At 48.0% G+C, this 70,565-nt stretch overlaps 1 protein-coding gene across 1 annotated transcript; it reads left to right on the top strand.

The window, feature by feature from the left end:
* Nucleotides 1-15,945: 15,945 nt before the first annotated feature.
* TRIM27 (tripartite motif containing 27) lies at nt 15,946-30,276 on the top strand (the record flags this gene model as incomplete). The annotated part of the gene is made up of 8 exons (XM_080709953.1): nt 15,946-16,365; nt 17,474-17,569; nt 18,735-18,965; nt 21,869-21,891; nt 25,475-25,590; nt 25,717-25,749; nt 28,961-28,987; nt 29,681-30,276. 8 exons carry the CDS (start codon nt 15,946-15,948, stop codon nt 30,274-30,276), a joined length of 1,542 nt encoding a protein of 513 aa, XP_080566079.1.
* Nucleotides 30,277-70,565: the final 40,289 nt, after the last annotated feature.

Genomic DNA, 70,565 nt, shown 5'->3' with positions numbered 1-70,565 from the left:
TTGTTGTTGTTGTTTACAACTACATTAAATCTCTTTCCTATGGCTTCTTATAGAATTTCGTCCTAATTTTCGCATCTATACTGGTTAGATTTCTGCCAAAAATGTTGTACTGGAGGTTGAACTCAACGGCTTTCTCCCTCCAAGCTCAGAGACGGAATGCCCCTAGATTCAATTCCCAGTCAACAAAAGATAAAAGAAATTCTAGCACAAAGCCATGTCCTCTACGGTACTCATTAAAACTTGGTTTTCAGTCGGGCCATGGTGGCACACGACGGTAATATCAGCAACTTCAGAGGCTGAGACCGGAGGATGGCAGATTCGAAGACCTAGAGAGACTCTGTTTACACACACACACACACACACACACACACACACACACACACACACACAAACAGTGGGGAGGGGTGTGTGCTGAGGGTGTAGCTAGGAATGCCCATGGGTTCAATTCCTGCACCCCCCCCAAAAAAATAAATTGGTTTTCTTCAGAAAACCAGTTGCCTGAGGGGTCGTCTGATGTGTTCTTCCTTTTATCTTCTTTACCACTTACTTACCCTGTCCTGGTCAAAATGAAACAAGTTCCTATTTTGTAATTAAGCGCTCAAAAAAAAAAGTAAAAGCGATACACCCGAACAGGGACTTGAACCCTGGACCCTCAGATTAAAAGTCTGATGCTCTACCGACTGAGCTATCCGGGCCCCTGAGCGGTGGTCTTTCCCGTTTATTCTAGTGTGAGGCAACGTGCCTGGCAGAAAAAATTCTGATGCTTTTCCTTTTCCATTCTATTCATGTTTCCTTTAAAAATAAAGACAAATCTCAATTCTACATTCGCCTCCTTTGATTATGACTCACCTGCTTCTGTCCCCGGTTCATAGGAAAAGCTCTCAGCCGTGTGCAGTGTAACTCAATTACGTCTAAAATCCTCAAAAGGCCACGTTCTGGTCTCCCCGGAGAATCTTCGGGACCGCGGACACGAACAGCGCACGGCTGATTGCTTCTGAGCACTTACTTGCATTCATTTTGAGCAAGGTGGTTCGCAGCGGTGGAAAGGCACTGCCTCTGCGAAGAGTTGACATTTCATTCATTCATTCATTCATTCATTCATTCATTCATTCATTGCGGTACCGGGGATGGAACCCAGGGGCATTCTGCCTCCGAGCTACACCCCCAGACTTATTCTTTATTTTTTAATTTTGAAACGGGATCTCACTAAGTTGCGAAGGACCTCACTGGGTAGCTGAGGCTGCCTGCGAACTGCCCCCGTTTCTCAAATGCTGGGATTGCAAGCGTGCGCCACCACGCCCGGTTTAAGGGTTGACGTTTTACAAGGGAGAGGCAGCCATTAAATGAGGATTACTCCATAACACTCTCCTCTCTCTCTCTCTCTCTCTCTCTCTCTCTCTCTCTCTCTCTCTCTCTCTCTCTCTCTCTCGTGTGTGTGTAGGCCTGGCCATTGAACCCAAAGGCCTCCGAGCTTCACTGCCAACCCCCACCCTTTTTTATTTTTGTTTTTGAAACGGGATCTCGCCTAGATTGCTGCAAGTCTCCTCAACTGGTGGAGGCTGGTCTCCAATCTACGATCCTCCGTCTCGGCCTCCCAAATCCTGAGATGACAGGCGTACGCCGCCAGGCCCGCTTCACTGGAACTGTTGACATAGCTGTGGTGCTTTGAATCCGGAGGGTCCCCAACGCCTCCGAGAGCGAAGGCTTGCTCCCCTGCGTGGCAATGATCAGAGATGGGGCTTGGGGGAGGGGCCAGGATCTTAAAGGTTCTCCTGCCTCAAGGATGGGTCACCGGTGGGTGGGGATGGTTGGGGAGGCAGGTCCCTGGGTGCCTGCGCTCGCTCGGAGGGTATCTCTGGCCCCCACCCCTTCCAGGCGCTCTTCTCTCTTCCCAGATGCTTCCTAGCTGCCCTGAGCTCTGGGCTCTGCTCCACCCTCCCCCTCCCGCAGGAGGCCGGCCTCGTTCTTGGGCCCAAATGCCCGAAACCCGGAGCCAAAGAAATCTTCCCCCTGGGAGCTGGTTCTGTCCTCGGTATCTGTCACAGTGGTGAACAGCTAACGCAGGAGCCCATGTGATGCCGGCTCCCGGGAAAAAGTCCGGTTGCAAGATGTTCAGAGCGACAAACACGTATGAACTCTTGACCTGGGTTATCAAAGTGAAGCAGGCAGGGCAAGGGAACGCTTGGAGGAGGACCTGGGACGCGCCGACAGCTCAGCGACGCTTGGGCGTCATCACTGCCATTTTTATTGTTATAAAGAGATTGCAAATTACTCAATCGTCCTTTTGGTTTTGCCGCCCTAGATAAAAATCACTTAATCTCTCCCTTATTTATTTCTTTAAACTGCAACGTGAGCCAAGCTTGGCGGTGCGTGCCTGTAATCCCAGTATTGGGAGGCTGAGACAGGAGGATCGCGGTTCGCGGCCAGCCTCAGCTACTTAGTGAAACCCTGTTTCAATATAATAAAAAAAAAATAGGGCTGGGGGTGTTGCTCGGAGGTAGAATGCGGTAGAATGCTCCTGTTTCATTCGCAGTATTGGGGGAAAAAAAAAAGAATGCATGGCAGAAACCAAGCCATGAACGGTTACAAAATTTCCAATTCCAATCTCAAAGATTTTCGGGGTCAGCGTGAGAGGCGGCAGCAACAGTTGCGGGCATGTTTGCTTCTAACATCCTGTACCCCAACGCGGTGTAAAGTCGCAACGCAACCAATACAGAATTTGAAGAAAAAAACAAGAAAACCGAGAGGCAGCCAGTGCGGGGGGATTGGGGGAGTGGAGAGGAGAGAGGCTAGATTAATGGGGCGCAGCCTTAAACTGTGCCTGACACGTAGTAGGTGCACAACACGCATATATGGAATATTTCCCACTTAATAAGCTGAGACGTTGAGAGCCTGATATTAAATTGCAGTCATGCTCACTGATTACTGAGTCAAGTTCCCATCTCCCTCGTCTCTTCTGGCGGCTCCCACGCCCCTTTCCCGTATCTTGTAGTTTGGATGACTTTGAAATCAAGTCAATAGCTTGGAGACAGGAAAACAAATATCCAGTGCCAGGACACAAGGAGAAAGTCTTTGTTTTGTCGGGGGTTGGGGAGATTGTACTGTCTTTCATATAAAATGTCCTCAGTTGTGAACTGGTGGTAAGCAATCCTGGAAGAATGGCAAATACAAGCAAATCAACAAGTGGTTTAAAAAAAAAAATTCATACCGTGATACACCCTCCACATGCCCAGTACAATTTCCCATCTTCTCCTCACACCCAAACCCCCATGAATTGCTTGACCTTGGTATTTGAAAAGTCTCCAGCTCCTTCTCCAATTGGTATGAGAAAAAAAGAAAAAGGAAGGATATTTTGGAACATTTAATTCTTAGAGAAAATCTCTAATTTATAACTTGACCTTATTAACTGGTTCCATTGAACAGCAGATGACCTGTTTCATTAAAGCAGTTTCCTGGTTTTTAAGAAAAGACACGGTTGTATGCTTTCCTAAGGGGAAAAAAAATCGAGAGGGGAAAAAAGAAAACCAGGTTTGTCAACTTTCTACATTGGTTTGCTTTTTCTACTTTTAGGATAGAGAAGGCAAAACACTTATGCCCCCTCTGAGGTTCGAACTCAGGACCTTCAGATTATGAGACTGACGCGCTGCCTACTGCGCTAAGGAGGCACCTGGCCTCCGCCCTTGCACGAGCTGCCTTCCTGCTTTACGAGAAGACTGAATCTGTTCGAAGTTTCCTGAATCGTAGCTTTTCAAAGTAGCACAGCAACTTAAAGCACGGGCTGAAACAGTTTCATGGCAAAGCCACGCAGGATCCCGCAGGCCCGACGCCCAAATCCAATCCCGTCTCCGCCCCCGCGGACCCTTCTGCAGAGACCTTTCGGGGGTGATAGCCGAGTTCAGACTTCGCAGGCTTCCTGCGACGGGGCCCTGGATTATCTATCTCACCAGCTGCCCAGGGGTTTTTCCTTCCAAGATCAAGGCTTTCGTAGCTGCTACACCTTTTAAAAGTCATACAAGACTTAAATAGCAAGTTGCATTCTCTTGCGATATTTTTGGGGGGTCATTGGGGGCGCCCGGTGCCATGAAGTGAATGAATGAATGAATGAATGAAGGCGGGCGCGGGGAGAAGGTCTCAGGATTCTTTCCTCGTTTCTCGGTAGCAGCCACCGGTCCCACCCAGGCTCATCTGGGGATGCAAGCGGTGTGGGCGTGGTGGGGCGCGAGGGATCGCAGAAATAGGAGCAGAAAGGGGCGCGATCCTTCCGGGGAAGTGCAGGGGCACCTCTGACCCACCGGCGGTAGCGTGGCCGAGCGGTCTAAGGCGCTGGATTAAGGCTCCAGTCTCTTCGGGGGCGTGGGTTCGAATCCCACCGCTGCCAAGGTTTTTTGCAGTTTATTTTGGGCCCAATAGCCACCTTTTTTCGTGGCCTAGGTAGACAGTTCTCCCAAATCAGTTTTCTTTCTTCCTTTTACCTGATTCCCAGACCAGAGGTAACACTCATAGTAGGGTCTCCAAACTAGTGCCCAGCAAATGATAGGCTTTCGATTAATTTTTTCGATTAATAAATCATTAATGAGCGCCTACAGCGTGTGATATTTATAACTATCACTGTATTTTCATCACCTCGAAGTATCCACATAGAACAGGGCTTTATTTAATTCACTCCTTTCTTTCTTTTGTGGCATTGGGGATGGAATCCAGGGGCATCCTCTGCCTCTGAACTACACCCCCAGCCCTAAGTTTTTTTTTTTTTTTTTTTTTTTTTTTTTTTTTTTTTGAAACAGTGCCTCACTAAGTTGCAGAGAGTCTCACTAAGTAGCCGAGGCTGGTCGTAAATATGCTATCTTCCGGTTTCAGCCTCTCAAGTACTGGGATTACAGGTGGGCCACCACCTGCTTTATTCCATATATATATAATTTTATATTTTGATACAGGGTCTCACTAAGTTGCTGAGGCTGGCCATAAAACTGCAATTCTCCTGTCTCAGCCTCCCATGTACTGGGTTTGCAAGCATGCCGCAACCACACCCGGCTCCTGGTATCATTTTTAAATCAATGAACAAGAATGTGAGGGTGATCCGGCTGTGACATATGTCACCCCATTGATCCATTGATCGCCAGGGTTGATTCGGCTGAGACGGCCTGGCTAGGCAGGTGTCCCCTAACTCTGTCGCAAAGCTGTGCGCTCGGGCAAAAGGACGACCTTCCCGAATAAAGGAGGATTGATCTTCAGTCAAGGGTATAGGAGTAGCTGCGCTCTCCAGCTAGAACCCCAAAGGAGCTCTCAAGGTCCATCTGTAGGAGGACGTAGGTAGTCAATCTTCCAAGACTCCAGACATGCAAATGAGGCACCCCACGTGGCAGTCCACCTTTCTTTAAAAATAAATAAATAAATAATAAATAAATAAATAATCCGGGCGTGGTGGCGCACGCTTGTAATCCCCATGCTTGGGAGGCTGAGACAAGAGGATTGCACAGGTTCGAAGCCAGCCTCAGCTGCTTAGTGAGGCTCTCAGCAACTTAGTGAGACCCTGTTTTAAAATAAAATAGAAAATAGGTCTGGGAGTATATCCCGGCGGTAAAAAGCCTCTGGGTTCCACCTCCAGTACCACCAATAAATAAATAAATAAATAAATAAATAAATAAATAAACTCTTTTTGGGGGTGTGTGTGTGTGTGTGTTTTTCTGGGGCTCAAACCCAGACCTTTTGCATGCTAAGCAGGGATTCTCCCACTGAGATACACCCCAACCCACTCTTTCTTTGCTCGCTTGCTTTTCTTCTTCCTGAAATAAAATGGTGGTTCATAAAATTAAAAGGCTGCCATTTTTACAGGGGAAGAAAGACCTACTCCTTAATTTGGCCGAATCTGAGGGAGCATAGACCATCTTTCAAGGCTGGGAGACTCCAGAAGGCAGAATGGGGAGCGTGTGTGTCTAAAGAAGTAAGGTGGCGCCTGGGAGGCCTCAGAATCGCCCAGCCCAAGCCTCAGGGCTCCGCTGCACCGGCCCCACTTCCCCACAGACATATCCAACTACATCTCGATTTACCGAGCAGCTGTTTTGTTACGTGCACCTTGATTGGTCGAAGATGTAGCAAAAGGGTTAATGTCAGGAAATGATTCAGGGTCTCCTGGGTGTCTAGGCGGACCTGGAAAGCCAGGGCGGGGCGAGAGGAGGAGGAGAAGGAGGAAGAGGAGCAACTAACCCTCTGCAGATTTGTCAAATTTAACCTATGGAGCCAAAGAAACACAAAACAAACAAACAAACAACAAGAAAAGCCCTAAAGCTAGCATAAGCCTGGTGGAGGTCCAAGCCTGTCATCCCAGGACCTGGGAGGCTGAGAAAGAGGATCGCAGGTTTAAAGACGGCCTCGGCAGTTCAGCAAGACTCAGCAACCTACCTATAGACCCTGTTCCAAAACAAAACAAAACAAAACGGGGAGAGGTGTCGCCGGAAGGTGGACACCCACGGGTTCGATCCCCAGTACCAGAACAAAAACAAGCACAAAAACAAAACAACCTCCGAGGCCGGGATCGGAGCCTGCCAAGGGGTTAGGCCGATTCCCGGGGCCATCGGCTAACATCGGAGCCTGCTGTGAGGAAGGCCGGTGCTGGGGCCTCTGAGGCCGGGATCGGAGCCAGCTGAGGGGTTAGGCCATTGTCTGGGCCAGGGAGGCCAGAACCGGGGCCTCCCATGAGGCAAGGCCGCTGCTTGAGCCAGCGAGGTCTGATCAGTCCACCCGGTAGCCAGGCCACAACTGGGGCCGTCAAGAGTGGGATCGGTATTTGCAACGCGGCATGCACAGAGAAATATCGCAGAAAATTATAACCAGATGCTTCCCCTAATCAGCAATAACTAGGAGGAAAGGGGCAACAGGAAGTGGTCGAGCTATAGAAAGGGCCTATAGTGAAGCAATTAAGGTGACCAATCAGAGGGTATGGAATAGGGGAGGATGGAGCCTCTTTAAAAGCAGGAGGTACATAAACATATGTGTCAAAGTTAATCACCAAACAAGCATGGGATCGAGGGAGGGGGAGGGAATGGGATGGGGACTGGATGAGGGCTAATTGGATGATGTGTGCTTGTATATCCTCTCAAGTCTTGTATTCCAATGTGATGTATGATTACAATGCACCAATAAAAATAAATTTAAAAAACAAAACAAAACAAAATTCCTAAAGCTGGAATATCCTACTGAGTATTCATTCATTTTGTCCATCCATTCATTCATTCGTTCATTCATTCGTTCATTTTGTCCATCCATTCATTCATGCACATAATCATTCAACTACGCGTTCATGCAACAGCCACTCGACTGGGCTTCATCTGGGTACCAGGCTTTGGGCTCTGGAAGAAGACTGAGGCCCAGCCCAGCAGTCCCGGCGTTCTGGAAGTTCAGGCTCCTGCTCGCGGCGGAGGAGAAGCACCAGGGGACTCGAGTTTGCTCGCGAGGTGTCTGCAGACAGCGTAGAATAAGGGCGTGAGGGAAAGGCGACGTGCACCTTCCTTTTCTTCCTTTCAAACAGAAGGACTGAAACCCAATGTGCGCTTCCGTGGGTGTGAAACGGAGGAAATCAACTCCTCCAGGGGTAACGATATTCCTAAACCAGATCCTGCCGGGCCGTGGGGAGAGGACCGGGCCGGCCGGGAGCGACTCCGCACAGCGTCCCTGGACGGAGTTGGCGAGTCTACCGCTCAGCTGAAGGCATTTTTCTATCCCCCGCCCCCCAAAAAAAATGCCCCTGTGAAAGTTATTTTACATCAACTGGAAGAAAAGAATTTTCAATTTAAATGGTGTCTCGTTTTGAATCACAGTCTGCACATTTTCTTTCTCTTTCTTTCCTTCTTTCCTTCCTTCCTTCCTTTTTTTTTTTCCCCAAGACTGGACACCTCAGATGGACAGTGTGCAGAGTGGCCATCAGGGAGGGTTCCATGGTGTAATGGTTAGCACTCTGGACTCTGAATCCAGCGATCCGAGTTCAAATCTCGGTGGAACCTTTCATATTCCCTCACTTTTGCTCTGGGAAGCTCTCCCAGTGAACCAGGCTCCTTGCTTTTTTTTGATGGGTTCAGGCAGCCAGGGAGGGCCTGCGCCGTGCAGTTCCGATCACCTGTGAGCTGTCAACTATCTCAAGTCACCCAGTTTGTGCACTTGTCGTTCTGTTCCACCCAGACTGACTTCCCGGACTCCACGCAGTAAGTCGTAATTTAGTAAGTTCACCCATCATGAGCTCGCAAGAGAACAGGCCAAACGTGCTGTGTGGTTAAGTAGCGAACAAAATGGAAAGGTGGTCAGTCAGGCGTCCTTTGAAAATCGATCACAGTAGTTAGAATTGAAAACAAGAGAATAACGAAGACTTTATGGAGGAGGGAGGGGGAAAAAAAAGAGAGGTTGTGTCAGAAGTGGGATTCGAACCCACGCCTCCATACGGAGACCAGAATCCCCAACCGAGGAAGCGGAGCTTGAGTCTGGCGCCTTAGACCACTCGGCCATCCTGACACCCTGCTTGAGAGCCTCCAAACGAATCTATTTGTCAATTGTCCTGAACGTCGGCTCAGAATAAGTTCTTATGGTTTTCCTAGCTAAGGGTTTCATTTCCGAAGCAAAAACACCTGTCTTTGTGAACCAAAGCTTCTTTCTCAGTGAAACCAGGAACTCGGATGTAACTGGCGAGGTCTCCCTCTCATTCCGGGCTAGAACCAAGGTTCCTCTCCCTCCTTCTCCCCTCCCTGAGGTCCCTAACAGACCCGAGGCCCCCTTCATCCGCCACACTCAAGGACACTGAGCACCGGACCAGCGGGAGAGAGCGTGCAGACCCCAGAGGGCAGGGTGCGTGGGCCCAGGACCCTGAGCGCCAAGGCAGGCCTGGGTCTGGTCAGGAGTTGGAAGAGGTAGAAGAGGCAGATAAAAAATCAGAAAGGCCTGGGGGGAATACCTCCCTTCTGCCCGCTCCAGGCAGGAGATTGGAGGCGTCCGCCACTGGACGCGGGTACCAGAGAAAAGAGTCACCTGCCAGGATCCCCAAAGAAATAGGCTGGAGGCGGTCCCCAAAGAGTGTCCAGCCCACCGGCTTAGCCCAGGTCCACGGGGGTCCAGGATGAGCCTGATGTGGGGGTGCACACTTGCAATCCTAGTACTCAGGAGGCTGGAACAGGAGAATCTCGGGTTGGTGGCCAGCCTCAGCTGCTTAGTGAGGCCCTCCACAACTTAGTGAGACCCCGTTTCAAAATAAAGAATAAGAAATAGGTCTGGGGGTGTAGCTCAGAGGTAGAATGCCCCTGGGTTCCATCCTCAGTACCCAAACAAACAAATAATAATAAAAAAAAAACCCACCAAAAACAAAAAACAAACAAAAAAACCCCCAGGATTTTATTCAAATAGTTTTTGCTGCTGGCCTTGAACATCAGCTCCTTCGTCTCAGTCTCCCAAGTACTGGGATTAAAGGCGTGCAGGACCATGCCCAGCAAGAGGAGGAAAACTCAAAATTAATATGATGCCAGCCAGGTGTGGTGGTGCACGCTTGTAATTCCAGCATTTGGGAGGCTGAGACAGGAGGATCATGGTTTGTGGACAGCCTCAGCTACTTAGTGAGGCCCTCTGCAACTCATTAAGATCTTGTTTCCAAATAAAGAATAAAAAATAGGGCAGGGGGTGTAGCCCAAAGCTAAAATGCCCCTGGGTTCCATCCCCAGTCCCCCCCCCCAAAAAAAAGTTCCATATCAAGGCACATCATCATGAAATATCAGAAATGAAGATCCTAAAAGTTTCCAGAAAGAAAACTAAAGGTTGTATACAAACAATTCTGAACCTAAATGGTATCTTTTCTCACAGCAACTCTAAAGGCTGGTAGCCAGTGAGGCATTGCCTTCCAACTCTTTTCCATAAAGGAAAATAAATTCCACAGCTAGATTTTTAAACCCAGCCAAACTATCAATCAAAGGGGAATAGACATTTTCAGGGCACAGGAAACATTTACCTCCTATGCACTTATTCTCAGGAAGCTCTGGAGAGCCATTCCATCAGACAGGGAATTAAATTAAGAAAAAGAATATGATAATATAATAATAGAGACTCTAACACAGGAGAGAGGTAAAGACAAGTCCCAGGGTTCCTGCTGAGTTGTCTGTCTAGAGAGCAATTAGTCTCTGATGGCAGAATAGAAGAAGGGCTTAAGCCAGGCGTGGTGGCGCACGCTTTTAATCCCAGCATTTGGGAGGCTGAGACAGGAGGATGCTGGGTCTCGGCCAGCCTCAGCTACTTAGTGAGGCCCTCTGCAACTTAGTGAGACCCTGTTTCAAAATAAAGAATAAAAATAGAGCTGGAGGTGTAACTCGAAGGTAGAATGCCCCTGGGTTCCATCCCCAGCACCGCTAAATAAATAAATTAGAAAATAAAAAGGGCTGGGGGGGGTGTAGCTTGGAGGTAGAATGCCCCTGGGTTTAATCACACACACACACACACACACACACACACACACACACACACACAGAGCAAGCTGGTGTTAGAGCAAGAGGGTATAGATGATTGGTCCAGCACAATTGAGAGAAACAGGAGAGAGAGAGTCTAATATCCAATAAATGTTTTACCCAATTTCCTGAGGTACTGGAGATTGAACTCATAGGCATTCTATCTCTAAGCTACACCCCCAGCCCTGTTTTTATTATTATTGTTATTATTATTATTATTATTCATTTATTTATTTATTTTGGTGGTACTGGGGTTCCTGGAAGCCCTTCTACCTCCAGGCTACACTCCCAGACCTATTTTTTTTTTTAATATTTTAATTTGGAAACAGGGTCTCCTAAGCCAGCGCACGTGGCTGGCTTCGAACCTGCGCTATCCTCCTGTCTCCGCCTCCCAAGCGCGGGGATTACAAGCGTGCGCCACCACGCCCGGCTATTGTTCTTTATTTTGAAACAGGGTCTCACTAAGCTGCTGAAGGCCTCACTAAGTAGCTGAGGCTGGCCCCGAATCTGCAATCCCCCTGTCTCAGCCTCCCAAGCGCTGGGATTAGAAGCCTGACTGTAGCCTTTGGAGACGGAGCTTTCTTCCCGCAGCATAATTCCCTGGAGAAGGGCAGTTGTTTGGACGTTCGGGATCAGTGTTCCTTGACATGGACACACCGTGGTTTGTATACAGATCCCCCTTGCAGACTCTGGGTCGTCTCCAAGCCTGTCGATGATGAATCGTGCCTTGTGCAATTTTGGCCTGGACATGTTCTCAATTCTCTGGGATAAAGGCCAGTGACGGTGCAAATTTGAGACTGACAACTGCAGTGGCCATCGGTGACCTCACCAGGGAAGCCTCCCCCAGGACCTCAGAAGAAACCCCAGCCCTGTCGCCCTCCATCCTCCATCCTCACTCTTTTCTTTACAGGGTGTCCTGAAAGATGGAAGTGTGAGAACTTATTTTATATTTAATTCTTGGTTTGTTTGTTGTTCATTTTTCCCCTCTAGAAAGTTCCTCTGTGAGCCCAGCAACTCTTTCTGTTTTATTCCCCACAATCTCCTGGGGCTCGAGGACTTTCCATGACAGTCAACGGAGTTGACACCCAACTTAACGTTTGTCGAATGAATGAATCTTAGATCTCTGTCCACATCAGTCTGTAGAGCTCTAACGCATTCTATTATTACCTGCATAGTATCCCATGGCATACCTGCATGGATTTTCATTAACTTGTTCCCTACGAAGGTATTTTTTTTCCCCTGAATGTTGTCAAGGATTTTCATCTTTGCTAATCTAATAAAATAAAAAAAAAATTTTCATCCAGGTATGGTGGCTCATGCCTGCAATTCCAGCACATGGGAGGCTGAGAGAAGAGGTTGGCTTGTCTACTCATCCATAATATACTGGGCTAGCCAGTTGTGGTCCACACCTGTAATCCCAGTACAGGAGGACCACAGGTTTGAAGACAAGCCTCAGCAATGTAGTGAGACCGTCAGCAAACTAGTGAGACCGTTTTGAAACAAAAAAATTAAAAGGGCTGGATGTAGGGCTCAGAGGTAGAATGTCCCTGGGTTCGGTCCCTTGTACCACAAAAAGAACATCACCTCTGTTCACACATTTAACTGGCCATTTGTTCTGTTTCTTATACCATCTGCTCATATAATTTGTCATATTTCCTTTCTCTTTTTGTTGTGAAAGTATTTTGTCTCTAAGGAAATTCATCCTGCCTTACTTGCAAATAAGCTTCCCAGTTTTCTTTTATTGTTCAACTCTTCTAGGGTATTTCTCTATGTAGAAGTCATTTGATTGATTGATACTAACTATACCCTCAGCCTTGTCTTATTTTTTATTTTGAAACAGCATCTCAGCCAGGCATGGTGGTGCACACTTGTAATCTCAGTCCTTGGGAGGCTGAGAGTGGAGGATAGCAGGTCTCTGGACAGCCTCAGCTACTTAGTGAGGCCCTTTGCAACTCAGTGAGACCCAGTTTCAAAATAAAGAATAAAAAATAGAGTTGGAGATGTAGCTTGGAGGTAGAATGCCCCTGGGTTCCATCCCCAGTACTACACACACACACACACACACACACACACAGCAAGAGAAAAGAAAAGAAAAATAAATAGACAGCATCTCACTGAATTGTGGAGGGCCTCACTAAGTTGCTGAAGCTGGCTGCAAACCTGTGATCCTCCTGTTTCAGCCTCCCAAGAACTAGAATTACAGGCATGTACCACCCCACCTGGCGAATTTTTTTTCTCCTTCTCCTCCTCCTCCTGGTACTGGAATTGAACCCAGGAGCATTCTACTCTTACACGAGCCACCATGCCTAGCTTTATCATTGTTATTTTATTATTCTTTTATTTTTTGGTGGTACTGGGGTTCCTGGAAGCCCTTCTACCTCCGGGCTACACTCCCAGACCTATTTATATTTTTTTTATTTGGAAACAAGGTCTCTTAAGCCAGCGAGGCTGGCTCCGAACCAGTGCGATCCTCCTGTCTCCGCCTCCCAAGTGCGGGGGCTAGCTTTATTTTTAACTTTTTTCTCCAGAACGTAGGGGCATTCTACCTCCAAGCCACACCCCAGCCTTTTTTACTTTTATTTTTTTATTTTTTGCGATACTGGAGATGGAACTCAGAGGCATTCTACCTCTGAGCTATGCCCCCAGCCCTGTTTTTTATTCTTTATTTTGAAATAGGGTCTCACAGAGTTGCAAAGGGCCTCACTAGCTGAGGCTGGGCGCAAACCATGATCCTCCTGTCTCAGCCTCCCAAATGCTGGGATTACAAGTGTGCACCTGGCTTGCCTTATTTTTTGTTTTGAAACCGGGTCTCACTAGGTTGCTGAGAGCCTCACTACACTGCTAAAGCTGACCTCAAACCTAAGGTCTTCCTGTCTCATCCTCCCAGGTACTGAGATTATAGGCATGTGTCACAGGCACCAGCTATAGTTAGCTGTTTGAAAGAAAAAAGATTCCAAATCACATATATATATATATATACAGTGTGTGTGTGTGTGTGTGTGTGTGTGTGTGTGTGTGTGGTACTGGGGATGGAACCCAGGGGGGCATTTTACCTCTGAGCTACACCCCCAGCCTTATTTTTATTCTTTATGTTTGAAACAGGGTCTCACTAAGTTGCAGAGGGCCTCACTAAGTAGTTGAGGCTGTCCAATATATATATATATATATATATATATATATATTTTTTTTTTTTTTTTTTTTTTTTTTTTTTTTGGTGGTACTGGGGTTCCTGGAAGCCCTTCTACCTCCGGGCTACACTCCCAGACCTATTTTTACATTTTTATTCGGAAACAGGGTCTCCTAAGCCAGCGTGTGGCTGGCTTCGAACCTGTGCAATCCTCCTGTCTCTGCCTCCCAAGCACGGGGATTACAAGCGTGCGCCACCACGCTCAGCTATAGTCATTTCATTTTTAAAATATCATGCTGGACACGGTAGTGTATACCTGTAATCCCAGTACTTGGAAGGCTGAAACAGGAGAATCGCAGGTTTGAGGCCAGCCTCAGCAACTTATCTGGCCCTTCGGCAATTTAGTGAGACTGTGTTTCAAAATTAAAAAAAAAAAAAGAAAAATATGGTCGGGGGTGTGGTGCAGTGGTAGAATACCCCTAGGTTCAATCCCCAGTACCACAAAACAAATACCTAGCCAGTGGTCACAAGACCATTTACTGAACGTATAGCCCCAACCTGCAGTGTGTACATTCCTCTTATACTGAATTCTTATGGACAGTTTGGTCAATATCTCAATTTCCTGTTGCATTCTGTTGCTTTTCCTGATTGTTCTGTGTGTGTGTGTGTGTGTGTGTGTAACCCAGAGCTTTTTCTACCTTCAGGCTATACTCCCAGACCTACCTATTTTATACTTTATTTGGAAACAAGGTCTCACTAATTTATTTGGAAACAAGGTCTCACTAAGTTGCTGGGAGCCTCACTAAGTAGCGAGGCTGGCTTCGAACCTGCGTGATCCTCCTGTCTCAGCCTCCCAAGTGCAGGGATTACAAGCGTGCGCCACCGCGCCCGGCTCTGGTTGTTCTTTTACTTTCCAGACTAACTCTGGAAAGTATCTCTTGGTAAAGGGCAGACAAGGAGGAGGTAGGGGGGCAGGAGGATGGGGTCCCATTCAGTTGCTTGGAAGGAAGAGAAGAGCCAAGGCGGGGAGGCCCAAGTGTGGCGCAGGCCCATCATCCCAGCACACCAGCGGCTGAGACCCGAGGACCGCAGGTTCGCGGCCAGACTCAGCAACTTGGGGGGCCCTCCGCAAATTAGTGAGACGCTGTTTCAAAATAAAAAAATAAAACAGGACTGGCAGTGTATCTTAGAGGTAGAATGTTTCTGGTTTCCAGCGGGCATGGTGGCGCACACTTGTAATCCCAGCATTTGGAAGGCTGAGACAGGCGGATCCCGGTTCGCCAATAGCCTCAGCTACTTAGTGAGGCCCTTTGCATTCAGTGAGACCCTATTTCAAAATAAAGAATTAAAAATAGGGATGGGGGTGTAGCTCGGAGGTAGAATGCCCCTGGGTTCCATCCACAGCATCGAAATAAAGGAATAAATAACGAAAAGGGTGTAGCTCGGAGGTAGAATGCCCCCGGATTCCACCCCCAGTACCGCAATAAACAAAAAGAATAAAAATTAGGGCTGGGGGTGTCGTTCGGAGGTAGAATGCCCCTGAGTTCCATGCCCAGTCTCGAAATAAATAAATAAATAAATAAATAAATAAATAAAAATAGGGCTGGGGCTGTAGCTCAGAGAATGCCCTGGATTCCATCCCCAGTACCGCAATAAACAAAAAGAATAAAAATTAGGGCTGGGGGTGTCATTCGGAGGCAGAATGCCCCTGGGTTCCATGCTCAGTCTCGAAATAAGTAAATAAGTAAGTAAATAAATAAATAAATAATAAGACTGGGGCTGTAGCTCGGAGGTAGAATGCCCCGGACTCCACCCCCAGTACAGCAATAAACAAAGAGAATAAAAAATAGGGCTGGGGGTGTCGTTCAGAGGTAGAATGCCCTTGGGTTCCGGGCCCAGTCTCGACATAAATAAATAAATAAATATAAATAAATAAATAATAAAAAAAATAGGGCTGGGGCTGTAGCTCGGAGGCAGAACCTCCCCCCTGGGTTCCATCCCCAGGGCCACAAAATAAAATAACAGTGGTGTGTGCGGGCCGGGATCATCTGCCCTCCCCCAGTGTCGGCGGCCAGGCCGGCGGCACTTCGCGGGACCCACACGAAGCCATCTTCCTTTCGCAGGGGCTGAGGCCTGGGGGTCGGCCTCCCCGGGCCCCGCCCCCGCCGCGCCAGGCCCCGCCCCCTCCAGGCCCCGCCCCGCCCCTTCCGCCCGCGCCGGGGCGGAGCCTGCGCCGACGCGGCCACGTTGCCTGCGCGCGGAGCCCGCGGAGCCCGGGAGCGCGGGGCGCCCGGCCGCCGGGCCGCCATCGCCGCCGCCGCGCCCATGCCCGCGCGCCCCGCCGGCCGCGCCATGGCGTCGGGCAGCGTGGCCGAGTGCCTGCAGCAGGAGACCACCTGCCCCGTGTGCCTGCAGTACTTCGTGGAGCCCATGATGCTCGACTGCGGCCACAACATCTGCTGCGCGTGCCTGGCGCGCTGCTGGGGCGCGGCGGAGGCCGACGTGTCGTGCCCGCAGTGCCGGGAGACCTTCCCGCAGCGCCACCCGCGGCCCAACCGGCACCTGGCCAACGTGACCCAGCTGGTGAAGCAGCTGCGCACCGAGCGGCCGGCCGGCCCGGGCGGCGAGATGGGCGTGTGCGAGAAGCACCGCGAGCCGCTCAAGCTGTACTGCGAGGAGGACCAGACGCCCATCTGCGTGGTGTGCGACCGCTCGCGCGAGCACCGCGGCCACAGCGTGCTGCCGCTGGAGGAGGCGGTGGACGGCTTCAAGGTAGGCCCGGCCGGGGATTTCTTTTTTTTTTTTTTTCCTTCCCCTTGCTTAGAAAATGGCCGGACGTGTGCTTCGCAGCCGTCATTTCCTCTCCGTCCGCGCACAGAGACTCCGCGCGCTCGGATTGGGGAGGAAAACCTGTAGCTGGCGGCGAGGGAGCCTGGAGTCTGGCTCCCCGCCCCCTGCACGCGCGCACACACGCGCGCACACACGCGCACGCCTTACCCCGGGCTCCCCTCGGCGGCCCGGCTCACCCGCACGCCCCGCAGACCTTCCCCCGCAGTAGACGTGAGATGTCGACGGGCCCGTGCACAGGCCCCCGCGTCACGCACACCCCACGCACTCGGGGCCCACCGAGCCCTGCCCGGCGCTTAGTCTATGAGCAGGTCCCCAGCACCAGGCGCTAACCCGCCCGTGCTAGAAGCTCCTAGAAAAACAGAAACAGCCCTTCTGCCGCTGGAGTAAGGCTTCGAACCACGCCGGGACTCGGGAGGTAACAGTTGCCGTGCAGGCGAAGTGAAACAGTGTGTCTTGCGCAGCCTATGCCAAGTGTGGAGGAAAAACGCCAGACAGTAACACGGATCTGGCCCGGAGAACCCTTGTCAGGTGACGGCCGGTGAACACACGCGCTGTGCATTTTCTTGTACATGGACGGCTGCAGGAATACACACACACACACACACACACACACACACACACACACACACACACACACACAGAGTTATGGCACGTTTAGACTCAGCGCACCGGTGCTTCATGATTCACTTAACATTTACAGAACTTTCAGCTCTGTCTTCTCGTCCACTCGAGGTAACGCTAGCAGGTTGGGGAGGTGGTGTTTCCCCGTCACCCGGGAGGGAGTCATAGAATTATCGCTTTAAGGCCCCTAGTCTAGCCATTTTCTGCAAAGCCTTTGTAGCATTCGCCAGGTACTGGAAGGTGACTCCCTGGCTTAAGAAACACGGATTGCCCAGGGACAGCGGTGGTGGCCGTGCTGCGGGCTGTCCTCTGGTGGTGGTGGCCCGGCCTTTCTGATAAGCAGAGTAGTAGCCAGGCCGATGCCTCTTCGTCAGCTATTGCCGACTACTACCTGTTTTGCTTTCTTCAGGAGCAAATCCAAAACCAGCTGGACCACCTCAAAAGAGTGAAAGACTTGAAGAAGAGGCGCCGGGCCCAGGGGGAGCAGGCGAGAGCCGAGCTCTTGGTAAGCGTTGTTGGTATTCTACTCTTGGTTTGTTTTTGTTGTTGTTGTTGGTGGTGGTGGTGGTGGCGGTACTAGGGATGGAACCCAGGGGCATTCTACCTCTGAGCCACACTCCCAGCCGTATTTTTTTATTCTTTATTCTGAAATGAGGTCTCACTTAGTTGCTGAAGGGAACACTAAGTATCTGAGGCTAGCCTTGAACCTGCAATCCTCCTGTCTCAGCCTCCCTAGGCCACCACCCCCAGGCTCTCCATGCTCTTTGGCCTGTGCCATCTCTTCTGCCTAGAGTAGAGAGCTCCTGTTCAGGTCCTTAGGACGCTGTGCAAACGTGCTTCTGTGGAGACCACCAGCTTTTCCTATTATAGGCTGTTGCTCCATCCTTTTTTTTTTTTTAATGGTATTGGGAATCAAATTAGGGATCCCCTACTTCCAAGCGATACCCCCGGCCCTTTCTGTTTATTTATTTTGCAGTACTGGGGATGGAACCCAAGGGCATTCTACTTCCAAGCTATACCCTCAGCCCTAGTTTTTACTCTTATTTTGAAACAGGATATCACTGAGTTGCAAAGGGCCTCACTAAGTAGCTGAGGCTATTCAAGAGCCACGGTCCTCCTGTCTCAGCCTCTCGAATGCTGGGATGACAAGTGTGCGCCACCATGCCTGGCTTTTACTTTATTTTTTTTATTTTTTTTTTATTTTTGGTGGTACTGGGGGTGGAACCCAGAGGCTTTCTACCTCCGGGCTATACTCCCAGACCTTTTTTATATTTTATTTGGAAACAGGGTCTCACTAGGTTGCTGAGAGCCTCACTAAGTAGCTGAGGCTGGCTTCGAACCCATGCGAGCCTCCTGTCTCAGCCTCCCAAGTACTGGGATCGCAGGCCTGCATCATCACACACTCACTTGTTGCTGGACACTAGTACCTGAACCTGACTCTCACTTGACTAAGTTCCTTGAGAACTGCCACTGTATCTTAATTACTACTGGGATAACCCAACTCCCGGCCATTTTGTTTCTAGTCAGTGAAGGCTGGCTGAATATCACGCATGTGCATGCGTGAAGGCAGCTCTTATTCCGCTCTTGGGTGGAGCGGTTAGGTGTTGGCAGGTGTCGTCCAGAAGCGAACCTCTCCTCCTTACTGCCCTTGCCCCCGCCCATCCGCGCAGAGCCTGACCCAGATGGAGAGGGAGAAGATCGTGTGGGAGTTCGAGCAGCTGTACCACTCCCTGAAGGAGCATGAGTATCGCCTCCTGGCCCGCCTGGAGGAGCTCGACCTGGCCATCTACAACAGCATCAACGGTGCCATCACCCAGTTCTCCTGCAACATCTCCCACCTCAGCAGCCTCATTGCCCAGCTGGAGGAGAAGCAGCAGCAGCCCACCAGGGAGCTCCTGCAGGTGAGGCCCGCGTGAGCGCCCCTGCCCTTTGCCCGGGCTGTCCAGGCCTCCTGCCTCCTCGTTAGCTCTGCGGAGTAGCGAGGGTTTGCTAAGCTCTGTGTTGAGCGTGCGGGGAGGGAGCGCGTGTGCTCGGACTTGTGGCGTCAGCAGCTTGGGTTGGCAATTGCACCGTCTCCTGGAAAGGCCCAAGGCTCGCCTGGTGCCCTGGCCTGCCCTGCCCTGCCTGGCGAGGTTGTTGGTCTCGCTGGATCTCAGCGATCTTCTTTGCTCATGATATGACGAAGGGTTTGAACGATATGTTGTTTAAAGACTCTCCCATACCATTAGCATCCTTCTTCTTCTCCTCCTCCTCCTCCGGTACTGGGGATTGAAGCCAAGGGCATTGTACCTCCAAGATACACCCTCAGACCTTTTAATATTTTTTATTTTGAAACAGTCTTGCTAATTGCTCAGGTGAGCCTGCAGTCTTCCTGTCTCGGCCTCCACAGTATTGGGATTATGGGCATGTGTCACCATGGCCAGCTTTGTTATCTTGTAATTTTAACATATACACCTACAATACTAGGGCCAGGAATCCAGCAGCACTTGAGCAGGAGTGGTTACCTGAGTGACCCAGTGATGTAGCCTAGGTAGAACAGCAGTGGATACAGTTGGCTTTCCTAGCAAGACCCCAGGAAGCGGATATTGCCCATGTGTTTGTTTTTGTTTGTTTGTTTGTTTTATTGTGGATTGAACCCAGGGGCATTCTACCCCAGCCCTATCTTAATTATTTTGAAACAGGGTATCACTGGGTTGATGAGTCTCACTTCTTGCTGAGGTTGTACTCGAATCTGTGATCTTCCTTCTCAGCCTGCCAAGTACTAGGATTATAAGCGTGTGCCAACACGCCCAGCTCAGAAGGTCCACTGTTGAGCCGGGTGTGCTGACACACCCCTGTAACCTCAGTATACTTGGGAGGCAGAGACTGGAGGATTGCAGATTCGAGGACAGCCTCAGTAACTTAGCAAGACTCTGAGGAACCTAGCGAGATCCTGATTCAAAACAAAAATAAAAAAGGGCTAGATGTTTGGCTTGAAGTCCTTTGTTATATAGGAAGGAATCAGTATTTTCAAGTATGGGAAAGTCAGTTGGTCTATGAGACAGAATAGGGTTGTTGGTCAACGACCGTCCGTTGATAGTGGGGCCTCTCTGCCTTGGTGTCTGCTTTCTTGTGTGCCTGGCTCTCTCGGGCCTTAACCACTCTGGTACACGCACAGAGAAGATTAGCAAATAGGTAGGATTATCTAGGGTTGGAGTTTTTGTGAGATGGACCTGAAGGTTTCATTAAAGTGTTTTTGTGTGTTTTTTTTTAAGCCGGGCGTGGTGGCGCACACTTGTAATCCCAGCATTCGGGAGGCTGAGACAGGACGATTGTGGTTCGCGGCCAGCCTCAGCTACTTAGTGAGGCCCTCTGCAACTCAGTGAGACCCTGTTGCAAAATAAAGACTAAAAAATAGGGCTGGGGGTGTAGCTCGGAGGTAGGATGCCCCTGGGTTCCATCTCCACCACCAGAAAATAAATAAGTAAATAAATAAGTTAAGTAAATAAATAAGCCGGACGCAGTGGCCTATGCTTGTGATCCCAGTACTTGGGAGGCTGAGACAGGAGGATGCAGGATGCCAGCCTCAGCAACAGGTGAGGCCCTCTGCAACTTAGGAACAAGTTAGGGAGATTCTTGGCAACCAAGCAAGACTGTTTGAAAATGAAAAATAAAATAGGGCTGATGGTGCAGTTGGGTGGTAGAATGCCCATGAATTCACTCCCTAGTATAAGAAAAAGAAGTAGGGGGTGGGGAAGAGAGAGGAGGAGGAGGAGGAAAAAGAGAGAAAGGGTACCTGTTCTTAGGAAGAACACATGGAAGAATAAAGGAATAGAATGTAAATAACTACCTCCCAAATGGTTCTAAGGACACAAGTATATATATCCATATATACCTATATACATGTGTATGTACTGGGGGTGGAACCCAGGGCCAGTCTACCTCCGAGCTCCCCATCCACCTCTACTTGTTGTTCTTTATTTTGAAACAGGGTCTCACTAAGTTGCTGAGGTTGCCCACAAGCCTGTGATCCTCTTGTCTTAGCCTCCCGAGTACTGGGATTACAAGCCGAGCCAGCACACCGCACGCTACAGGAGTTATGTATACTGTCAGCTCTTCTGGAGCCGGGCGTGGTGGCACACCTTGTCATCCCAGTACTTGGGAGGTCGAGACAGGAGTACCGCAGGTTCACGGATAACCTCAGCTACCGAGGCCCTTCACGACTCAGTGAGACTCTGTTTCAAAATAAAGAATGAATAATAGGGCTGAGGGTGTAACTCAGTGGTAGAATGCCCCTGGGTTCAATTCCTAGTACCACGAAACAAAACAATTTATTTTTTATTTATTTTCTTTTTGTGGTAGTGGGGATGGAACCCAGGGACATTCTACCTTCAAGCTACACCCCCAGCCCTATTTTTTACTCCTTATTTGAAACTCCTGACTTGAAACAGTTACATAATACCTGAGGCCGTCCTCAAACCGCAATCCTCCTGTCTCAGCCTCCCCCATGCTGGGATTATAAGCGTGTGCCACCACGCCTGGCTTCCAAACAAAACTCTTCCGTGTCGTAGACATTAGTTCACAATAAAAAGCAAGCAAGCTGTGCGGTCGACAGCGGACGTCCCAGGGTAGGATGGCAGAGCTAGTGAGCCCCAGTTTCTTCTGACTTTCACACCCTTGAGAATGAGCCGCGGTCCTGTGATTCTTGTCTCTCGTGTCTCCCAGGAGAGCCAGCCCAGAGCGGGGTTTTTAGCGGCCATCAGTAAAGGGAAGAACGCTCAGGGTATGAATAACTTGTCATGGCTCCTTTTCCTTTCTCTTGTAGGACATCGGGGACACGCTGAGCAGGTAAACTTCTCTCCCCCAACAATATATCCAGCACAAGAAGCCGTCTCGCCCGCCTTTGTATATCCTCAGAGGCGCCCGCCCGGGGCGGAGAGGGACGCCGCCCTGAATCGCTGCCCGTTCCTCAGGAGAGTCACTGGCCTGCGAGGACCTAGATGAGCCTTAGCTCTTTTCAGGAAAACCTGGGGATTGTTGACACGTTTTTGTGAAGTGGGGGGGTGAGGCGGGATTTTTTTTTTTTTTTTTTTTTTTTTTTTTTTTTTTTCGTGTCTGGGGATGGAACACAGGGAGGGCATTTGACCTCTGAGCTACACCCCCTGCCCTATTTTTTATTCTTTATTTTGAAACAGGGTCTCACTGAGTTGCAAAGGGCCTCACTAAGTAGCTGAGGCTGTTCGCGAACCGTGATCCTCCGGTCTCAGCCTCCCGAATGCCGGGATTACAAGCGTGCGCCACCACGCCCGGCTCAGGGGTTTGTTTTTAAGAGTACTTGTGGCTCAGGAGTTGGTGACATTTCAGGCCAAATGGGGTGCACAGAGACATCGTGGCTGCTGTTTCTTATGAATTTGGGAATCCTTTTTTTTTTTTTTTTTTCTTTTTCCTCTGTAATGGGGGAAATAAGCCCTAAAGAAACTGTGACTGAGCCAGGCACAGTGGTGCAGACCTGTAATCCCAGTGCTTAGGAGAGGAGGAGGCTGAGGCAGGAGGATCACAGGTTTGAGGGCAGCCTCAGCAACTTATAAAGGCATGCCCAGGATCCTTAAAGATTCTAATTTCTAGCCAGGTGTGGTGGTGTATGCTTATTATCCCAGTACTTAGAGGCTGAGACAGGACAATCACAGATTTCAAAACAAAAGATAAAATAGGGCTGGAGATGTGGCTCAGAGGTAGAATGCCCTGGGTTCAAGCCCCAGTAACACACACACACACACACGCACACGCACACAATGTGGTTGGCCTGCATGTTAATATAGTTAATGATGAGACAGCTGGGTTCTGCACCTTATTATGTCTCTACTGTACCATCAAATAGAAATGGAGCAATCTGGGAGCAGAGATCAGTGCTTAGCATGTTGCTTAGCATGTGCGAGGCCCTGGGTTTAGTCCTCAGACCAAGAAGACCGTGAAGAAGGGCTTCATGGGAGTTGGCAGGAGACCAAGTTGGGACTTGCCAGGGACCAGAAGCCAGGGCAGAGCTGTATTTGCATAATGGTTCGTGAGCGCAGGCGGAGTGGGCCTTGGGCGGATCATGTTTAGTGCCAGGCTTTGAGGTCGAGTAAAATCCTGAGTGGCAAAATGCTCCAGAGGGAGCTTCAGCTTGATGATACTGGAGCAGCCAAGGAGAGGGCGTAGGGCCTCGGTGGTGGAGCCAGTTGGCGGCGAGGTCTGTGTGGATAGAATTGTGTGGCTAGGCCGGGCGTGGTGGCGCACGCTTGTAATCCAGAAGAATCATGTTGATAGAATTAAGGTGGGTTTATTTTATCTTTTATTTTATTTTTTGGTGGTACTAGGGTTCCTGGAAGCCCTTCTACCTCTGGGCTATACTCCCAGACGTATTTTATACTTTTTATTTGGAAACAGGGTCTCCTAAGCCAGCGCGGCTGGCTTCGAACCTGCGCAATCCTCCTGTCTGCCTCCCAAGCACTAGGATTACAAATGTGAGCCACCACGCCCGGCTATTTTATCTTATTTTTATTTTTGGTGCCGGGATCGAACCCAGGAGCACTCTACCTCCAAGCTACACTCCCAGCCCTATTTATTTTGATTTTGGAAGAGGGTGTCACCAAGTTGCTGAAAACCTTGGTAAGTTGCTGAAGGCTGGCCTCCGACCTGCCTCCTGTCTCAGTCTCTCAAGTACTGAGATTACAGGCTTGTGCCACCACGCCTGGCTGAATTGAGGGCATCGAGGAGAGAGATAAATTGGAACTTGTGCCAGCCCCAGCCGAAAAAAACCTAATACTCTGCTTGCTGCTTTTTGGTACCAATCTAATTCTGACCTAACATGTGGGATAGACTTCAGAGACCGTAGCAGTTTGTGTCATTTGAGGATTAAGTTTCGCTGCAGGTAATAGAAAATCCAAAATTTCATTGGCTTACAAGCCTAAACGTAATTAAAAAAAAAAAAGAAAAGACAACTTTTGTCACCCTATAAGAAATGTGCAGGTAGGTATTCCCTGGGCTGGTATGAGAGTGCCCAGACTCCTTAAAGATTCTAATTTCTAGCCAGGTGTGGTGGTGTATGCTTATTATCCCAGTACTTAGAGGCTGAGACAGGAGAATTGCAGACTTATTGGCAACCTCAGCAACTTAGTGAGGCCTTCTGCAACTCAGTGAGACCCTGTTTCAAAATAAAATAAATAGGGCTGGGGCTGTAGCTTGGAGGTAGAATGCCCCTGGGTTCCATCCCAAGTACTGCAAAAAAAAAAAAAAAAAAAAAAAAAAGCAGCTGGGCGTGGTGGCGCACGCTTGTAATCCCTACTCTTGGGAGGCGGAGACAGGATCGCGCAGGCTTGAAGCCAGCTGCGTGTGCTGGCTTAAGAGACCCTGTTTCCAAATAAAAATGTATAAAAATAGGTCTGGGAGTGTAGCCCGGAGGTAGAAGGGTTTCCAGGAACCCCAGTACCATAAAAATATATATATATATATATATATATATATGATTGTCGGTGTATCTCAGAGTTAGGACACTCTTGGGTTCAGTTCCCAGGCCCACACATATGTCCATAAAAACAAAGATTCTGATTTCTTCTCATTTGCTCTTGTACCATTTCTAAGGTGTGGTTCTCATATAGACTGAGATTACTACTAGGATGCTAGCCAGGAGAAAAGAGAGAAACTTTTTAAGCTGATTTATCAAAATACCATGATATCCTTCTAAACCTCTCATTGGCCAGAACTCAGTCCCATGTAGCTACAAGGGAGACTAGCTTGAGCTGTGGTGCATAAAAGTCAGAATATGGGAGAAGGGGTATTGGGTAGGCAACTACCTGATCTTTGCTATAGATTCCCTTGTAGAAGTGAGGAAAGTGGGTTTGCTTACACAAAGATGCAAACAATAATAATAATAACAATAATAATCAAGGGCTTTGTCATGGAATCTATAGCTTTCTGGCAAGGTCAGCCTCGTTCAGTTTAATTCAGTAAACCTTTTAGAAGACTTGGTTTTTGTTTTTGTGGTACTGGCGTTTGAACGGAGGTGCATTCTACCTCTGAGCTACACTACCAGCCTTATTTATTTTGAAATAGGGTCTCACTAGGTTGTGGAGAGTCTTACTACTTACTGAGGTTTGCCCTCGAACCCGCGATCCTCTTGTCTCAGCCTCCCAAGTATTGGGATTACAAGCGTGGACCACCGTGCCCAGCTAGGACTTGCTATTTGAGAAACCGTGAGCTTGGTGCTTTGAGAGAAATGAAAATGAGTAAGATTATCTTCCCTCGTTCTGGTTTTAGAGGATTATACTCCAGGAGGAGAAGATGTGAAAAGCTGGAGTAGCTCCTTCTCAACACTGTCCACCCGTCAACTGTCCTAACTCATGAAAGTTTTACAGTTGGGGAGGGATTCACATTGTGTTTCTTTTAAATTTAGGGCTGAAAGAATCAGGATCCCTGAACCTTGGATCACACCTCCAGATCTGCAAGAGAAAATCCACATTTTTGCCCAAAAATGTCTGTTCTTGACAGAGAGTCTGAAGCAGTTCACAGGTAAATTGAGGAATGGAGTCCTGAGGGAATGGATTTGCACTCTGAATATTGGTGTACACCGCGGAAGGGCCTATTTTTCTAACCAGATGGATGCAAATTGAGTATCTTCTCTTTTTCTCTCCTTAGAAAAAATGCAGTCAGATATGGAGAAAATCCAAGGTAATTTACCTGCGTCCTGGGCTTTCAGTGTTGGAGTTACCTGGGGAGAGACATACCTGAACTAAGAGTGTGGAGGAGTGTGATGGTCGAGGCCCTGTTATTTTACCTCTTCCTTTTGGGTCTTGTTAAGTTTTTAAATTCATATTCACTTGTTCTCATGTGAAGTCTCTTCACTATACTCAGTCAGTTTTAGTATTTCATTGATGCTGCAGATTGAACCTGGGGGCATTCTGCCTCTGAGCTACACCCCAGCCCTATTTTTTTTTTTTTTAACCGTCTCACTCATTGAGAGGGCTTCAATAAGTTGCTAAGGCTGCTGCTAACCTGTCACTCTCCTGTCTCTGCCTCCCAACTACTGGGGTTACAGTTGTATGCCACCACACCTGCTTAATTTGATGATTTAAAAGAAGTTTTTAACTGGAATTTTTTTTTTTTTTTTTTTTTTTTGGTACTAGAGATTGAATCCAGAGACATTCTATCTCTAAGTTATACTCCACGGCCCTTTTTTATTTAAAAAATATTGATTAATATTTAAATATTTATTATATATTATTTATTGCTGTGTATCTTTTTTTTTTTTTTTTTGCAGTACTGGGAAACCCAGGGGTATTCTACCTCTGAGCGACACCCCCAGCCCTATTTTTTATTCTTTAGATTGAAACAGAGTCTCACTGAGTTACAAAGAGCCTCACTAAGTAGCTGAGGCTGGCTTTGAACCTGTGCAATCTTCCTGTCTCAGCCTCCCAAATGCTGGGTACAAGTGTGCACCACCACGCCCAGCTTAATATATTTTGATTCTTGATCAAAACATTTTGTGTGTGTGTGTGTGTGTGTGTGTGTTGCTGTGGATTGAACTCGGGGCATTCTACCTCCAAGCTAAACCCCCAGCCCAATTTTTTATTCTTTATTTTGAAACAGAGCCTAAGTTTCAAAGAGCCTCATTAAATAGCTGAAGCTGGCCGTGAATCCGGATCCTCCTGTCTCAGCCTCCTGAATTCTGGGATTCCAAGCATGCGCCATCATGCCTGGCTCAACATTTTTTATTTTGAAACAGGGTATTGCTAGTTTGCTTAAGCTGGCCTTGAACCTGTGATCCTCTTTTCTCATCCTCTCAAGTACTGGAATTACAGGCATGTGCCACCATGTTCCATTCTAGTAACTGGAAAATAATGGACAAAAACTCCTGGTTTTATTTCCCTTGAGCGGTACTTATGGTTGTGACTGAGTTCCCAGTGCTCCTGGGTACAGGTTGCAGTTAGGCCAGGAGGGGGAGCAGTACTAACGCAGCTTCACCAGGGACCTGGTTCTGACCGTGAGAGCAGAAAATCAAACACCCAGGGCTCTGGACCCGCCTCTGCCATTTTCTAAAGATTCTGTAGTGTCGCTTGTATGAGGTGGCTCCCTCTTCTCATCCGGGCTGCTCAGGGAGCTGAAATAGGAGACCTGAAAATTCAGAGCCAACCCAGGCAATGTAGCAAGACCCCGTGAAAATAAAAAGGAGCTGGGTGTGGTGGTGCAGCCCTGCGATCCAATACTTGGAAGTTGAGACAGGAGGATCGCAGTCTCAGAGCCTCAGCAACCTAGTAAGGCTCCCAGCAACTTAGACCCTGTTTCCAAGTAAAAAAAAATGAAGCAGCTGCGGGTAGAATGCCTCTGGGTTTAGTCCACCACACCCCCAAAAAGGCTCAGAGGGAACATGTGGAAATGGCGTGTGCCTGTGAGTGCCATGGAACTGAAAGGTCCTGTTTGCCCTCGGGTGCCAGAGGGTATTACTTGGGCCACCCAGCCCCAAATCAGAACAGCTTGTGAATGTTAATAGTTATATCTGAGCAAGGCATGGTAATGCATGATTTTTTTTTTTTTTTTGCGGGTCTAGGAATGGAACCCAGGGGCATTCGACCTCCGAGCTACACCCCCTGCCCTATTTTTTATTCTTTATTTTGAAACTGGGTCTCACTGAATTGCAGAGGGCCTCACTAAGTAGCTGAGGCTGTCCGCGAACCGCGATCCTCCGGTCTCAGCCTCCCGAATGCTGGGATTACAAGCGTGCACCACCACACCCGGCTTAACGCATGCTTTTAATCCTAGCATTTGGGAGGCTGAGACAGGAGGATCGTGGTTTGCCAACAGCCTCGTGGTTTGCCAATAGCCTCAACTACTTAATGAGGCCTTTTGTAACTTACCAAGACCCTGTTTCAAAATAAAAGAATATAAAATGGCCGGGCGTGGTGGCACACACTTGTAATCCTGGCATTCAGGACGATCACACTTCGCAGATAGCCTCAGCTACTGAGCAAGGCCCTTTGCAACTAAGTGTGACTGTGTTTCAAAAATAAAAAGACAAGCCAGTGTGGTGGCGCAGGCTTGTGATCCCAGCATTCGGGAGGCTGAGACCTGGAGGATCGCGGTTCGCGGACAGCCTCAGCTACTTAGTGAGGCCCTTTGCAACTCAGTGAGACCCTGTTTCAAAATAAAGAATAAAAAATAGGGCAGGGGGTGTAGCTTTGAGTTCAAATGCCCCTGGGTTCCATCCCCAGACCGCAAAAATAAGTAAGTAAATAAACAAATAAATAATAAATAAAAAGACAGCAGGGCATGGTGGCGCACACTTGTAATCCCAGCGCTTGGGAGGCTGGGACAGGCTGTGTGTGGGATCGCACAGGTTCAAATCCAGCCTCGGCTACTTAGTGAGGCTCTCAGCAACTTAGTGAGACCCTGTTTCCAAATAAAGTATAAAATAGGTGGGAGTATAGCCCGGAGATAGAAAGCCTCTGGGTTCTACCCCCAGTACCACCAAATGGAGGTGTAGCGTGGAGGTACAATGCTCCTGGGTTCCATCCCCAGTACCGCAAAAAAAAGAATTGTGTCTGACTGGGGACTCGAACTCTCTCCCTCTGCAGAGCCAGCTGCCCGCTGGAGGATGGGTTCTTGATCTTACCTCAGTTTGGTACCATGTTCTCTACCAGTCTCATGGTTATCCTCCTACAGGGATCCTAGGATTCCCAGTCCTTCTTCCCTTAAAGCCCTTGGCTGGATAACGGGGTGCTACATACCGTGTGAAGAAATTAGTGCCCGGCTGGCTGGCGGCCGTGGTTCCGAGGACTGAACTAGAGACCGGGGCTCTGATGTCTCACCGGAGCTCGCCGAGCGGGAGGCCTCCTGGAAATCCTCTTATGACTCCTGGAACTAATTTTCTCCTTTGTTCTTTCAGAACTGAGAGAGGCTCAGTTATACTCAGGTAGGTGATGGGAGACAAGGAGCAGATAGGGAAAAGGAATGAAAATCCTAACGAAGTCGGGCGTGGTGGCGCAGGCCTGTAATCCCAGTTCTTCGGCTGAGACAGTAGGTTTGAGGCCAGCCTCGGCAAGTAGTGAGACACTCGTCCGCCGAGCAAGACCCTGTTTCAAAATAAAAATAAAAGAGGACTGAGGGTGTAGCTCAGTGGTTAAACTCAGGGGTACTAGCAACAACAAAAATCACATGAACCTAACTATTATTGTAAATAATTTGGGAATTTGCTTAAGTTTGGATTTTTTTTTTTTTTTTTTTTTTATGGTACTGGAGATTGAACCCAGAGGCATTTTACCCTCTAAGCTCCACTCCCAGCCCTAGCCGTATTTTGTTTTTTTTATTTTGAAACAGGGTCTCGCCAAGTTGCTGAGAGTCTTACTACATACTGAGGGGTCTTCCTGCGTTGCTGAGGTTGGCCTCAAACCTCCGTTCCTCCAGTCTCAGCCTCTCAGCTACTAGAATGACAGGTATGTACCTCCACACCCGGCCTCTAGCGTAATTTTGGAGATGTCAATTTCACCATGAACGCCACCTCTCGCGGGGACCTCCTACTCTGTTCCCGGGGAGGTAAGAGAAAGGCCGGGTGTTGGAGCGGGCTCCCCTGGCCTGGAGGCTGACCCCGCTCCCCGTGCTTCTGCAGTGGACGTGACTCTGGACCCAGACACAGCCTACCCCAGCCTCATCCTCTCCGATAATCTGCGGCAAGTGCGGTACAGTTACCTGCAGCAGGACCTGCCGGACAACCCCGAGCGGTTCAACCTGTTCCCCTGTGTCCTGGGCTCTCCGTGCTTCATTGCCGGGAGACACTACTGGGAGGTCGAGGTGGGGGATAAAGCCAAGTGGACCATAGGTGTCTGCGAAGACTCCGTGTGCAGGAAAGGCGGAGTCACCTCGGCCCCCCAGAACGGGTTCTGGGCGGTGTCCCTGTGGTATGGGAAGGAATACTGGGCTCTGACCTCCCCGATGACCGCCCTGCCCCTGCGGACCCCTCTCCAGCGGGTGGGGATTTTCTTGGACTATGATGCTGGCGAGGTGTCCTTCTACAACGTGACCGAGCGGTGTCACACCTTCACCTTCTCTCACGCTACCTTCTGTGGGCCTGTGCGGCCCTACTTCAGCCTGAGTTACTCGGGAGGCAAGAGCGCCGCGCCCCTCATCATCTGCCCGATGAGCGGGATCGATGGGTTCTCGGGCCCTGTGGGGAACCAAGGCCATTCCATGGAGACCTCCCCTTGAGGAGGGGAAGTCGGGCCCCAGGGGCTGTTGGCTGGCCTTGTTCCCCGAGCAAAAGGCGTCTGTGTCGTTGCCTTGCCGTTCCTTTTCCATCAGCGCCGGAGACCCTTCCCCTGTTCCCTGCCCTTGGGAGGGGGAGAACGGGATGTCTGTTCTCTACTGTCTTCCCTTCCCCCTCCCAGTTGTGAAATGTAATAAGAAGTACCAATATTTCCTAGAAATAAAAACCAGCTGTCCTCCAGTGTTTGGCATTCTTTGGTTTTACACATGACCGGAGCCCATGCAGACTGGATAATTGGATTTGGAGAAGCACTCAAGAAACTTCAGCACGTTCTGGGCCTGCCCGGCTCCCTCTGGCTCAGCCCACAGAGCAGTTGTGGGCGTCTGCTGCCGAGCCTGGAACACGCGCCTTTCGGAGAACCTAGAATGAACTACCGGGCCCTCTTAGCATGGCTCCATTTATCTGTTTTTGCCCTTCTTGGAACAGTGCCTCTGCCCTTGGCTTCCAATCTGTGATGGTGTTATTAACTCCAAGGGCCCAGATGCGTTTTTGGTTAGTTACAGTTATTTTATAATAATAGTGAGAAGTGGCCCCACCTGTATTATTGGGGGATGATTTTTTCCCCCCAGTATTGAGGATGGAACCCAGGGCCATTCAACCTCTGAGCTACACCCCCAGCCCTATTATTTTTATTTATTTTAAAACAGGGTCTCACTGTGTTGCAAAGGGCCTCACGAAGCTAAGGCTGTCCGTAAACTGATTCTCCCGTCTCAGTCTCCTGAATGCTGGGATTACAAGTTTGTGCCACCGCGTCCAGTTTAGGAGATGATGTTCTTATCAATATCTTGTCTCTGTCCTTGCTGAGGCCTCTGTTTGCTCCATTCATACTAACAATGGGTGTATCCTGGTGCTGGGTGCAGGACATTTAGGGTAATTTCTTCCTGTCACTGTCCACTGTTTCTAGATTCTGTTCTGGAGACCCTTGTGGACGGGTGGTCAGCTGAACACCATCCCTGGAGGGTTTGGGGACTGCATTCCAGGGGTATATCTTTTGTCCTCCTTTTCCCACCTCCTTTGGGGAAGGGGAGAACTGACCTTCCTAATGTGTGTGCCATCGAGGGGCAGCTCTAGCCCCCTGCCCATGAGATCATGAGACACTTTGGAGTCAGAAGGCTAAGGCAGATTACTTGAGGCAAGCCCCGTGTTGATCCTCAGTCCTGCTTCTCTTTGATAACATGCCCCTCTGTTTAAATTTAAAAATAAAGCCAATATGGGTGTTTACATTGATGTTATGTTCTGGGTCTTGGTAAAATTGGGTTTACAGATGGAGGCTGGTGGGTGCTGGTTTCCAGTATGGATCCAGAATCTATTCTGGCATTATATATACATACACACACACATATATACATATATATACACACACACACACACATACACAACTGGGTGATAAAACTAGATTCTTAATGCCCTGTTACTATTTATTTTCGTGTGTGTGTGTGTGTGTTACTGGGGGTGGAACCCAGGGGCATTCTACTTCCAAGCTACACCCCCAGCCCTGTTTTTTCTTCTTTACTTTGAAATAGGGTCTCCCTGAGTTGCTGAGGGCCTCACTAAGTAGCTGAGGCTGTCCGTGAACCGCGATCCTCCGGTCTCAGTGCTGGGATTACAAGCGTCACCACAGCGGGCTCCCCAGTTACTATTTTTGTGTGTGTGTGTGTGTGTGTGTGTGTGTGTGTGTGTGTTTGGTGGTAATGGGGTGGAACCCAGAGGCTTTCTACCTCCGGGTTAGACTCCCAGACCTATTTTTATACTTTATTTGGAAACAGGGTCTCACTAAGTTGCTGAGGGCCTCACTAAGTAGCTGAGGCTGGCTTCGAACCTGTGCGATCCTCCTGTCTCAGCCTCCCAAGCTCGGGGATTACAAGCGTGCCCACGCCCGGCTCCCAGTTACTATTTTAATAATGGTGCTGAGAATGTAGTACTGGGGATGCAGCTCAGGTACAACGCTGACTAGCCTGGGCAGCACCCTGGGTTTCATCTCCAGCGCTCCTCCTCCCCCAAAGAGAAAGAAAGTAACCCTACAGCTCTTACACTGGTTAATCCTGGAATTTCACTGGAATTTGCTTTGTTTTGTTTTCCTTTTGGTACTGGGGTGGGACCCAGGGATATTCTCCTCCAAGCTGCACCCCCAGCCCTATTTTATTTTTTATTTTGAGACAGGGTCTCACTAAGTAATTGAGGCTGGCCGCAAACCTGAGATCCTTCTGTCTCAGCCTCCCAGTACTGGGATCACAAGCATGTGCCAGCACTCCTGGCCCTTATTATTATTAGTTCTCATTTTGAAACAGGGAACAGGGTCTCCCTAAATTGCTGAGGCTGACCTTGAACTTGTGATCCTCCTGTCTCTGCCTCCCTGGTATCAGGATTACAGGTCTGTGCCACCTAGGCCAGCTTTGGTCCCCCCCCCCCCAATTGGCAGTGGGATAGGGCAGTATTGTTTGTAATAAATAAATAGATCAGAAAGCCGGGCATGGTGGCACACACTTGTAATCCCAGTGTTTGGGAGGCTGAGGACAGGAGGTTCGCGCAGGTTCGAAGCCAGCCTCAGCTACTTAGTGAGGCTCTCAGCAACTTAGTAAGACCCTGTTTCCAAATAAAGTATAAAATAGGTCTGGGAGTGTAGCCCAGAGGTAGAAAGCCCTTGGGTTCCACCCTCGGTACCACATAAAAAGGAAAAAAAAAAATCAGAAAGCCCCAAATTACTTCCTAACACAAAATCCCCAGCCCAGCCCCTGTGGGTGCAGAGTCATGGTGTACAGAGGGCGAAAGGTCAAGCTGAGAAAAGCTCTACTCCCAGGAATTTGGGTCTTCACGGCCTCAGAAGACAAGATGCCAGGAGCTACACACGTATTCCTGGCCTGGGCAGTGAGGTGATAATGTGTCCTAATTTCTCATGTGTTCATCAGGCTTTAAGGGAAATAATACAACTGGGGACAGTAGAAGGGGGATTCCATGAGTCTAGCTGTCAGAGTACTGTGACGTAAATGCATAGACGCGCAGATACATGTGTATAAAATGCTAACCCGCTTCTAATCCCAGCACTTGGGAGGCTGAGACAGGAGGATCGAGGTTTCAGACCAGCCTTAGATATTTAGTGAGGCCCTCTGCAACTCAATGAGATCCTGTTTCAAAATAAAGAAGAGCCAGGCGTGGTGGCGCACGCTTGTAATCCCCGCGCTTGGGAGGCGGAGACAGGAGGATCGCGCTGGTTCCGAGCCAGCCTTGCTGGCTTAAGAGACCCTGTTTCCACATTAAAAAAAAAAAAGTAAAAAATAGGTCTGGGAGTGTAGCCCATGGGAGTGTATCCCGGAGGTAGAAGGGCTTCCAGGAACCCCAGTACCACACACACAAAATAATAATAATAATAATAATAATAATAATAATAATAATAATAAATAAAGAAGAAAATATAGAGCTGGGGGCATACCTCAGAAGTAGAATGTCCCCAGTATCGCGTTAAGTAAATAAATAAAAATAAATATAAAATGGAGTGGGTGTGTAGCTCCAAAGCAGATTGCCCCTGGGTTCAATCGCCAGTGCCATACAAATTGGGCTGGTGGCACATGTTGGGCTGGTGGCACATGCTGTAATCCTGGTATTTAAGAGGCTAAGACATGTGGACCACAGTCGCGGCCAGCCTCAGCAATTTAGCGAGGCCCTCGGCAATTTAATCGAGACCTTGTTTCAAAATAAAAAATAAAATCGGGCTGGGGGATGTAGCTCGGAAGTAGAATGCCTCAGTACCACTAAAAAAGAACATATTTTTAACTTTCACAAAATTGAAGCTGGAAAGTCCAGCCAGAGACAAAGAAAAAAAGTGTTCCTTCTGTCTGTCTGTCTGTCTTTCATTTATTTATTTCTTAATTTCTTTCTTTCTTAATTCCTGAAATCTGGGCCAGCGGTGGCGGGAAATGTCTGCGGGCCCTTCTGGAGATGGAGCTGTCCCTCGTAAGGCACCAGCATCCGTTTTCAAAAGAAATTTATGTCCAGTTTTACCCATAAACTTTTTTCCTCCTGCTGCAAAGTCCTTTTCAATCCACAGGTGGCGGTCTTCTCCGACCGTAACCAAGCAACCCTGACATCACTGCCGGATGGGTACGTCACAGACGCGTCACTGGTCTATTCTACTTTAGTGAATAATCCCGCCCGTGTCGCAGGGTGTCAGGATGGCCGAGTGGTCTAAGGCGCCAGACTCAAGCTCCGCTTCCCTCCGCTGAGGGTTCTGGTCTCCGTATGGAGGCGTGGGTTCGAATCCCACTTCTGACACAACCTTTTTAATTTCTTTCCCGCTCTTTTGTTTGAGCGGTCTACATATACATAAGTACGTTTAAAATGATTTTTTTTTTTTTACACTTTTTCGTAGGAACTGTCAACACTGAAAAAAGTCGAAGCGGAAGCATCGCGATACTTTAAAGAAGCCGCCGCGAGATTTAGACCAAAGACTTGCAATAAAAGATTATTAGAGGTGGATGCTGAATCACGAGATGATCTCGAATAGGATCGCAAAGTTTGGGGGTCCCCGCAGCCCCTAACCCGTGGTACAGGAGGAGAAAGGAGCTTTCGGCTGGTTTCCCAGCCGCGCTTTGTCCCAGGCCCAGTTCCTCCCCTGATTTCTTATTTCCTGGGACCTCCCCCATTAACTTCACAACACTGGCTGATGGCGTGCCATGAAACCTCAAGCATCCGCGGCCTCTCCTCTCGGCTTTCAAAAGTCGCCGACTTCGTTCACAGGACATTTCGGGTGTAAATTATGTAATTCGCTCTCCGGCATTTGATCATTGTTTTGTGTCCTCTGTCCAGACGGAACACTATCTTAATTCCTGAACAAAATATGAAAGCTATACCTTCCTCTGCCGAATAAAATCGCCTTCCAACATTTATTGTATTTTTTTTTACAATTTTTTTTCTCCACATTCATACATTTTTAAACTAGATATGCAGTCAGAGCATGCATACTGTGCTCTGACATTTTTCAGTTAATATATATCTGGGGCTTTTTAAAAAAATTCCTGTGAAATACTCTTTCTTTACAAAGGAAATATGAAAAAAAAATCATTCCATATTAACTACTTTTTTTTTTTTTTTTCGCTACTGGGGATGGAACCCAGGGACATTCTACCTCCAAGCTACACCCTCAGCCCTATTTTTTATTCTTTTTTTTTGAAACAGCGTCTCACTGTGTTGTAGAGGGACTCTCTACAACACAGCTGAGGCTGTCCGCAAACCTCGATTCTCCTGTCTCAGCCTCTGGAATGCTGGGATGGCAAGCAAACGCTACCACGACCGGCTCTTTCTTTTTTTAATGGAACATTTAGGATATTTTCAATTATTTTTTCCAATTATTTTCGAGAGAGATAGATAGAAAGACAGACACATAGACAGACAGAGACAGACTGGGGATCTAACCCAGAGACATTCTGCCTCTGAGCTACAGTCTCCTTTCCCCGCCCTCCTTTCCCCCACTAAATTGTGGAGGACCTCACTAAATTGCTAAGGCTGGCTACAAACCTGCCATCCTCCTGTCTCAATCTCCCAAACACTAGAATTACAAGCGTGCACCACCATGCCCAGCCCAATTAGTATGTATGTATTTAATTAGTTAATTTATTTTTGATGCTGGGGATAGAACATGGGCATTCTACCTTTGAGCTACACTCCCAGCCTTATTATTATTATTAATTATTATTATTATGTTTGGAAACAGAGTCTCACTAAGTTGATGAAAGCCTCACTAAATTGCCAATGCTGGTTTTGAGCCTGGATCCTCCTGCCTCCGCCTTCAAAATACTGGGCTAATTAGAATTTAATGAATGCTTTTTATATGCTAGAGGATACAGCCCGAGGAATATGACAATAAAAATTAAGATTACAAACAGGGTATGGTGGTGCATGCTTGTAATCACTATGTGGCAGGCTGAGACAGGAGGATCATAGCCAGCCTCAGCTAATTAATGAGCCCTCTGCAACTTAGTGAGACCCTGTTTCAAAATAAAGAATAAAAAATAGGGCTGGGGGTATAACTCAGATGAAGGTAGAATGCCTCTGGGTTACATCCTCAGTATAACAAGAAGGAAAGAAAGAAAGAAAGAAAGAAAGAAAGAAAGAAAGAAAGAAAGAAAGAAAGAAAGAAAGAAAGAAAGAAAGAAAGAAAGAAAGAGAGAGATTACAAAAATAAAATGCTCTGCCCTTGTGGAATTTTTCTGTAGTTAAAAAATTTTGGCTCTGCCTCAAGAATACCATATTCCACGATTTCCTTATCTTTCAGAATAATATAAATCCTGGATCTTCAAATCCAGCAATTAAAGATTCATATATGCATAACTATACATTTCTCTTTCAGTATGACCACTCATGGCTGTATTGTATTTATTTCATTATTGATTTTATCCTAATAGTAAAAAAATATGAGGTTGGACATGGTGGCACAGTATGTAATCCCAGTACATTGGAGACTGAGACAGGAAGATCGCAGACATGAGGACAGTCTTTGCAATCTACTGAGATCCTGTTTCAAAATAAAAACAAAACAAAACAAACAAACAAAAAAAGTTGTGTGGTGGCCCACGCTTCTAATCTCAGTATTTAGGAGACTGAGACAGGAGGATCACAGGTTCCCAGCCAGCTTCAGTTACTTAGTGAGACCCTTGGAAATTTAGTGAGACTCTGTTTCAAAATAAAGAATAGCACAGGCTTATAATCAGCATTCGAGAGAGAGGCTGAGACAGGAGGATCGCGGTTCACCGACAGCCTCAGCTGTTTAGGGAGGCCCTCTGCAACGTAGTGAGACCCTATTTCAAAATAAAGAATAAAAAATAGGGCAGGGGGTGTAGCTTGGAGGTCAAATGCCCCTGGGTTCCATCCCCAGACCTGAAAATAAATAAATAAATAAATAAATAAATAAAATAAAAATAAATAAAAAGCTGGGGGTGTAGCTCAGAAATAGAATATGCCTGGGCTTAATTCTCAGTATTGCAAATAAATAAATAAATAAATAAATAAATAAATAAATAAATAAATAAATGGGCTGGGGTGTAGCTGGAGATAGAAAGTCCCTGGATTCAATCCCTAATAAAACAAAAACAAACAACAACAACAACAACCGAACACATCCTTCCACTATTAGGTAGTACAATCATAGAATTGTTGTTGTAGGGTTGAATTTGGTCAAACTGAGGTCATTGTTTTTGCCTGAGTTCTGCTTCAGGACTCAGTAGAGACCAAACCAAAATGGAGTCACTCATGCTAAGTGCTACAGAATCAAAGTAAAATATTAGAGAAGCAAGTGTGATTTTTTTCTCCCCGAACACCACGAAATTCTGAAGCTGGTGCATAGCAAGTCTGTTTGCCACTGCTTCTGTATGACCTCGCTTTCCCACACCTCAGTCCCCAAATAATTAACCAAAACCTCAACCTTACTTGAAAAGTAACGGAAAACATCAATGAACACCAGCAGTCATATGCTCTTAATCAGTATTTATTTGTTTGTTTATTTATTTGTGTGCCAGGGATTGAAGCCAGGGCATTCTACTTCTGAGCTACACCCCAGCCCTTTTTTGTTTTGAAAAACTGGGGGGGGGGGGGGTGGTGGTGTTGGCAAAACCGCTGGTGGCCTCGAACCTGTGATACTCAGGGTCTCACTGAATTCCAGAGGGCTCACTAAGTAGCAGAGCCTGTCGGGGAACGGCGATCCTCCTGTTTCAGCCTCCCAAATGCTGAGGTTACAAGCGTGGGCCACCACGCCCGGCAACACTCCTTGTTCTTGATTTCAGCCCCTTGCATATTTTTTGATAGGTTTTGAAACACATTTTTCTTTTCTTGTTTTTTTCTTTTAGTGCTTGATTGATTTTATCTGTGGCCTTGTAGAAAGTAAGTTCCATGAAGAACATGAGCTATTTTTTGCATTATCTGTTTGCAAAGTACCACATAGCGAAAATCCTACCTATGCCAGTTAAATGAGAGATTCCCTTTTGCCTTTGAGCCAGCAGCTAGGTGAGATTAGCAAAAAGGAAGCCAACAGAAAAGCTGCGACCACGAAGGGACTCGAACCCTCAATCTTCTGATCCGGAATCAGACGCCTTATCCATTAGGCCACGCGGCCAGCTGATGGAACAGTGAGATCACATAACACCCAAACAAAATGTAACAAAGTGGGGGAGCGATCTTTTTCAACGCCGACTAGGAAGTTCTTTGAACTTAAAGTTTACTAAGATAACAATTTACAGAACTCCCTAAAATTTAGCTCTTATCAGGAACTGGAGGGGGCCGGCAGTGAAGATGGTTCTACGTGGACCTTGATGAAGTGTGTGATTAAGGACGCCGGGGAGGAAGGCAGGAGGGAGAGATGAGGTGTTCAGCCCGGATCTGAGGCTACAATTGTTCCCGGTTCGTAAAACCACGCGGAGCAGGAGAAAGCGCGCACCGGCTGTACTTTGGGAGCGTCGGAGGGAAGGCCTGGGACCTTCAAAGAAGTTCGGCTGCAAGCGAGTTTGGCCGGAAGCTGGGGGAGTGGGTTGAGTGGGGAGTGGTTTATTCTTTTCCCAAATACGATTTTATTCTTTCTTTCTTTCTTTCTTTCTTTCTTTCTTTCTTTCTTTCTTTCTTTCTTTCTTTCTTTCTTTCTTTCTTTCGTGGTATTCAGGATTGAGCCCCAGGACATTCTACCTCCGAGCTACACCCCCAGCCCTATTTTATTTTAGTCTTTTTGAGTACATTTTTTAAATTATTTTTTTGTAATCATATATCACTTTGGAATACAAGGCTTGAGAGGATGTACAAGCACATATCATCCAATAAGCCCTCATCCAATCCCCATCCCATTCCCTCCCCCTCCCTTGATCCCACGCTTAATTGGTGATTATCTTTGATATAATTGTTTATGCACCTCATGAGTTTTAAAGAGATTCCATCCTCCTCCATCCCCTCCCCTCTGATTGGTCACCTTAGTTGCTTCTCTAGAGGGCACTTTCTACTACTCAACCTCCTCCTGTTACCCCTTTCCTCCTAGTTCTTGCTAATTAGGGGAAGCATCTGGATTTTATTTTCTGTGCTATTTCTCTGTGCATGCCGCATTGCAAGTTCCGATCCCACTCTTGACGGCCCCAGTAGTGGCCTGGCCACCCAGAGGACTCTGATTCCGACCTCGCTGGCTCCAGCACCGGCCTTGCTTCATGGGAGGCCCCGATCCTGGCCTCGCTGGCCCCCCCGCACTGAACTAACCCCTCGGCTGGCTCCTCTCTCAGCCTCAGAGGCCCCAGCACCGGCCTAGTCTCACAGCAGGCTCCCATCCAGGCTGACCCCGACACCGGTCTAACCCCTAGGCAGGCTCCTATCCTGGTCTCTCTAGGTTGATGACAGTCTCACTATTTGATGAATCTGTGATCCTCCTGTCTCAGCTTCCCAAGTACCGGGATGACAAACAATTGGCTATGGACAGTTATTCTCGCTCACTAGTGTACAACATGGGGATGGAACCCAGACCCACTGCAATCCTGAAATCGCATCAACCTGAGAACAATGAAAAGTTAGCTTACCTTGATCTGGGTGTGGTGGTGCCCGCCTGCAATCCTGCTACTGAGGAGCTGAGACAGGAGCACTGCAGGTTCAAGGCCAGCCTCAGGCAAGAAGCGAGACTCTCGGCAACCCAGGGAGACCCTGCTTCAAAACAAAAAAAGAACTGGGATGTAGCTCGGAGGTAGAATTCCTCTGGGTTCAATCCCCAGTACCAAAAATAAAATAAGACAGACAGAAAGATGATACTGTTACGGATTGGGAGAATATGGTTTGAGGAAACTGTTCCCCGGGAACTCCTGCGAGGGTCCCGGATACACTCTCCCCCAACCCATAACAAAATCCAAAACGACCAGAAACAGAAAATTACCGCGGGTTCTTGTCCTAAGCTAAGAATAAATATGCATAGCTTGGACAGTCACTGCAGATTTAAAGAAGTTTATTAGAAAGATAGAAATACAGAAAATAGAAATACAGCCCCATGCCAAAATGGCATGAGGGGGAGTGACTCGAAATGAATACACCAAAGGGATTACATGTGGACCGGACTTTTTATACCCATGACCTCCATCTTCTTCACGTAATCCTGATGTAGTGACCATCCCTGTAAGGTACCTCCCCTTAACCCTGTAAGGTACCTCCCCAGCAAGGTGTGGCAAGGCGTCTTTCATGAAGGGCAAGGTCAAACCCTGCTCCATCCTCCCTAGATCATCATGTAGATCTGTCTTTAGATAAAGGCCTAGTTCTCCTCAACTAAGATCTGTCTTTAGATAGAGACAGGCCTAGTTCTCCTCGCCTAAGGACTCGTTAATTGCTTTTAGCTAGGTTAATTTACATTGGAATAGTTGCCTGCTTTTAGGCAGAAACCAAGTCCTTGCACAGATTTGCCCCTCACCCAATTTTGAAATATATTAATAATCAGAGCTTTCCCAAATCTTCCTAGGCTATTCCCAATACTGGTACATGACGACGACATACTTTGCGTCAGTACATCCTGAACGCAGTCAAAGACGTGGGTGTCCTTTATACGCTAGGCCAGCGGGCTCAGCTCGTCCAGGTCTGACGAGAACCGTCGAAGAACCCAAGGAGCCGTGGTGTTTTCCTTAACGCCTCCTAGAAGACGCCAGGCCTGAAGGGGCGAGAGGGAATTAGAAGAAAACATAGACAGAAAAGAGTTTAAGATTTGTTCCGCAAACCAGCGGCGCACCCCTGTGACCCCAGTACTTGGGAGGCTGAGACCGAAGGGAGGGTCGCAGTTTGGAGACCAGCCTTATTAGCAACAGAAGGGAGATTCTCAACAAACTAGGGAGACCTAAACGAAAAGTAAAAATGGCGGGGAGGGGGGAGTAGCTGGAGGTAGAATGCCCCTAGGTTAAATCCCCAGACCCACCAATTAAAAAAAAAAAAAAAAAGAAGCAAAATCTCATTTATTCGGTTGATTTTGTGCCAGGATTTGGTGAACCACAGAAGTGCCTGATGTTCGAGCCCCGGCCACTGGGAGGTTGATACAGCCAATCCTTCGGCGGAGGAAGCCCAGCCTTCCGAACTTGGGCCTTTCATTGCGGGGCGGATTCCTCCCGGAAGGGGGCGCCATGGATGCCGGCGCGGTCCTGGAGCCCCGGGCTCCGGGCGCAAGTCTCCCGGGTTCTCCGGGCCAAAGCCGGGGAGCCCGAGAAACGCAGCCTGCTCGGGTTAGCGACCCCGAGACGGGGCACGGGGACTTTGCGGGGCCCGTGCTGACCGGTCTGCAGTTTTGCTCCGGTGTCCTCTCCCCTTGCCCTAAATCTGCAAGGCAGCGCTACGACGCTTGGTTTATCTTCCTGCATTATACCCGCGGTCGAAAGGCATCCTTTTAAGGCAGAAACCGGCATCCCAGCCCTCTCCCTGGGTGGCCCGGCAGGACTGCCCCTTATCCACCCTACTGATGGCCGCCGGGCGGGCTTCCCCGGATCAGAACGGGAACTGTCGATATAACATTCAGTTTTTCTTCGTGAGCCGAAAAAAGACAGTAGCCTGTACAGAGGGCTCAAATTTCGAAATCGACAAAGTAGAAAATTCTCTGCCTTGATTACAAGTGCTCGCTGCAGGCCATAGGAGGATTTTGAGCAACGCCAGCCGTGAGGGGGTGTAGCTCAGTGGTAGAGCGCGTGCTTAGCATGCACGAGGCCCCGGGTTCAATCCCCGGCACCTCCAGTTTTTATTTTTCGTATTATTTGCAGATACCTCGTCTCCACTTGTCTCTAATTTTGGACACGTTAGTTCTTTTAATTCACACGGAAATCAAGGAGGATAGAAACAAAACGGACTCTCTCGTTGTTTTTTTTTTTTAATGTGCACACATTTCTACTCTAAGGCTGTGGCACCCAAGACCCTGGGAGGCCGCGTCCACCAGTGACAGGCAAGGTCCCGGGGATCAAAGGGCCGGGATTCCAGAACCTGTGAAACCAACGCCAACTTAACAAGGTTAACCACACGATATTATCAATAAGCCTTTATTATCAATATATCAATATTATCGAAGAGCAAGAAACATGGCGGGGGGGGTGGGGTGGGGAGGAAGACATTTTATTTAGGCCTCTTCATTTTCTGAGCTGTTATCAGAAGACAGAAAAACTTGCCCACAGATTCCCCGCCACGACTTCCTCTTTCTTGAGAATTTCCTCTAACCGTTTACCCTCTACTCTTCGTATTTATTCCTTTAATTCATTGTTATTGACTGTGACTACTAATTCTCTTCTTCCTCCTCCTCATTACATAATAATAATTATAATTTTATTATTATTATTGTGTGTGGCATGCTGGGGATGGAACCCAGGGACATTCTACCTTCCGAGCTACACCTCCAGCCCAATTTTTTCTTCTTTATTTTGAAACAGGGTCTCACTGAGTTGCAAAGGGCCTCACTAAGTAGCTGAGGCTGTCCGCAAACCGCGATCCTCCTGTCTCAGCCTCCCAAATGCTAGGATTGCAAGCTTGTGCCACCATGACCGGCTATCATTATTTTTATTGTTATTTTTTGGTACTGGGGATTGAACCCGGGCATTCTACCTGAGTTACACTCCCAGCCCCTATTTTATTTTTTTTATTTTGAAACAGGATCAGTCGGGCATGGTAGCACAAGCTTGTAATCCCAGTACTTGGGATACCGAAGCAAGAGGATTGCAGGTTCACGGCCAGCCTCAGTTATTAGTGAGGCCCTCCTCAATTTGGTGAGACCCTGTTTCCGAATAAAAAACAGGGCTAGGCCTCCAAGGCCGGGATCGGAGCCTGCCGAGGGGTCAAGCCAGTGCCAGGGCCAGCGTGGCCGGGATCCGAGCCTGCCGAGGGGTTAGGCTGGTGCTGGGGCCAGCGAGGCTGGAATCGGAGCCTGCCACAAGGAAGGCCAATGCTGGGGCCTCCAAGGCCGGGATCAGAGCCTGCTGAGGGGTTAGGCCGGTACCCGGGCCAGCGAGGCCAGAACGAGGGCCCGGCATCTGGCATCGGAGCCCTCCGTGAGGCAAGGCCGCTACTGAGGCCTCCAAGGCCTGAATCGGAGCCTGCCGAGGGGTTAGGCCGATGCCGGGTGCCATCAGCTAACATCAGAGCCTGCCGTGAGGAAGGCCGGTGCTGGGGCCTCGGAGGCCGGGATCGGAGCCAGCTGGGGGGTTAGGCCAGTGTCAGGGCCAGTGAGGCCAGAACCAGGGCCTTCTGTGAGGCAAGGCCGCTGCTTGAGCCAGCGAGGTCTGGATCAGTCCACCGGGTAGCCAGGCCACAACTGGGGCCATCAAGAGTGGGATCGGTATTTGCAATGCGGCATGCATAGAGAAATATCGCAGAAAATTAAAACCAGATGCTTCCCTTAATAAGCAATAACTAGGAGGAAACAGGCAACAGGAAGTGGTCGAGCTATAGAAAGGGCCTATAGTGAAGCAATTAAGGTGACCAATCAGAGGGTATGGAATAGGGGAGGATGGAGCCTTTTTAAAAAGCAGAAGGTACATAAACATATGTATCAAAGTTAATCACCAAACAAGCATGGGATCAAGGGAGGGGGAGAGAATTGGATGGGGGCTGGATGAGGGCTAATTGGATGATGTGTGCTTGTATATCCTCTCAAGTCTTATATTCCAATGTGATGTATGATTACAATGCACCAATAAAAATAAATTAAAACAGGGCTAGGAGTGTATCTCAGAGTTAGAATGCCTCTGGGTTCAATCTCTAGTACTGCATTAAATAAATAAATAAAAATAAAAAAGAAACAGGGTTTCATTAAGTTGCAGAGGTCCTCATTAAATTGCCGAGGTTGGCCTTGAACTTGCGATTCTCCTGACTCAGCCTCCCAAGTACAGGCCTGCGCCACCATACTCCGCATCACGACTCATTTTGGGGGTATGAGGAAAGGTTTGGGTCCAGACAGATAGTTCTTGGTTGTGTTAAATAGGGTCGAGATCTGTGAGATGGTTTTAAAAGCTGTGGCAAGGACGGGGATCAGAATATAAATCTACACACGCCTTCGTCTCCTCTTTCCATCCTTGATTCCAGGTCAGATTCCCAAGGCTCTCGCACATGGACGTGCGAGCCCTTCAACTCAGCACAAGCATCCAAGCTTCACACACGCCGCGGGCAAAACGCAAGCACCGGCCACCTCTCAGGTCCAGATCCACAAACGCTAATATGGTCTGACCTCGGAAAATGAACCAGGCAGGACCGGGCGTGCTCCGGCCCTGGAAGGCCAATCAGGGCTATTCAGGCAGAGAATTCTGGGAGCCCAGGGGAAGCGTGTCACCTCCACGCCCACAGGGAATGGCCAGGAAAGGCCAGGACCTAGGCACCTTTTGTCCCGAGTTAGTGTGACCCTTAGTATACGGCCCAGTGTGCATGAGTTTATGAGCATACTCGTGTATAAAGATGCAGTGCTAAGATTAACCTTCCATACTGTCACCAAAATACCCAGTTCCTTGTGTCTCTTTAGGAAATAAAATGTACTTCTTTTTTAGACACAGGACTACATACTTGCCATTTTTTTTTTCTTTTTTCTTTTTTTAAAAGTGGTACTGGGGATTGAGCCCAGGGGCACTTTCCTCTGAGCTAGACACCCAGCCCTATTTTAGCCCTATTTTATTTTATTTTGAAACAGGGCCTCACTAAACTGCTGAGGGACTCGCTAAATTGCTGAGGCTGACCTCGAACCTGTGATCCTCCTGTCTCAGCCTCCCAAGTGCTGGGGTTACAGGCGTGCGCCGACACCCCCGGCCCATCGAGTGCTCTTCTCGTGGGGGCAGGGAACTGGCTACAGATGATTGGAGTGGAAAGGTCGCAGGACCGAGACTAGATGCGCTCTGCTCGTCTCTCAGTGAGGCGGGACACAAAAACCTCGCTTTAGATTTCGGATCAGTGAAATTGACTCAGCGCTCACAAATCACCTAAAAAGAAAAAAAAAAAAAAAAAAAAAAAAAAAAAAGCATCAAAAAGCAGTGTTCTGCCTTGAATATATTCCCGAGAGCACGGGAACACCAGGGGGGTGTAGCTCAGTGGTAGAGCGCGTGCTTAGCATGCACGAGGCCCCGGGTTCAATCCCCGGCACCTCCAGTACTTTTACTTTCCCAATCTTTCTCTTTTATTTCACTGCTTTGCTCTAAAATGTGCTTAAACGGAAAGTTAACCAGTCTCACAACGGTTCGCCACTCATATTAGTGCAGTCCCCTTCCTACTCCGGCCGGGCACCCCCCCGGGGGGCGTCGTGAGCGACGGAGCCAGAAGCCCGAGCTCGCGGTGCCCAGACTGCAGCGCCGTCCCCAAACCCACCCGCGGGTTCACGGCCGGCTCCATCTCCTAATGTTTTATAAAAAGCAGGAGGAAGAAAACAAAACAAAACAAAAAACCCCACAAAAAACAAAAAACAAAGCACAAGCTCTCGAGCTAGGGTTGCACCGCGAGAAACGCCAAGCCTTGCCAACTGGAAAACGGAGTTATCCCCACCAGTGGATGCAGAGGCTAACTACTGAGCCAGCTCCTTGGGGAAGGGTCCTCTGGCCGAAGAGCCCAAAGACCCCAGTTCTGTTGAGTCTTCGTTCAGTACCGAGAAGTGCAGGTGCCCCTAGAAGGGGCACCCGAGGAATTTTACCCAAGCCCGCGGCGCCCTCTATTGGCAAGGAATTTTTCAGACCCATTCGGTGACTTGCATTGAATACTAATGACTGGACTGGGAGTATATACTATAAATAGAATTCTTAAACATTTTTCCAACTGCCTAGTCTAATATGAGGAAATACCTGTAAAATGTTTTTCTATTTTAGAGCCATTTTTATTCTCTAATGATTGACCCTGTTAAAACCCTCCGTGAGGACGTAGTATTATTAATAATTTCTGAATCGCTATGCATGATTGAATATGACGTAAAGTTTTTCTTTCTTTCTTTCTTTTTATCTTTTATCTTTTTGTTGTTGTTGTTGTTGTTGTTGCGGTACTGGGGGTGGAACCCAGGGGCGTTTTACCTCCAAGCTACACCCATAGCTCTATTTTTTATTTTTATTTTGAAACACGGTTTCGTCTCACTGAGCTGCAAAGGGCCTCACTAAGTAGCTGTGGCTGTCCTCAAACCGCGATGCTTCTGTCTCAGCCTCCCAAATACTGAGATTACAAGCATGCACCACCACTCCCGGCTGCCTTTCTTCCTTCCTTCCTTCCTTCCTTTCTTTCTTTCTTTCTTTCTTTCTTTCTTTCTTTCTTTCTTTCTTTCTTTCCTTTTTCTTTAGTTTCTTTTTTTGTAATGCCTATTTTATTTTGCAACAAGGTCTAGGCTAAATTAGCATTCACCGCTCTCAAACCTGTAATCCTCCTGTCTCAGCCTCCCAAGTATTGGGATTACAGACCTGCATCACCTGGGTGGGCTTCATTTTGTCTTTAATAGAAAAATGTGAGCCGGGCGTGGCAGCACACGCGTGTAATCCCAGCATTCGGGAGGCTGAGACCAGAGGAGGATCGCGGTTTGCGGACAGCCTAAGGTACTTAGTGAGACCCTCTGCAATTTAGTGAGACCCTGTTTCAAAATAAAGAATTTTTTAAAATGCCTTAGAGCCGGGTGTGGTGGCGCACGCTTGTAATCCCAGCATTCGGGAGGCTGAGACCAGAGGATCGAGGACAGTCTCAGCTACCTAGTGGGGCCCTCTGCAACTCAGTGAGACCCGGGTTCAAAATAAAGAATAAAAAATAGGGCAGAAGGTGTAGCTCGGTGGTCGAATGCCCCTGGGTTCCCCAGACCCGTAAAAAAAAAAAAAAAAAAAAAAAAATTGAAAGTTTTCCAGTGTAGATTATGCAAATTTATACTGTAACATGGGAATAAGTAGAGATCTTGTTCAAATTTTTATTTAGTTACTTTTTATCCAAAGATAGCATCTAGTCAGCCTATATTCAGAAAAGCATAAAAATCCTAAGTGCCATTCATTAAATTCTCACAAAGTAAACATCTAAAACAACTCCCAGATAAAAAATAAGAACCAAACCAGGCATTGTGGTGCAAATTTGTAATCCCAGCATTTGGGAAGTTGAAACAGGAGTATCACAAGTTCGAGGACAGCCTCAGCTACTTTGTGAGGCTCTTTGCAACTCAGTAAGACCCTGAGTTTCAAAATAAAGAACACGCCGGGCGTGATTGCGCACACTTGTAATCCCCCCTCTTGGGAGGCGGAGAAAAAGAAAAATAAATAAAAAATAGGGCTGGGGGTGTAGCTGGGAGGGAGAATGCCCCTAGGTTCCATCCCTAGTACTTAGCCTCACTAAGCAGCTGAGGCTGCCCATAAACCTGTGATCCTCCTGTATCTTTCTTTGGAGCAGTAAAAACCCCAAAGTCAAAGCATCTTAATGCAAGAAAGAATATCTTTTGGACTTATTTTCTCCTAAATTTCCTAGTGACTCAACATGGATCTGACATCATACAAAATTCAAGGGCTTCATCTGAGAAAGCCATCGATGACAGGCCTGTGCCACCACGCCTGCTTGCTTTAGTTTTCTGGGAAGTTTTTATAGGAAGAGGAACTACAAGTTCACAGATTTCTCTCCTCACCGTCTCTCTTCATTGCCAAAAGCTTAGCCCAACAACATGTCAGAAAGGGCGGAGAAGCCGGGCTGGGGGCGCTGGCTTGTAATCCCAGCCCTTGGGAGGCTGAAGCAGGAGGATCGCACAGGTTCGAAGCCAGCCCCAGCTACTTAGTGAGGCTCTCAGCAACTTTAGTGAGACCCTGTTTCCAAATAAAGTATAAAATAGTTCTGGGCATATAGCCTGGAGGTAGAAAAAGGCCCTGGGTTCCACCCTCAGTACCACCCCCCCAAATTTTTTTTTAATTAAAAAAATAAAGGGCAGGAGATGGCACTGACTAAGTGGGTGCATATTAGCACAAAATGATGACTGTTGAGCTGGAAATTGCCAGGCAAGAGAGATGCAGGGGGTGGAGGGATAAGAAAGAATCTGCCTTACATCAATTAGACAATTTACATGTACCATTTTTTTCTTTTTTCTTTTTTGCGGTTCTGGGGATGGTTCAGGGGCATTCTACCTCCCAGAGGCACTCCCAGCCTTGTTTTTTATTCTTTATTTTGAAACAGGGTCTCCCTGAGTTGCAAAGGGCCTCACTAAGTAGCTGAGGCTGTCCACAAACTGTGATCCTACTGTCTCAGCCTCTCAAATGCTGGGATTACAAGCGTGCGCCACCATACTCTGTTCTGTGCTGAATTTCTATTTCATACTACCTAATTATTTTTTTTTATCATCCATCTTATTTTTTCCCTTTTTCAAAATCTGTAAACAAAATTATGCTTGGAGGAGATGGGGGTGTGACTGAATGGTAGAGGGTGTGGCTCAGCTGCAAGATATGGGTGTGTGTGTGTGTGTGTCTGGAACTCGATTTCTTGCCAAAGACAGTAGGGGACTGTGACAACTCCACGTTTTAAAGCCAGAACTGAAATTTCGTGTAGTTAACACAGGTTTCTAAAATGTGTCCCCCCTTCCGTTTCAAATGAATTTGTATCCCTCGTTGCTGCTTCTACCCAGCCGAGGTCCCTTAAACACTAACAGCTATCACCAAAAACGCAGAAAAATCAAACTTATTTCTAGGGCAGGTACAGAAGCTGCTTTTTCTAGGAGTGGGGGTGTAGCTCAGTGGTAGAGCGCATGCTTTGCATGTATGAGGCCCCGGGTTCGATCCCCGGCACCTCCACATAGATTTTTACCCTGCCCTCTTAGGTTTATTCTAACTTTGCCCAACACTAACACTGTTTGCACAAATTGATAGGAAAAGTACAAACTAAATTGCTTAGAATTGTCTCCCGGCTTTATTCCGTAAGGCCCGACGACGACACCTAAGGCTGCTGTAACAAACAGGGAGGAGACACAGGCTGGTGACTTCGTCTCCCACTCATGGTTTCTTTATCAAAGACGCGGAAAGACAAGGGGAGCGGAGGAAAGTTTCCTGTGGAGATTTCCCTTTAGCTATTTTTGTTTTCTAGCCCAAAAAACAGAGCCGAAGCTTAAGTCCACTGAATTCTCCGCTGGGCCCTTCCCACCGACCTGCGCAGAGGGCGCAGCGCAAGGACACGAGGCGGATCACTGTGGACCGCGAGTCTTTTTAGAAGAGTCGGCGATAGGGCGCTGGACGCTGGACATCAGGTTCGGACTGACCTTCTCTAAGAACCATTTTCCTATAGTTCCTCAGTCAGTCCATTTTGCCATTCATTCATTCATTCATTCATTCATTCATTGTCCTGGGGATGGAACCCGGGGCTCCACCTCTGGGCCACACTTCCAGCTCCACTTCACTATTTATTTACTTGTTTATTTAGTGGTGGGGATTCAGAGGCATTCAACCTTCCAGCTACATCCCCAGAATGATTTTATTTTTTCATTAGGTTGATTAGGTTGATGAGGCTGAACTAGAACCTACAATCCTCCTATCTCAGCCTTCCAAATACAGGGATTATAGGCGTGCACTATCATGCCTGCCTTTTATCTAGCTAGTGATACAGGAATTGAACCTATGGACATTGTACCTCTGAGCTACATCCCAGCCCTTTTTTTTTTTATTTTTTATTTTAAATACAGGGGATTGAACTCAGGGACATTCTACCTCTGAGCTATACTTCCAGCTGACCAATTTTTTATTCTTTATTTTGAAACGGGGTCTCACTAACTTGCAGAGGGCCTCACTAAGTAGCTGGGGCTGGCCGCGAACCTGTGATCCTCATGTCAGCCCCCAAGACGCAGGCAAATCCCGAGCCTATGCTCAACATGTTCTCCCACAAAACCATATAGAGATTAGAAGAAGAAAAAAAAAATTCCGTCTTTTTCTGATCTCTCTGTTTGCCTGGAAGCCACCAATACCACTGCCAAGACCAAAACCCAACCATATGCCAAGGCCCCAGCCACAAAAAGAGCAATCTCGTTGATCACAGGCACTGAGGAAGCCCGCAAGAATGGAGGCTGGGGACGCTCCCGCCTCTCCCTGTGGGCCATCCAGCCTTGTTCCAGCCCTCAGGTCTGCCAACCTCCTCCTCCTCCCAACCTCCTCCTCTTCCTCCTCCTCCCAACCTCCTCTCTGGCTCCTCCTCTTCCTCCTCCTCTTCTTCATTCTCCTCTTCCTCCTCCTCTTTCTTCTCTACTTCCTCCTCCTCCCCTCTTCTTCTTCCTCTTCCCCCTCCTCCTCTTCCTCTTCTTCCTTCTCTTCTTCTTCCCCCTCCTCCTCTTCCTCCTCCCCTCCCCTCCTCCTCCTCTCCCTCCTCTTCCTCTTCCTTCTCTTCTTCCTCCTCCTCCCCCCTCCTCCTCTCCCTTCTCCTCCTCTTCTTCCTTCTCGTCTTCCTCCCACCCTCCTCTCCTCCCTCTTGCTCTTCCTCCTCCTCCCCCCTCCTCCCCCTCCTCCTCCTCTCCCTCCTCCTCTTCTTCCTTCTCGTCTTCCTCCCACCCTCCTCCTCTCCTCCTCTTCCTCCTCCCCCTCCTCTTCCTCCTCCCCCTCCTCCTCTCCCTCCTCCTCCTCTTCTTCCTTCTCTTCTTCCTCCCCCTCCTCCTCTTCCTACTCCCCCTCCCCCTCCTCCTCCTCTCCCTCTTCCTCTTCCTTCTCTTCTTCCTCCTCCTCCCCCCTCATCCTCTCCCTTCTCTTCCTCTTCTTCCTTCTCCTCTTCCTCCCACCCTCCTCTCCTCCCTCTTGCTCTTCCTCCTCCTCTTCCTCTTCCTCCTCCCCCTCCTCCTCTCCCTCCTCTTCCTCTTCCTTCTCTTCTTCCTCCTCCTCCCCCCTCCTCCTCTTCTTCCTTCTCTTCTTCCTCCCACCCTCCTCTCCTCCCTCTTCCTCTTCCTCCTCCTCCCCCTCCTCCTCCTCTCCCTCCTATTCCTCCTCCTCCTCTTCTTCCTTCTCTTCTTCCTCCCACCCTCCTCTCCTCCCTCTTCCTCTTCCTCCTCCTTTTCCTCCTCCTCTCCCTCCTCCTCCTCTCTCTCCTCTTCCTCTTCCTTCTCTTCTTCCTCCTCCTTCCCCCTCCGCCTCCTCTCCCTCCTCCTCTTCTTCCTTCTCGTCTTCTTCCCACTCTCCTCTCCTCCTCTTCCTCCTCCCCCTCCTCCTCTCCCTCCTCCTCCTCTTCTTCCTTCTCTTCTTCCTCCTCCTCCCCCCTCCTCCTCTCCCTTCTCCTCCTCTTCTTCCTTCTCATCTTCCTCCCACCCTCCTCTCCTCCTCTCCCTCCTCTTCCTCCTCCTTCCCCCTCCTCCTCTTCCTCCTCCCCCTCCTCCTCCTCTCCCTCCTCCTCTTCTTCCTTCTTGTCTTCCTCCCACTCTCCTCTCCTCCTCTTCCTCCTCTCCCTCCTCCCCCTCCTCCTCTCCCTCCTCCTCCTCTTCTTCCTTCTCTTCTTCCTCCTCCTCCCCCCTCCTCCTCTCCCTTCTCCTCCTCTTCTTCCTTCTCATCTTCCTCCCACCCTCCTCTCCTCCCTCTTCCTCTTTCTCCTCTTCCTCCTCTCCCTCCTCTCCCTCCTCCTCCTCTTCTTCCTTCTCTTCTTCCTCCCCCCTCCTCCTCTCCCCCCCTCCTCCTCTTCCTCCTCCTCTCCCTCCTCCTCCTCTTCTTCCTTCTCTTCTTCCTCCCCCTCCTCCTCTCCCCCCCTCCTCCTCTTCCTCCTCCTCCCCCTCCTCCTCCTCCTCTTCCTCCTTCCCCCTCCTCTTCCTCTTCCTCCTCCCCCTCCTCTCCCTCCTCCTCCTCTTCTTCCTTCTCTTCTTCCTCCCCCCTCCTCCTCCCCCTCCTCCCCTTCCTCCTCCTCCCCCTCCTCTTCCTCTTTCTTCTCTTCCTCCTCCTCCTTCCCCCTCCTCCTCCTCTTCCTCCTCCCCCTCCTCTCCCTCCTCCTCCTCTTCTTCCTTCTCTTCTTCCTCCCCCCTCCTCCTCTCCCCCTCTTGCTCCTCCTCCTCCTCTCCCTCCTCCCCCCTCCTCGGCGGCGGTCACAGCGAGTCTCCGCTTCTCCCCGCTGACCTCCTGTCACGTCACAATCGGGCCTACCTCCTCTGGCGCTATGGTGTTTCCCAAGCAGCTCGGTTCGCTCGCGGGCCGGTGCCCGAGGCTTTGAAGTCGAGCCAGCTGGATTTTAGGATGGGCGGGAGAGAAGGACTGCTAACCGCTGTGCGTTCCTCCGGCGACACAGGAGTTCTCGGATTCCCTTCAAGCGAATTCCTGAGGGTGGGAAGGCCTTTTCGCACAGAGAAATGGAGCGAGGAGAATCGGGGAACCGATCTGGCCTCGGGGTTTGTTCGGCAGGCGGTCCCTGTCCTTTCTGTCCCTTGTTTCTCGATCCCAGCGACTTCAACACGAAACGGGTCCTCACTTCAGGACCACGATGCAGGCCCAGGCACCAGCGAGGGTCCGGACTCCTAATTGTGCGTCAAGACCTGTCCAGTCTCTTTTAGACATAACCCCCCCGCCCCCCCCCACCAAAGAAAGGAGACGCTTTCTTGTTTTCTTGCCTTTTCTTCTTCTTGTCCTAAAAGATTGAACAATTAGCTGAGTGTGGTGGGTATGACCATAATCACAGCACTTGGAGGCCGGGACTGGAGGATTCCAGGTGCAAGACCAGCCTCAGCAATTTAGCGAGACTAACTTAGTGAGACTCTGTTTCAAAAAAAAAAAAACAATTAAAATGGGCAGAGGGTGCAGCTCAGAGGTAGAATGCCCTTGGGTTCAATCTCCAGTACCACCAAATAAAAAGTTTTTGTTTTTATATGAGTAGGTGTCCTTGGTCAATTTCAAGTGGAGGCTGCAGAAGTATCTCCCACGTGTAGGGCACATTTGCTTCAAAGCTGGGCTGCTCTAGAGCGGAAAAGACATTTCTGTCTCATTTTGAGGCTTCTGGGATTGGAGCTTTTTTTTTTTTTTTTTTTTTTTTCAGGTGTGGGGATGGAACCGAGGGCCATTCGACCTCCGAGCTACACCCTCAGCCCTATTTTTTATTCATTTTGAAACAGGGTCTCACTACGTTGCTGAGAGCCTCACTAAGTAGCTGAGGCTGGCTTCGAACCTGTGCGATCCTCCTGTCTCAGCCTCCCAAGCGCGGGGATTACAAGCATGTGCCACCACACCCGGGTCTTTGTTCTTTTCTTTCTTTCTTTCTTTCTTTCTTTCTTTCTTTCTTTCTTTCTTTCTTTCTTTCTTTCTTATACTTTTATTAATGTATTGTAGTTTTACATCATAATGTAGTTCAGAGTGATACTGGCATATATACACACAGCACTTGGTGAGCGCGCGCACACACACACACACACACACACACACACACACACACACACACACACACACACAGGGCAGCTGTCCTGGCTCAGGAGTTTCAAATGGTAATTAAACATAGCGGACCTCACCCTACCGAGGCCTAGAGCGCCACCTTTAGACAATAACACAGACATGTAGTGCAGCGCCTTGGAGATGGGGCCCTGTGCAAGGGGGTATAGCTCAGTGGTAGAGTGCGTGCTTAGCATGCACGAGGCCCTGGGTTCGATCCCCAGTACCTCCATCTCGTTGGTCTCTCTTTTTCCCCCAGTCCTAGTTTCTCCTAACCCGTTAAAGATTGACAATTTTGTTTCAGAATACTCATTTTTATTTTTGTGCATACCCCAAACCAGCAGAGACAGTAAATTGTTATCCACTTGTGCAGTGGGACTCCACGTTCCTTGGACGTCCCAACTTGATTGCTTCTGCACACTAAAGTCTTTTCCTGAAATAAGAGTGCTTGCTTTGTGGTGTGATGGTGTACGCCTCTGGTCCCAGTACTTGAGAGGCTGAGATAGGAGGCTCGAGACCAGTGAACAGCAACTTGGAGAGACTTTTTTTTTTTTTAATGGGGTCAACGGGGCGTGGTGGTGCACGCTTGTAATCCCAGCATCTGGGAGGCTGAGACAGGAAGATCGCAGTTTTCAGACAGCCTCAGCTACTTAGTGAGGCCCTTTGCAAATCAGTGAGATCCTATTTCAAAATATTCTTTATTTTTTAAGCCGGGCGTGGTGGTGAGGTGGTGCACGCTTGTAATCCCCGTGCTTGGGAGGCAGAGACAGGAGGATCGCGCAGGTTCGAAGCCAGCCACGTGTGCTGGCTTAGGAGACCCTGTTTCCAAATAAAAATGTAAAAATAGGTCTGGGGGTGTAGCCCGAAGGTAGAAGGGCTTCCAGGAACCCCAGTATCACCAAAAAAAATTATTTATTTTTTCAAAATAAAGAATAAAAATAGGGCTGGGAATGTAGCTCAGGGGAAGAATGCCCCTGGGTACCATCACCAGTACCGAAAAAAAAGGGGGGGGGGGATGAGGTCAGCAGTAGAAGCCCATTGTCATTGCTAACAAGCAGGGAAGCAGGGAAGAAAAAGAAAGGTTAGAAAGCTCGTAGAAAATTTCCCTTAGATTCCCTCCCCTCCATCTCCTCTTGCCCTGGCTGTGCCCGTGGTCAGACTGCAGACTCAAGAACAACCTCCTTCTTTCTCCTTTCCCCAGTTCCTGTCCTTCTGCCGCACGGCAGACTCTTTCTTGGTGGGCGTTGGCAGGTCAGTCCAATCGCCAGTCACGGAGCGCTTTGGGGTCAGTCTCTCAAAGAGTGTTTCGGACCCTAGCCAAGGGCGGGTGGGGAAAAAGATTATCCAGCCGAACAACCCTCCAGTTGAGAAATCTATTTTGCAGAAATAAAAAGAGCAGCTAATCCCCGTGCTTGGGAGGCAGAGACAGGAGGATTGCGCAGGTTCGAAGCCAGCCGCGCGAGCTGGCTTAGGAGACCCTGTTTCAAAATAAATAAATAAATAAATAAAATAGGTCTGGGAGTGTAGCTCGGAGGTAGAAGGGCTTCCAGGAACCCACGTACCACAAAAAAAAAAAAAAAAAAAAAAAAAAGCAGCTAATTACTCTCAAAGTCTTGCCAGTTGAGCAAAAATAATTACGTTTTCTTCTAGGACCAAAGGTTTTAGGACACATCCCTTGGACTGAAGGGACCTGCTGGCTTCCTGTTCCTTGAAGCCCAAACCAAGGGGACTAGGTAACGGCGCCTTCTGAGGAGAAACCAAGCTCCGAGCTCTCCTCCATTCCCTTCCAGGTAACGGCGCCTCCTCCATTCCCTTCGCCTTCCTCCTCCGCGACCACCTGGTTTCTCCTATCACCCCCCTCCCCGACCCAGTTTGCTTTGCCATCTGTGATGTATCCTTTATTTCTATTCCCCAACCCACAGCGACCTCTCCCTGGGTCCCCATCCATCGCTCCTTCCCAAGGAAAATGTGCCCACGGGCTCCCGAGTTCCTGCAGCTGCACCGCACGGGTTAGCATTCTGACACCTGATCAGGTATGGTTATCAGCTGGGTGTAAGAGTGATTATTGCCCAGAAATAATGTAAACAAGGGCACACCACACCATTCTGGACAGGGAGAGCCCAGGTGTGGCCCAGGGAGAGGGCTCTAGTTGAAGCTACACTCCCAGCCCTATTTTATTTATTTATTTATTATTTTTATTTTTTATTTTTGCAGTACTAGGGATTGAACCCAGGGGCATTCTACCTTTGAGTAACACTCCTCAGCTCTATTTTTAGTCTTTATTTATTTATTTATTTATTTATTTATTTATTTATTTATTTTGGTGGTACTGGGGTTCCTGGAAGCCCTTCTACCTCTGGGCTACACTCCCAGACCTATTTTATACTTTTTATTTGAAAACATGGCCTCTTAAACCAGCGCGGCTGGCTTCAAATCTGCGTGCTCCTCCTGTCTCCGCCTCCCAAGCGCGGGGATTACAAGCGTGCGCCACCACGCCCGGCTTATTTTTTATTTTAAAACAGGGTCTCACTGAGTTGCAAAGGGCCTCACTAAGTAGCGAGGCTGTCCATGAACCACGGTCTCCTGTTTCAGCCTCCCAAATGCTGGGATTACAAGCGGGCCCTATTTTATTTTTTATCTGGAAATGGTTTTAGTTGCAGGGAGCCTTACTAAGTTGCTGAGGGTGGCCACAAACCAGCTATCCTGTCTCAGCCTCCTAAGTACTGGGATTACAAGCGTGCACTGCCTTGCCAAGCCATATGTATATGCTTTCATCCCCTCTTCAAACACTTTGACTGCACCTGCCTTTGGAACTTTTGTCGGGGTGGGTTAATTTATTTAAACATTTAAGAACAAATAAACTGATGTTGGACAAGGTATTTTGGAAGGTAAGGAAGCAACTGAAATCTATTTGCCAATGCTCCTGAGATTTGACTTCAGCTAGAGTTTGAGATTGGAGGGCCCTGGGTTAGTAGATGATGTCTCCTCTAGTACAGATTTTGAAGTGTCGATTTTCTGCAAAAGTCTATTCAATATGGAATTGAAATCGCTGCTGCCCAAATTCAGGATTTAATTATGAAAATCCATCTGTAGATCATTGGATATTAGCTGTAAACTATTTTGGCCCATGAGAACTAGCTCTGTTTACTCTTCCAAATTATGCTTTAAGCCGGGCGTGGCGGCGCACGCTTGTAATCCCCGCGCTTGGGAGGCAGAGACAGGAGGATCACGCAGGTTCGAAGCCAGCCGCGCATGCTGGCTTAGGAGACCCTGTTTCCAAACAAAAATGTAAAAGTAGGTCTGGGAGTGTAGCCTGGAGGTAGAAGGGCTTCCAGGAACCCCAGTACCACCAAAAAAAAAAAAAAAAAAAAAAAAAAAATGCTTTAAATGTCCCCCACGTTTTAAACGTTGCCCTGGGCTTCAAATGTTGCCAACTTCCATTTGACCAACCTTCACTCTGTCACCCAGAAAAACCTGGGACCTAATGTTCAGCACCTCTGCCGCTTACATCCAATTCTTGGCGGCTGAGGTGGAGCGGAGGGCGGTCGGGAGAAGGACGGTGTGAAAATCCTTGGGTAGAACCAGCATTGGGGAGGCTGAGACAGGGGGATCCCGGTTCGCGGCCAGCCTCAGCTACTTAGTGAGGCCCTTGCAACTCAGTGAGACCCTGTTTCAAAATAAAGAATAAAAAAATAGGGCTGGGGGTGTAGCTCGGAGGTAGAGTGCCCCTGGGTCCCATCCCCAGTACCACAATACATACATAAATACATAGGGGTGGGAGTGTAGCAGAGAGGTAGAATGCCCCTGGGTTTAATCCCCAGTAACACACACACACACACACACACACACACACACACACACACACACAGAACCAACGAAAAAGAGGCCGCCTTCCTGCTCCTATGCCTTAGACAATTTGTGCTCATAAAATTGAGACTCAAGGAAAATTTTCGCGGGGTGCTTGCCATCATCATCATTATTATTAATTATTATCATTATTATCATCATCATCATCGTCATCATCACTTTCCTTCTTTTTCTGTTCTGTTTGTTAGTGATATTGCCAAATAGAAACCAGATCTTTTGCTGTGGCTGCGAACTTTGTGAACTCTCCTGGGAAAGAGATACTGATAGACGGTGCGATTTTTTTCCTTTTTTTTTCCCCTTCCCTCCCCTTCCATGAAGTCCCGTGTCTTCGATGGCATTAAGGTCCATGGAGTAGAAAGCAATTAAATACAATTTACTGGTGTCTCTCCTCCTTAAACAGAAGTTAATATAGCAAAAATGGCTAAGGATAAAGGAATAAAAACTGGTGGAGGAGCCGGGGTTTGAACCCGGGACCTCGTACATGCGAAGCACGCGCTCTACCACTGAGCTACACCCCCTCCCTGCTGAAAAAGCTGAGTGGGAGATCATCTATAACATATCTGTTATTTTCGGTTGGTTCAGTGTTGTTGAAAGCTTACCGGGTTAATATCTGCTACTTGGGAAATGACTAAACTGGGTACTATCTGGTGGTTTTACTCTAAGAGGATGGTCGCAATTGCACCGTCTCTGATTTTAGGATTTTTCTATTCTTGTTAGCGGGCCCACAGTCCACTCGGCAACCCGCGTGAAAGTTATTTCCCTCCACCAGGAAAAAGCTCAACTTCCCAACTCAAATCTTGGGAGATACCGACCCCCAAGAAGTAAGTGCTCCTGGGGTGGGAAGCAGCCGCGGGCGGGCCTTGCTCGCGCTGGGAACTTCGACCTCACGCCGTCTGGGTGGGGTGGGGGTGGGCTGGGCCCGCAGCACCGAGCCCGCTCCGCGCCCACCGCCCAAGTTCTGGGATGGTGCTGAACGCCGGCTCCGGACGCCGCCTCCGCTGTGCCCTCCGATGGTGCCCACAAAGGATCTCAGAAACAGACAAAACCAGACGAACCCACGCGGCTGCTCCCGCGGTGCTGGGGGTGGAACTGCGGGGAGGGGGGCTTCGGGCGAGCCCCGGGCCCCGAGCTGGGAATCGCAGACGTGCTGCAGATTTGCTCAGCAGAAACTGCAGGACTCGGGGGATGGACAGGCCCTCAGCCAAAGCCGGACCGAGGAGACGCAGCCGCTCTGGCACAATGGGAAGGCCTGCTGGACACAGACCGCAGATATTTGAAAGAAGAGGCGTCCTGGAAAACTTCAGAGTCCTCGAGAGCAGGCGGGAAAGACAGAGGTGATGGACGGAACACACACACACACACACACACACACACACACGCACGCACACGGCCTCACTAAGTAGCTGAGGCTGACATCTGCAGTCCTAGTACTTGGGAGGCTGAGATAGGAGGATCTCTGATTCGAGGACAGCCTAGGCAAGTACTGAGACTCATTAACCCAGAAAGACCCTGTTTCAAAATAAAAATAAAAATGCCTCTACTGGGTTCAATCTCTAGTAACACACACACAATGACAAAAATGTAACACAAGTTTCTTTAGGAGGCAAGGACACCCTGTATTTCAAAAGGAAAGGTGTGTGTGTGTGTGTGTGTGTGTGTGTGTGTGTGTGTGTGTTACTGGAGACTGAACTCAGCAGAGGCATTCAACGTCAGCTACATCTCCAATCCTGTTTTATTTTTATTTTGAAACAGGATCTCTCTAGGTTGATGGGTCTCACTACTTGCTGAGGCTGTCCTTGAACCAGAGATCCTCCTGTCTCAGCCTCCCAAGTACTAGGATTGCAGAGTCAGCCTCAGCTACTTTGTGAGGCCCTTTGCTACTCAGTGAGACCCTGCTTCAAAATAAAGAAGAAAAAATAGGGCCGGGAAGTCGGGCGTGGTGGTGCAGGCTTGCAATCCCAGCATTCAGGAGGCGGAGACAGGAGGGTCGCTGGCTGTTCCGGGACAGCCGTTTCAATCCTGTTTCAAAATAAGAAAAAAATAGGGCTGGGGGTGTATCTTGTAATATAATGCCCCCGGGTTCCATCCCCAGTACAAAAAAAAAAAAAATTAAATTAAGGGAGGTTAATGGTGGGGTTTTTCTTTTTAGGCTTTTACAGAGAAATAAGAGCCTCTGTTCACATCCATGTATGCTATTCCAATTATGTAATAACGTTTCATGAATAGTTGTGTGTCCACAGTGTTCTGTTCGCCGCCCAGAGGGTTTTTCCAGGGACCCCTGGAATCCTCCCTGTGGCACCCTCATTCTTCCTATCTCCAGTGTCTTTAGGATTGGTTCTTATGGCTACAGAAACTACACAGTTTTTGAATTGTTTTCCTCCTTGCTCTCTTAAATAGTTATACGGTACCGTTTCACGTGGTCTAGTGGGGAAAAAATTGGTTAATTTGAGGGCCTTCATGATGCCAAGTAATCGTAGTTTTTGTGGCACTGGGGATTGACCCTCCAAGCATTCTACCTCTGACTTACACCTCCAGCACTATTTTATTTTTATTTGAAAATATGGTTTTGCTAGATTAATGAGTCTCACTACTTGCTGAGACTGTCCTCAAACCTGTAATTTTCCTGTCTCAGCCTCTCAAGTGGTGGAGAAACGACATTTACCACCGCGCCCAGCTTTATTATTATTCTCTTCTTTCTTCTTTTTTGGTACTGGGGTTCCTGGAAGCCCTTCTACCTCCGGGCTACACTCCCAGACCTGTTTTTACATTTTTATTTGGAAACAGGGTCTCCTAAGCCAGCGCGCGCTGCTGGCTTCGAACCTGCGCGATCCTCCTGTCTCTGCCTCCCAAGCGCGGGGATGACAAGCGTGCGCCACCACGCCTGGCCTCTTATTTCTTCTTTTTTTCTATTACAGCAACCATGTTTTACTTTGTTTAGGATGTAAAGGGAAATTAAAGAAGGCAGAAAAGCAGGAGAGCTGTTTCTCTGTAACTGAAGGCATGGGTGGTATAGCGCATATTGGGGAATGAATAAAATGTCAGATAGAAAAAAACACAATATTCCTGGAGGTGCTGGGTATCCAACCCAGGACCTCATACATGCGAAGCATGTGCTCTCCCACTGAGCTACACCCCCACAAAAAGAGCTCCTTTTTAAAATTTGTAATGTGTTAGATACTTTGACAGCCTTTAAAAATATATATTTTAAAAGCCTTTTTGCTTTTTTAATTTCTTTTCTTCCTTTCTTTTTTTGCAGCTATGCTCAGAGGGTCACTGAACTGTACACCAAATTGGCTTTCTCAACAGCAATCTACAAACAAACAAACAAAAAAGACAAAAAACAAGATGTCATTCTATGAAAATCCAGGAGGTATCTTGATGTCCTCTATGCAAAATGAAAATCATGTTTCCTTATGTTTCTCTCAATTTCATATCATGTCTTTACATTAGCAAGTCGAGGGGGGGGGTTCAACTTCTTTCTTTTTGGTGGTAGTGGGGATTGAAGGATTGAACAACCCAGGGACATTCTACCTCTGAACTACACCCTCAGCCCTTTTTATCTTTTGTTCTGAAGCAGGGTCTCGCTAGGTTGACGAGAGGCTCATTACTTGCCGAGGCTGGCCTCGAACCTGTGATCTTTAGCCTCTCTAAGACTAGGATTGCATGCCTCTGTTCCCACACCCCGCTCAATTCCTTTCTCATTCCTTCCTGCTTCTCCATTTCCAGGCCACTAGGGGTCTACTTCCGTCACTATAGATTAGATTGCACTTTTAAGAGGTCTTTGATGTTTTAGTAGATGTGTACACTTTTGTTGGACTGGGATTGTCCTAGGAGAAAATGGACCATTGGTGTCCAGTTCAGTCATCTCCCTCTTGGCGTAGCAATTACCCAGGTCCAGTTTAGTGATCGCAGATTTATCTCAGTTGGCTTTCTTTGTGTCGGCATTCTCGTGCCTTCTAAAGTTAGTTACTAGCCAGGTGTGGTGGCACACGCTTGTAATCCCTGTACTTGGGAGGCTGAGACAGGAGGATGGCTGGTTTAAGGCCAGCTCCAGCTACTTGGACCCTGTTTCAAAATAAATAATAAAAAAGGCTATCTATCTATATCTATCTATCTATCTATCTATCTATCTATCTATCTATCTGGGAGCCGGGTGTAGTAATCCCAGTATTCGGGAGGTTGAGACAGGAGGACCATAGTTTGCTGACAGCCTCAGCTACTACTTAGTGAGGCCCTTTGCAATTCAGTGAGACCCTGTTTCAAAATAAAGAATAAATAATAGGGCTGGGGGTATGGCTCGGAGGTACAGTGCCCCTGGTTCCACCCCCAGTACCGCAAAAAATTAAAATAAATAAATGAATAAATAAACTTAGAGATACTGACAATGTTTCAAGATGTATCCCCAAGGCTGCTCGGCGACCCTTGCTCGGTGGTAGAGTGAATACTTTGTATTTTCTATTTCATCGCCGGAATCTCTGTATCTCTGCTCTGCAGCTACGCGCCGAAACCTCTGCTTTTCTCCCGCGCCCCTACTCACACGAGGGCGTCCCTTGGGTCACCCTTTAGCGCCGCCGCAGTTGCCTCTTGAGCCCCCTCCTCTTCGGGGTCTCCCTCCTCCATCGCTCCATCCCCCACTGCCAGGACTTGGTCCAGCCAGCTCTGTCGGAGAGGATGGATTCCAGACCTTTCTGGGTGAGCGAATGCACTGGGTGATTAGCAACCTTTAACAAAGCAGAGACATTTCTGAAAACAAACATTGGACACAAAGTGTTGAAAAAGAAGTGGAAAACAAGACAATAAAGAAAAAAGAAAACGAAGTGGAAGAGAAGAACTTCTTCAGGTGGCCGAGATAGCTCAGTTGGGAGAGCGTTAGACTGAAGATCTAAAGGTCCCTGGTTCGATCCCGGGTCTCGGCAAAGTGTACTTTTAGTCTATTCGAAAAAAATAAGCAACGCTACCAATCCATCTGCCCTGAATATTTCAACACTAGAAATCCTGGAACTTGTGACTTTACAAGCACCTTCGATGGAACTCTTGAGACTGGCTCCATCTGTTTCTCCGAATGCGTGCCCAGCGGTGTCAGAATCCCAATTTTATATGCAAAATAAAGATGAGCCAGGCGCTATGGTTCATAACTGTAATCTTGGGCTCTGGGAGGCTCAGCTAGGAGTATCACCGGTGGAGGCCAGCCGCAGCAATTTAGTGAGCTCTTGTTTCAAAATAAAAAAGACCGGGTCGGCTTTCTGGTAGGACGCCTTTGGACTCAACCCCCAGCACCATGATAAGCAAACTCTAAGATTTGTGCTGAGAATTTACACTTTTAGTTTTTCTTATCAGAGTGACATTTAATAGCAAATTTTAAAAGTGCCACAAAAGGCCGAGGGAAAGACAAAAAGGGCCGGGAAGAAAGAAAAAGCTGTAATTTTTATTATCTTTAATGGCACCTTATTATCTTTAATGCCCACTTTTTTATTTTGTGGTACTGGAGTTGCTGGAAGCCCTTCTACCTCCGGGCTACACTCCCAGACCTATTTTATATATTTTTAAAATTTATTTGGAAACAGGGTCTCTTACACCAGCGCAGCTGATTACGAACTTGCACGATCCTCCTGTCTCCGCCTCCCAAGCGCGGGGATTACAAGCGTGCGCCGGCTGGGGACCCCATATTTTGATTTTACGCTGGATTCTGACCAGCATTAAGTTGACATTTACTGTATGCGTTCACAGATTTCATGAAGACATCCAAGACTGCTCACACCTCCAGTGGACATAATTTCAGGAGCCCTGATGGGTATTGTATTGAAACGAAGGCCCACAACCTTTCAGAAATCTGAGATATTTCTGAAAACGAAAACTGAAAACAAACTGTGGAAAAACAAATTGAAGAACGTGGTCTCTGAACTTTATTTCGTCCTTTTGAGCTCTTTATATGAAATCAAGGTTGGAGTACTTGAGATAACACTGTGTGTGTGTGTGTGGGGGGGGGAATCCCAATGGAAGATGCCTTTTGGAAAAGAAATAAAATAGGATTCTATAATCAAAGACCAGTTGCTTGCATTGCTTTTTAATTATTTAATTATTATTTGTTTATTTTGCGGTACTGGGGATGAAACCCAGGGGCAGTCTGAGTGGCAACCCCAGCCCTATTTTTTTTTTCTTTATTTTGAAACAGGGTCTCACTGAGTTGCCAAGGGCCTCACTAAGTAGCTGAGGCTGGCGGCAAATCGTGGTCCTCCTGTCTCAGCCTCCTGAATGCTGGGATTACAAGCGTGCGCCACCGCGCTCGGCTTTGTGTTGCTTTTTTTAAATTAATGTTTTAAATCGAGTCTTCTGTTGAGCAAATGTGCCGTTTCGTTTGCAAACCTTTGGATGCTACTCGGTATATGCAATCTTGAGTGGAATCTTCAGTAGATAAAAACAACATTGTGAGGAAAAACTCTCCCCAACCCCATCCACAGGCCCTGCTGGGATTTGAACCCAGGATCTCCTGTTTACTAGACAGGCGCTTTAACCAACTAAGCCACAGAGCCCACAGGATGGTGTTCTTTTTCACTTTTATTAGAGACTATAGGTACATAATGCTGTTGAATATATCAAAACCTGAAAAATAACTTGCAAACTTTTATAAAGATGTCTACCACATAGCTCCTGAATTAACTTAAAATAAAAGGAAAGAGGAGAAATCTGATGGTCAGCCAGGTTTGGGAACCCGGAGACTAGGAAGTCTTGGGGCTTTCAAAACACTTGGCATTTGAATGCTCAAGTTCCCCACCTCTCCTGTACTTCCTCACCTCTAAGACCAGTGGAATGAGTCCTCTCCACCCCCAGTTCTGGCGTGCTGCAAACATCTTCACGATCATTTCGTTGTGAATGGAAAGGCTGGACACTTCGAGGTTTATTTTGATTTATTTTTTATTATTGGTTTATAAATAAACTCATTGGTTTATTTATTATTATTATTATTATTATCATCATTATTATTATTTTGGTGGTACTGGGGGTGGAACCCAGGTGCTTTCTACCTCCGGGCTCCCAGACCTATTTTATATTTTATTTGGAAACAGGGTCTCACTAAGTTGCTGAGAGCCTCACTAAGTAGCTGAGGCTGGTTTCGAACCTGCGCGATCCTCCTGTCTCAGCCTTCCAAGCGTGGGGCTCACAAGCGTGCGCCACTATGCTTGGCCCTCACTCACTGGTTTAATTAAATCATGGATTTGAGTCACTCATGGGATTTAGTTTTTTTTTTTTTTTCCTTATAGATTGGTCATTCGTTTTTTTTTGTTTTGTTTTTGTTTTTTGTTTTTACACAGTGGTCATCAGTCATCTAGTCATCAGCCTGATTCTCATGATGGTGCATCTGTGGCTGAAGCCAAAGTGGCGTGAGACAGAAGGACACTCGGCCAGCAGCCCTGGCTTTGAGCAGACTACTGCCTACGTGAAGCCTCGTGGTTGGGATGCAAAGCTTGGGTTTTCCTCGTTATTAAGAAAAACGGAATCCCTGTGCCTGTCTGCCTCAGGTGGCCGAGGACCAGATTTTGAATTTGAGGATCTACCTCAAATGATCTCTCTTCTACTATTCCTTGAAACTTTTAACTAGCCGTCTACTACAAGCCAATGTTCGTCTGGGCAATTGCAATGGTGTCTTCTGCTTTTAGCTCAGCAGAAGTCCAAAGTGCAGAACTGTGGGTGGAAGAAGCCAGAGTTGCCCTAAACTTCGTAGTAACTGGTGATGTAGACACCCGACTCTGTTTCAGAGACAACATAAAGAAGACCACTAACCCCAAGGGAGGCCGCCTACGGTGGGTCCAGGAACAAATAAGCCCAAGTAGAGTTTTAAGGATGAAGAGGAAGAGGCTGAAGGCGATCAGGAAGTTTAAAGACAGAGGGTTAGGAACGTGCAGGTTTGGGGCAGGCAGAGGTAGGGATGGTTATTTCCAAAGCCCCAGGGAAGGGAAGCCTGGCTTCTGTGGGCGGTGGTGCCTTTCAGAGATACTTACTAGTAAAGGTAAAAAGAAGAGTGGGATTTTCTGCTTGTTGTTTGGTTCTTGGTCACAGGCATGTGGCTTGGGAATTTGGGCTGAGGCTAAAAAAAAAAAAAAAGGAGATGAATTGGGTCTGAAGATGATGAGAATGACTTTATTAAAGTGTCTGTAGGCTGCCGGGCACGGTGTGTGCTTGGAATTCCCGTGCTTGGGAGGCTGAGACAGGAGGGTCACAGGTTGGAGGATAGCATCAGCAATTTAGTGAGGCTGTGTTTCAAAATAAAAAATAAAATAAGGCTGGGGGTGTGGCTAAGCGTTGGAATGTTCCTGGGTTCAATTTCCAGCACCCCCCAAAAATGTTGCTAGGCATCTGATGCCTGGGTCTAGACTGGTGGTTTTTTACATACCTGTGGTGCAGAGGGACCTGGAGTGCTGGTATCCTGAGGACTGAGTAATTAAGCTTGGGAGACCAAGAGCTCCTACTAGATAGGAAAACGGTAAGCTTGCAGATCACTCATGGGGAGCGTCTAATGGTTGCCCCCGGGAGTGGCACGTGCTTTCTTGGTTTGGCTCTCGAATTTCTATTCCCCTCCTCCAGTTTACTATGGAGGGAACGTTTACATCTTTCACATTCGGAATTTGGTGTACTAGAAAACGGATTGTATGCCGTGGTCTGGCACCTTGGCAGAGCACTTCCGAGTGTGATCTCTGATCGTTATCACAACCCTGACATACAGTTATTGGCTCCTACCCATTTGGCCAAATTAAAACTAGTAAATAGCCAGGCGTGGTGATGCCTTCAGTCTCGGTACTTAGGAGGCTGAGTCCGGAAGATGGAAGATATGAAAACCACCTCTATAACATACCGAAACTCTCAGCAACTTTGTGAGAACCTGTTTTATATGAATATTTGTGTGTGTGTGTTTGTGTGTGTGTGTGTGGTATTGGGGATTGAACCCAGGAGCGTTCTACCTTGGAGCCACTCCCCCAGCCTTATTTTATTTTTTATTTTGAAAAGGGGCGCTCACCAATTTGCCGAGGCTGTCCTCGAACTTGCGAGATCCTACTGTCTCAGCTCCCAGAGTACTGAGATTACAGGTGAAATACTCAAGTCTCTTTCTAGATAGAAATTTCCCATTAATGCTGCTAGTATCTTTCAGAACCCAGGTAAATAAATAATAAGTAAATAAGTAAATAAATAGGTGTGGGGATCTAACTCAGAGATAGAATGTCCCTGGGTTTAATCCCCAGCACTAAAAAGTATCTCAAACGAACTGCTGTGTTGCAAGCTTATTACATTAATTAAGGTAGCCATTTTGCAGGGTGAGTACTATATATATGTATATATAAGCAGGATCCTCAGAGGATGTACACTACTCACCACTAAGGGGTTAAAATAAACCTCTCTTGCCGAGACCCGGGATTGAACCAGGGACCTTTAAGATCTTCAGTCTAACGCTCTCCCAACTGAGCTATCTCGGCCACACACAAACAGTTTTCTCCCCTTACTCCTCCTCCAATTCTTTGTTTTCATCATTAGTTCTCAGAATGTCTCAGATTCTTTGCCAATCGATGGTTGCATTTGCCCGCTCAGAAAAACTCCCCCGTCCATCCATTGTCTGTGACGCACGCTGCTCGCTGCTCGGATCTGGTTCCTGACGTTGTGGGATGCAGGGATGGACCAGGGAGACCCCAAAAGAAGTGACGAGGCTGAAAATGCCCTTCTGCTCTTCCGTAGACACACTCAGAAAATTTAGAAAATTAAAGATTTTCTTGGGTTCCTTATTTTTCTCTAATTTCAATTTCTTGTCTTTCACAATCTGTAAAGATGACATAAAACAAAACATAATGCAATACACGTGGCCCAAGCACTCACCTCAGTATTCTCAACTTACAGGAGCCTACCTGTCAGAAGATCTGACAAGTCTACAGTGGCTTTCTCTGGCTATTTAGAAGTCAAACAACAATAAATGTTGAGGAGGATGTGGGGAAATAGGAACTCTTCTACACTGTTGGTGGGATTTCAAATTAGTACGGCTGCCATGGAGATTAGTGTGGAGATTCCTCAGGAAAATGGAAATAGAGCTACCATCTGCTCCAGCTATGACCCGCCCTGGAAGTCACTACGTTGTACAGGTCCTCGCTAAGTAACTGAACCGGCTCTGACAAAAATTTAGTATACTCATGAAAGGGACTGTTTTGCTGGGTATTATAGTACAGAATACCTGTAATAGAGGAGTGTCACTAAACCAGGTGTTCCACTCATCATTCCCAGGGGTGTAACACACTAGTGAAGGAGACTAAAAAGCTAGTGTCACCGAGACCCCCAGGGACCCTCAGATCTTCACTCTGACCCTTCTCAACTGAGCTGTCTCAGCTACTGCAGAGAGGAAGAGGCTTTCACTAACTTCTCTCTCAACCCTTTGTTTTCAGAGTTCCTTTTCAGAATGTCTCAGGTTCTTAACAGTGGTTAACTGTCCAACGCACTTGCCCACCCAGAAAAACTTCCCCTCCACTGTCTCCGACACTGCTTGGATGAGAATGCAGGCTGCGTGGGATGGAGAGATGGATGAGGAAGACTCAAGAGAGGCGACAGCGTTTCTAAAGGCCTTTCTGCTCTTCGCAGACACACTCAGAAAATTAAAGAAATTAAAAAAAAATAATGTCTTGGATTTTTTTTCCCGGTACTGGGGATGGAACCCAAGGGCATTCTACCTCCAAGCTACACCCCCAGCCCTATTTTTTATTCTTTATTTTGAAACAGGGTCTCACTGAGTTACAAAGGGCCTCACTAAGTAGGGGAGGCAGCCCAGAAACCTCCATCCTCCTGTCTCAGCCTCCCGAATGCTGGGATCATGATGGGGTGTGTCTATACAGCGCCTAAGGAGATTCGGCCTAAGGCAAAACTTTAAGTAAAGTGATTCAGCAAAAAAGGGGCAAAGATGGCGCCTGGAGGAAGCTAGGAAGGCGTGGTTTCCCCATTCACTATGGGTGGGGAGACTGAGCGGGTTTTTCCCTTTCTACCTTTAAAGGAGCTTTCTGCACACATGAATGGCTCATGTACTGGCCTGGGATTGGCTGTAAACTACGTGCTAGTGATCTTTATCCCGGATAGGCTAGGCTATTTCTCATGGGAATTCCCCTCGTGGCTTGGTACTATATAAAGGATGGCTTGGAGGGAGATAGATGAGATCTCGCTTGTGTTGGAGGCGTAGGTACTCATCATCTCTCCAGCCCCGCCAGCTGTCGGGCTGGATTCCCTACAGGATCACAAGTGTGAGCCGCCTTGCCCAGCTGTCTTAGATTTCGTGTTTTTCTCCTATTTCACATTTTTGTTTTACACAATCTCTAAAGATGGGGAGAAATGAAACTCAAGGTTGCTCTAACTTTGCTACAAGAAGGCACATGACCCCAGCACTCTCCTCAATATTCCCGATTTAGAGGAACATAACTATCCGGTAGAAGAAGGAAGATAACCTGTCATAAAAATATGAGCCGGGCGTGGTGACACCACAGGCTTGTAATCCCAGTACTTGGGGAGGCTGACACAGGAGGATCACAGTTTGTGGCCAGCCTCAACTACTTAGTGAGGCCTTCCGTAACTTAGCGAGACTCTGTTTTAAAATAAAAACTAATAAAATAGGGCTGGGGGCCGGAGGTGGTGGTGCACGATTGTAATCCCAGCATTCGGGAGGTGGAGACTGGAGGATCGCAGTTTGCAGCCAGCCTCAGCTATTTAGTGAGGTCCTTCGCAACTCAGTGAGACCCTGTTTCAAAAAATAAAAATACCGAAAAATAGGGGGTGTAGCACGGAGGTAGAATGTCTCCGAGTTCCATCCGCGGTAACCGCAATAAATAAATAAACAAATAAACATGAGATATCTCGTATGTGCATTAGCTGTATGAAGTGTAGCGGGAGGTGGTAGCCCACTCCTGTACTCCCAGTACTTAGGAGGCTGAGACAGGAGGATCGCAGGTTGGAGGCCCGCCTCAGCAACCCAGTGAGGTCCCTCAGCAACTTACCAAGTCCGTGTTTCAAAAAACAAATAAGCCGGGCGTGGTGGCGCACGCTTGTAATCCCCGCTCTTGGGAGGCGGAGACAGGAGGATCACGCTGGTTGGGAGCCAGCCTTGCGGGCTTAAGAGACCCTGTTTCCAACTAAAAATATATATAAAATAGGTCTGGGAGTGTAGCCCAGAGGTAGAAGGGCTTCCAGGAACCCCAGTACCACCAATAAATAAATAAATAAATAAACAAATAAATAAGATAAAACGGGGTTGGTGGTGTAGCTCAGAGATAGAATGCCTCTGGGTTCAACTTCAACCTCTAAAAGGGGGGGGGGGAGTACCTAAGAATTTTGTTAATTAAAACAAAAGCCTCCAAATACTGGGACTACGAGTGTGCGCCACCAGAGCCTAGCAGGAAGCGAGTCCTTTTGCACCCCATTAACACAAAGGGTTTGGAGACCTGTCCAGGCAGAGAGGTCTGATAAGCAGCGAATTCGTCTCTCTGGTTTCTTTGGTGTCCGCCTCATTGGGAATAGGGCTCTGTCTCCTAGGGGCGCAGAATCCACCACTGAGCTTTTTCAAATCTTCCAGCATTAATAGGAAAATTTCATCCAGAATGAGACTTGATTAGTTTCAGAAAACACAGGGATGACGAGCAGAAGGTACCAGTTTAGCTGGGAATTTTGGCAAGTAATGGTGGTGTCCAGTGGTTAAGATATGCCATGATAAGCCGGCAGGGGGTGTAGCTCAGTGGTAGAGCGCATGCTTAGCATGCATGAGGCCCTGGGTTCGATCCCCAGCACCTCCACGTGTGGTCCTAGTGTCATTTTAACTCAAGGGATCCATTTAAGTCTTACCAACGTTGAATTATCTAAATATTTCTACTGGGTTAAAGTTTCCAATTTGGGAGCCCTTGGAAGGCAAATTAATTAGTATTAAATAAATGCTCAGATTAGAAGAGACCGACAAGCCAAACAGAGGGGAGAACTCATCCACTACTTTTAGACCTGCTCCACCCAGCCACACCCCTGTCAATAGACTGGGAAGGACAGATCATATTTTCTTTTTCCTTCTAAGGATGAAGAGATTAATTTTTCTTAAAAAA

Source organism: Muscardinus avellanarius, assembly GCF_963383645.1.
Source record: "Muscardinus avellanarius genome assembly, chromosome: 14".
In the NCBI taxonomy this organism is placed as follows: domain Eukaryota; kingdom Metazoa; phylum Chordata; class Mammalia; order Rodentia; family Gliridae; genus Muscardinus; species Muscardinus avellanarius.
The sequence above is the reverse complement of the archived record's forward strand: the minus strand, read 5'-3'. Positions and strand labels throughout refer to the sequence as shown.